Source organism: Cibotium barometz, chromosome 56, assembly GCF_041138505.1.
Source record: "Cibotium barometz isolate CiBa-2024 chromosome 56, ASM4113850v1, whole genome shotgun sequence".
Lineage (NCBI taxonomy): Eukaryota > Viridiplantae > Streptophyta > Polypodiopsida > Cyatheales > Cibotiaceae > Cibotium > Cibotium barometz.
This window is the reverse complement of record NC_141101.1, coordinates 39,609,582-39,681,670: the sequence shown is the minus strand read 5'-3', so window position 1 is coordinate 39,681,670 and position 72,089 is coordinate 39,609,582. Positions and strand designations below refer to the sequence as shown.

The 72,089-nt window shown below is 40.9% G+C and overlaps 1 protein-coding gene across 1 annotated transcript; it reads right to left on the bottom strand.

The window, feature by feature from the left end:
- Positions 1-50,638: 50,638 nt before the first annotated feature.
- LOC147607211 (scarecrow-like protein 14) lies at positions 50,639-53,679 on the bottom strand. The gene has a single exon (XM_086791624.1). It carries the CDS (start codon positions 53,506-53,508, stop codon positions 50,971-50,973), a length of 2,538 nt encoding a protein of 845 aa, XP_086647750.1. The 5' UTR covers positions 53,509-53,679; the 3' UTR covers positions 50,639-50,970.
- Positions 53,680-72,089: the final 18,410 nt, after the last annotated feature.

Genomic DNA, 72,089 nt, shown 5'->3' with positions numbered 1-72,089 from the left:
TATAACGAACTCTCGTCTTTCCATATTGTTCCACATCAATTCTCATTTATTTCATATGTATTAGAATGGATGTGAATGTATGTGATGAAAATGGATGTGAATGTGTATGTGAAGAATGGATGTGAATGAGTATGTGAACGAATGGATGTGAATGTGTATGTGAAGAATGGATATGGATGTGTATGTGAAGAATGGATGTGAATGCGTATGTGAAGAATGGATGTGAATGAGTATGTGAAAGAATGGATGTGGATTATGTGAAAGAATCGATATAGATATGTATGTGAAAGAATGTGATGTGATGTAAAGAGATGTGATGTGACATGAATATATGTGGATGTGAAGTGATAGATATGAATGTATGGATAGATCTGAGAAGTCGTACATGTGAACAATTGGATGGATGTGAATGAATGAGATGAGATGTGTATGAATGAGATATGATGTGGATAGAAGTGACGTGATATAATGTGGATAGAATGTATGTGATGGGATGGTTATGAGAATGTATGTAGTGGATATGAATGAATGAATGTGATGGATATGAATGAATGTGATGTGATGTAAATGAAGATAGATGTGATGTGTGATGTGAACGAATATGATGTGATGAGATGTGGATATGGGTAGATGCAATTGGATGAGATTTGATGCAGATAAATGAGAAAAGATGCGATGAGATGGAAAATTATTCACATACTCATTCACATCCATTCTTCACATACACATTCACATACATTCTTTCACATATATCCACTCACATCCCATATCATTCATTTACATCCTGATTCACATGACATCACATCTCATCCATTCATTCACATCTATCTGATTCACATCACATCTCATCCATTCATTCGCATCTATTTGATTCACATCACATCTCATCCATTCATTCACATCTATCTGATTCACATCACATCTCATCACATCTATTCACCTCACATCTCATCACCTCTATTCACATCACATCCATCCATCCATTCATTCACATCCATCTAATTCACATCACATATCATCACATCTATTCACCTCACACCTCTATTCACATCACATCCATCCATCCATTCATTCACATCTGTTTGATTCACATCACATCTCAGCACATCCATTCACCTCACGTCTCATCACATCTATTCACCTCACGTCTTATCACCTCTATTCACATCACATCCATCCATCCATTCATTCACATCTATTTGTTGATTCACATCACATCTCATCACATCGATTCACCTCACGACTCATCACCTCTATTCACATCACATCCATCCATCCATTCATTCACATCTATCTGATTCACATCATATCTCATCACATCTATTCACTGTTGAAAGAACGGTAGAGGGGGAGGAGACACACACACAGGAGCAAACCCTAATGTATATTGCAAACCCTAACCATAGAGGGAAGCCATCTCCTCTCTCATACAAAGCATAATGCACTAATCCATAATCCACACAACACACTATGAGTTGTGTCCACACTCCTCTAACCCTAGCTAATGTCCACACACTATGACCAGCTGGACACACGGTCATTTATGTCTCACACATGTTCCTACTTAATTTGCCAGCACATAGCATAGCTGGCTCATACTGACATCGAGCTTGAATCTCAACAGCCCCTCTCAAGCTCATGATGTACTGCCGATGAAGATGTATCAAGACTCTCAACACTCCCCCTCAAGCTCATCCCATGTACTCCCAGCATAGTACGGAAGTACTCAAACTTTTCCCTGCTAAGTGGCTTTGTGAAGATATCAGCCACCTGCTCATCAATCTTCACATACTAAAGATCAACTGTACCATCCAGCACCTTTTCTCTGACAAAGTGATAATGGACCTCTATGTGTTTGGTCCTCGCATGAAACACTGGATTCTTTGCCAACTGTATACTGCTCATGTTGTCACAATGAATGACAACTTTGCCATCAATAGGCTCACATAAATTTGCCAAGAGACTCTTTAACCATATAGCCTCACAAGTAGCAATGGCTGCACCCCTGTATTCAGCCTTTGTACTGGATAAAGCAACTGTAGGTTGCTTCTTGCTACTCCAACTCACCACGGCACTTCCAAGTGTAAAAGCATAACCACTAGTAGATCTCCTGTCATATGCGCTACCTGCCCAATCAGCATCTGTGTAGCCATGTATGTCCAAGTTTTTACCACTCTCATAAAGTAGACCATAATGTGCAGTGGTCTTCACATATCTCATGATGCATCTCACTGCATCCAAATGTGGTTTTCTGGGGCTCTGCATAAACTGGCTTACTAGCTCCACAGCATAACTCAAATATGGGCGTGTGATATGAGACTACCACAACCATCTTCTTGTACATAGATGGATCATCCAATTCCTCGCCATAATCAGCCCGCAACTTCACATTTTGCTCCAAAGGTGTACTCATAGGCTTACACCCTATCATGCCATATTTTGCCAACATATCCAATGCATATTGGCGCTGTACTAACCAAGTATCTGCATGATCTTTGACCACTTCTATTCCAAGAAAGTATCTCAACTCACCAAGATCTTTCATGTTAAATTTCCCACTCAAAGCTTTCTTGACATGCATCACATCTGCACCATGATCACCTGTGATAATCAAATCATCCACATAGATGACGAGTAAAACAATCCCATGCTCTGTCTTCTTCACATAGAGTGAAGAATCTGCTGTAGAAATCTGAAAACCAAGTGAGATAAGATATCTGCTCATCTCACTCCAAGCACGAGGTGCTTGCTTCAGACCATACAATGCCTTTTTCAATCTGCATACGTGAGTGGGATATCTTGGAGTGTACATACCCTTTTGGCTGTGCCATGTACACTTCCTCTTGTAGATCTCCATTTAGAAATGCATTTTTGACATCCATCTGATGCATTTCCCAGCCATTAGCTACAGCCATAGCAATGACTGCTCTCACTGTGCCCATCTTAGCCACTGGACTAAAGGTTTCATCATAGTCCAAACCTTGGGTCTGTGCATAACCCTTTGCTACCAATCTTGCTTTATGTCTCTCAATAGAACCATCAGATTTGCACTTCACTTTGTAAACCCATTTACATCTAATAACATTTTTGCCCTTTGGTAGTGCAACCAAATCCCATGTGTCATTATGGACCAATGCGTCCATCTCAACATCCATTGCTTTCTCCCATACATGCTCTCCAATAGCCTCTGTATAGCATGTAGGTTCCACATGCTTCACCATAGATGTCATATATGCATAGTGCATAGCAAAATCTCTATATGTCAGCCTGTCAATGGGATATCTGACTCTCTGGGATCTCCGCAATGCATGCGGGTCACTCTATACACCTGTAACTCTAGCATGTGGTGGCACATATCTATCATGCCTAGCACCAGGTGTGCGTAAAACAGGTATGCCAAGCTCCTCATCCAAACTCTCTGAACTAGATGACTCATAACCTGTAATTCCAATTCCTTCGACCTTCTTCTTTCCTTTGTCCATAGCACTACTCCCAGTGCTCACACTCTCATGCCTCAAACGTCCTGACCATGGATGTACACTGCTACTCTCAGCTTCTGCTCTGCTGGCCCAGACATAGTAGTAGAACTAGAATTTGCTTGTGGCAAGTTCACAGGCACATCAGCTTCAAGTGACTCAATGACTCCCTCATCTTTTGCTTTGTACCAACTAGCAAGCTCATCAAACACCACATCTCGTGAGATGACCACTTGTCAAGTTTGTGGGTTATAACATTTGTATGCCTTTCGATCCTATGCATATCCAACAAATACACATTTCTCTGCCTTAGGGTCCAACTTTCTTCTTCTTTCATCAGGCACATGTACATAAGCTATGCATCCAAAAACTTTGAGGTGTCCAATGTCTGGCTTGTAACCTGTAAGCCGCATCTCTGGCATGCTTCCATGAATGGCTGTTGTAGGTGTTTTGTTCAGTATATACATTGTAGTATATACACTGCAGTAGCGCATGCTTCTGCCCAATAGTAATCTGGCATGCTCTTTTCATTGAGCATCGCCCTAGCCACTTCACATATAACTCTATTCTTTCTCTCAGCCACACCATTCTGCTGAGGTGTATACCTGCAAGTCAATTGTCTTCTTATTCCATGCTTCCTCAAGAAATGCTCAAAAGCTTTTGAGGTGTATTCACCACCTCCATCTGTCCTCAAACATTTAATCCAACAGCCATATTGCTTTTCTGCAAAAGCTTTGAAATCCATGAACTTTTCCAACACTTCACTCTTCTCTCTGAGAAAGTATATCCATGTCATCCTTCTGAAATCATCTATGAATGTCACATAGTATAAACTACGTTTGATAGATGGGTTTTGTGCAGGACCCCATACATCACCATGTACGATCTCAAGTGGCCTGTTACTCATATTTCCTTCTCTAGGAAACCTCAACCTTGCCTGCTTTCCAAACTGACAGGCTTCACAAACATGCATATGTCCATCATATTTGAATCTAGGCAATCCACTGACAATGCCTCTTGTTTGCATGTTCTTTAATCTCTGTATATTGACAAGTCCAATCCTCTTATGCCACATATCAATGTCCTGTACCACATTTTTACTTTTGGAGAACATGGCTGATTTTAGCTCAGGAATTCCAGCATCCAGCTTAAACAATCTGCCTTCTTTCTTTCCTTTAGCAATGACTCTACATCCATGTTTGAAATCTTCAACGAAGCATCCATGCTCGTTGAAACGAACCTGTAATCCCTATTCCACCATTTGACCAACTAAGGCCAAGCTCTTTGTGAGATAGAAGGCACGTATAACACATCTGACATAGACTTTGTTTGACCATTGTGCATGACCAATGGTACACGTCCAACATGTGTAATGACATGCTGGGTATCATCACCTGTTTCCACATAGCCTTTTACTTCCATAGGCTTCATATGCTCAAACCATTCACCATGACATGTCATATGGTTTGATGCTCCTGAGTCCATATACCATGTATCATCATTCTCAGCATTTGTCATCATCGATCCCACAACATGCTTCATGGCAAACAAATGATTTGTAGTGCCATCATTACTGCTTGATGCATAGTTTCCACCATGCTGTGCATAATTTCCACCATAATGACCACCATGTTGTGCTCTACCCCCTCTCAAATCATTCTGTTTGCGGAAACAATCTCTCGCCATATGTCCAAATTTGCCACAATAATGGCATTCCACATCTTGCATAGAATTTTGTTGGCCTTGCCAACGTCCTCTACCACGGGGGTTACCTCTGCCTCTTTGAGGTGCATATCCACGACCACCTCGAGCACCATATGAAGGCTGAAAATTCTGTTGTGGAGGCCTATCCTACCATTCACGACCATTACCACCACGTCCACGTGATGCGAATCTCCCCCTGCCTCTAAAGCCTCTCTGAGAATAGAAAGCCTGATTTCTGCCATCATCATGGCTAGTAGATGCATCCAGAAATGAATCATTGAGTTTGATTTCCTCAACAAGTAAGAGGGAAACCAACTCATCAGAGTTCGGTAAACTTGTACTGCGAACCGAAATGGATGTATCAAAAGATTTGTATTCCTTGCCAAGACCACGCAAGGTAATATCCACCAAATCATCATCAGGCATGGGGGCATTTATTGTGGCCAATGCATTTGCAAACTTCTTGATTTCTTGCACATAATCATGTATGCTCCTTTTATTCCTTTTCACATTATGTATCTGCTGTCGCAACTGAGACTTGCGAGCACTCGTATCTGTATCAAACATCTTGACCAAAGTATCCCATGCATCTTTGGGATTCTCAGCATCCTGTATGTGTATGAGCATAGCATCAGAAATACATATAGACAGATAATGCAGCACTTTGAATGCTCTCTCTGACCATTGCTTATGAGCAATAACCTGCTCTGCTATGTAGGTTGTTGAGGTAGCTCAGGCTCTGGCTCAGCACCTGTAATGAGATTCCAAAATCCTTTTCCTTTTAAGAAAATTTTTATCATGTACTTCCATGCCTGGAAGTTCTTCCTATCCAGCTTTTCACCAACAATCTGTACTGGATTATCCGACATGTTGCTCAATGCAAAACACCTTGCGTACACTTCCAAATCTGTAAATGAGCCTTCCTCAGCTCAAACACACTCCAATGAATGTTCCAGATACTCCAATGTAGCCAACAAACTCCAAATTTGATGTAGAAAATCAACCTATATGCATCCAAGATGAACTGTCTCACGCAGTCCGAGATACCCTGACTTGACACGCCTTCTATGAAAAGATGCAGGGGGGAAGAGAGCTTGAGCTCTTGCAAGCACACACACACACACACTCACAAAACCCTAATAGAGAACACACAAGGTGAGAGGCTGAAAATCTTCTTCTTCTCTACTCAACACTCAACACACCATATACAAGAATAAGAGTACACACAATATGAAAGGTACTCAACCAATACATACACGGGTTCTCTATAGTGTGAACCCGACTAAATGAGCTGGCGCTATAACTATGCCAGTCTCTAGAGTGGCTGTCACAGCCTATCATCCCACTGGCCGCATATCACTCAAGATCTCACCAACCATGCCAGTGGTGTAATGCGGGGCCTATCCCCCAGGCGGGTCATCAGTGTCCACCGCCTCACTAGAGCTCGATATCTCAACACTCCCCCTCGAGCTCAACTCCATCTCATGTACACCAAGCGAAGCCCTGAATCTGCGGAGCTTCTCTTTACCCAATGCTTTGGTGAAGATGTCAGCTACCTGATCCTGTGTGCTGACATAAACAAGGTCAAGGTCTCCTGCCAAGACCTTCTCTCTGACGAAGTGGTAGTGGACCTCTATGTGCTTCGTACGAGCATGAAAGACTGGGTTCCTGGCCAACTGTATACTGCTAATGTTGTCACAGAAAATGACAACTTGTCTATTCACTGATAGACCCAAATCTGCAAGTAGCTTTCTCAACCAAGCTACCTCACATGCTGCCATAGTAGCTCCTCTGTACTCGGCCTCCGTACTTGATAGAGCAACCGTAGGCTGCTTCTTGCTGCTCCAAGTCAGAGCAGCACTCCCCAAAGAAAACATGAATCCACTGGTGAGATACTACCAGCCCAATCAGCATCTGTGTACCCATGTACACATATCTCTGTCCCAGTCTCATAGAATAGTCCACAATGTAAAGTAGACTTCACATACCTCAGTATGCGTCTCACTGCATCGAAATGCGATTTCCGTGGAACCTGCATAAACTGACTCACCAACCCAACAGCATAGCTCAAATCTGGTCTGGTGATTGTCATATAGATCAAACTTCCTACTATGCTCCTGTACATAGTAGGATCCTCCAAGATCTCTCCTGAATCTGCACTCAACTTGCCATTCTGATCCAATGGCACAGAAATAGGCTTACAGCCTATCATACCATACTTGGACAACATGTCCAAGCCATACTGTCTCTGCAGTAATCCAATACCATGTGGTGACCTAATCACCTCAATGCCCAAGAAATATCTGAGCTCCCCCAGATCCTTCATCTCGAACTTCTGTCTAAGCAAGATCTTTACATCAAAGATCTCTGCATCATGGTCCCCCGTAATGATCAAGTCATCTACATAGATGACAACAAGCACAACCCCTCTATCACCATGTCTCACATACAATGAGAAATCTGCATTGGCTACATGAAAGCCAATAGTGACAAGATATTCAGAAATCTTGTCAGACCATGCTCTTGGTGCTTGCTTTAAGCCATACAAGGCTTTCTTCAACATGCAAACATGCTTGGGGTGACCCACATCCTCATAACCAGGTGGCTGCAACATATACACCCCTTCTTGCAAATCCCCATGCAAGAATGCATTCTTTACATCCATCTGATGTAAAGACCATTGCTTTGACGCAGCCACTGCTATCACAACTCTCACTGTTGCCATCTTGGCAACTGGGCTGAAAGTTTTCTCATAATCAATCCCATATGTCTGCGCATATCCTTTGGCTACCAATCTAGCCTTGTACCTGTTTATGCTTCCATCACTGTTATGTTTAACTTTGTACACCCACTTACATCCAATGGCTTTCTTGCCTTCAGGCAATTGCACTAAATCCCAAGTTTCATTTCCATATAGTGCATCCATCTCCTCATCCATAGCTTTCTCCCAACACACATTTCCAACAGCCTCATCAATGCATGTGGGCTCAACAACCTGCACAACCTTTGCCATATATGCATAGTGATGTGCCACATAACCATCATAGGTAAATCTCTGCACAGGATTTCTCACTCTCCCAGATCTTCGCAGCTTCTCATTCATGGCTTCCACAGCCTTCTTTACACCAGGTGTTCTCATAGCTGGGATCCCAAGCTCCTCATCAAGGCTCATATCTGAGCCACTAGACTCTCCATCAACATGAGAATGCCCTGCAAAAATGTCAGGCATACCAAGGGGCTCAACCACTTTCTCTTTTCCTTTACGTGATGTACTAATCACATTTGCAGGGCTGGTATTATGACGCAGCCTGCCACTCCATGGTCTATCAATAGACCCACTAGATGAGGACTCTCCTGGTCCACTCAAAGACTGTGATTGCTGACCTGCATTCTGTGCAACCACACTTCCACTCACATCAGCCCCGACAGCTTCTTTTTCAGCAGCATACCAGCTGCTCATCTCATCAAAGACAACATCCCTGCTTACCCTCAACTCACGTGTAGCAGGGTTATAACACCTGTATCCCTTTTGCTTAAGGGAATATCCAATAAACACACATTTTTCAGCTTTCGGATCCAGCTTAGTTCTCAGCTCATCTGGCACATGCACATATGCAATGCATCCAAAGACTTTCAGATGAGACAAATCTGGTTTTCTGCCAGTAAACCTCTCCTCTGGAGTTACATCATGTATGGCTGCAGTTGGAGTCCTGTTCATGATATATAATGCTGTAGAAACAGCCTCAGCCCAATAGCAATGCGGCATATTCTTCTCTTCCATCAATGCTCGTGCAATCTCAGTAATGTGCCTGTTTTTCTGCTCAGCAACTCCATTTTGCTGCGGAGTGTATCTGCATGTATACTGTCTCCGAATACCATTCTTCTTCAAATATTCAGAGAACTCATTGGAGAAGTACTCTCCCCCTCCATCTGACCTTAGGCACTTTACATATTTCCCTGTTTGCTTTTCAACCAAAACTTTGAAATTCTGAAAGTGAGTGAACACCTCACTCTTCTCCTTCATGAAATATACCCACACTTTCCTTGTGTGGTCATCAATGAAAGTCACATAATACCTGCAGCCTCCCATAGATATGGTCTTCGTAGGACCCCATACATCTGAATGCACAACATCTAGTGCATTTCTGCTCACATATCTGTTACGTGGAAACACATGCTTTGTTTGCTTCCCAAATTGGCATGCTTCACAGATTTTATGCATACCTTCCACTTTAAATTTTGGCAGTCCTGTCATAATTCCTTTTGTTTGCATAGTCTTCAATCTCTGCACATTCACATGTCCAATTCTTTTATGCCATATGTCTGTGTCTGCAACAATTCCTGAACCATTTGCAAACATCGCAGCACTCATCTCAGGCATGTCTACATCCAACGTAAACATTCTGCCCACTCTGTTGCCTTTTGCAACCAACCTGCACTTGTCTTTAAAATCTTCAACATAACATCCATCAGGGTTAAACCGAACCTGCAAACCCTGCTCAATCATCTGGCCAACTGAAACCAGATTCTTTGTTATGTTCGGTACATGAAGTACATCTGCAAGGTACTTCACTTTGCCATCTTGCATAGACAATGGCACATCTCCAATGTGGGCAATTGTGGATGAGCAGTGTCATCCCCTGTTTCCACAAAACCTGGTCTTTCCGGGTTTTTCATCTCCTTGAACCACTCCCCATGACTCGTCATGTGTTCGAAGCGCCTGAATCCACATACCATACATTATCTTTTTGTGCTGCATCAACATTTTCAGACATGGCATTCACAACATGCTGCATAACAAACAACCTTTCATTATCCTCATTATTTCTGCTTGAGGATGCATAGTTGTTTTGCTGCACTTTCCCATTTTGCATGTCAGCCTGCTTCTTATAACATTCTGCCTGCACATGTCCAGTCTTACCACAATAATAGCATTCACGTGCATCATTATATTGCCTTTGCCAATTTCCACGGCCTCTTTGACTCCCCCTGCCTCTGAATTTGCCTCTTCCACCTGCGTGTTGTTGTTATTGTTGTTGACTTTGGGACTGTTGTTGTTGTTGTTGCTGCTGGCCATAATTCTGATTACCTGTTCGGCCACCTCCTTGACCGCGTCCACGGCCTCCTCTACCTCGTCCTCTTCCTGAACTCGTGTAGAAGGCCTGTTGCTCTGAACTGTTTTTACTTTGTGAAGACTGTTGGTCTTCACCCAAGCTCTTCTCTTCGATAATCAGCATAGACACCAAATCTGTAAAGTTGGGAATGTTTTCCCGAGTCTGAATGGACGTCTTGAACGCCTTGTATTGTGGCCCGAGACCACGTAGACAGACTTCCACCTTGTCATCATCATCTACTGAAACACCAATAGATGCAAGGGATTCCACAATACCCTTTATCTTCAGCGCATAGTCATTCACAGACATGCTCTTTTTCTCCACAGTATGAAGTTCATTCTTCAACTGTATCTTACGTGCCTTGGTGTTTGTTTCATAAAGCTTTACCAAGGTGTCCCACGCCTCCTTGGGGGACTTGGCATCCTGAATGTGCCCAATCATGGTGTCCTGTATACTAATGGAAAGACAATACATAACCTTCCTGGCTCCTTGGTTCCAGTCTTTAAACTCTTTCACATCTGCAGCAGCAGCAGTCGGATTTATATCCGGTATCTCCGGTGCCTCTTTATGCTCACCTTCTATGTAGTCCCAATAGCCTTTTCCCATCAGGAAATTAGTCAACCTGAACCTCCTAGCATGGAAGTTATTCTTATCCAGCTTCTCAGTCACAATCTGTGTTATGCCATCATTAGACATCTTGCCAAACACACAATTTTACCAGAAACTGCACTTTGGTTTTTCCTGCACAAATGCTGTATTTTCTGCACAGTGGTACTGCAGTCCACTCAAATGTCACAACCAGTGACCTCAATGTGCATACATACACCCAATGGCAACTGTAGACCTCTTTGTAGCACCCACAGTGTCTGCACAGTCAATCTGTCTTCCTGCAGTTCTTAAAACAGAGTTCTGCAGAGAATCGATGACTTACCCGCAGTGCTCGAAATCGCCTGCTTTCTGAAAAACGGAGGTCCAGACGCGCCCGAAACGCGTTTTCGGCCCGAAAATTACAGTCCAAATGACTATATAGTTGCCCTATAGCTTTACTCCCGCGAAGAAAGCTCCTCAATCAGAGACCGTTTGCCGGTGCCTCTCGTAGAGCTCCCGACAAGGGTGTAGTCACCAACACAATAGGGAAGAGTAGTTGAAGCTCTTACCCTCGTACCGCTTCTTGTGGTTCTCTTGCTTGCAGCTCAGCCCTTAGTACGAACCAGGCTCTGATACCATGAAAAGATGCAGGGGGGAAGAGAGCTTGAGCTCTTGCAAGCACACACACACACACACACACTCACAAAACCCTAATAGAGAACACACAAGGTGAGAGGCTGAAAATCTTCTTCTTCTCTACTCAACACTCAACACACCATATACAAGAATAAGAGTACACACAATATGAAAGGTACTCAACCAATACATACACGGGTTCTCTATAGTGTGAACCCGACTAAATGAGCTGGCGCTAATGCAGAGGATTAAAGAGCTCTCAGAGGAGCTTGAGGTGCAGAAGAATAATCTAGCGGATCGTGTGCGTACAATAAATCAATTTATCGATAATTATGTTCGTCTTCAACACTCCACTCGTAATCTTCGGCGTCGTGTTCACCATTTCACTCACCTTCCCATTGGATATCACGCAAGGCAAAGAAAACGTAAAGCTATTGGGTTACTTTCTAAGATAGCAGGTGCATGCAAGAGGCGTAAACAAACAACCAGGTAAAATTTTTTGTAGGAATTATAGCAACTTTGAGAAGCAATTAATGAATATAGCATCTCTCATGGGTGACTCTTGCGATTGTAGGGCATGTGCAACAGCTATACTAGGATGTAACAACGCTGAGGACAATGTTAATGTCTCCCTTCTTCAGCATGTCCTTCAGGAGAAGGATATCATGGAAATGATAACAGGTTCTGGTAATGATAAACTGCGGGAGACCCTTCGTCAACATTTCTTGAAGAAAATCAAAGAAATTGTCACACCCAAAGTGATGCTTGATATATGTGACTCAGCAGGTATTAGCTAGAAAGGTTACAGAGCAATGTACAGGTCAATCACTTTAGGGTTGCGAGCAAAGGGAGTTACGCAATCCTTGCTTCCAACACTTTATAGCTTACAGATGGCAAAGAAGTGTGCTAATGGTGATATTGCATCCATGTTTAATGGTGGGTACAAGTGGGTTGAGGATATTATGCCAATGCCAACAATCAAACCCTTTGAATACAATGTATATAACAATGTCTACATTGACATGGAAGTGCTACAAAAAGTAATGATTCAGTACTATGGCCTCACACTTGAAGAGACAGGTGGAAATGCTGTGTTTATCTTGAAGCTGGATGAATGTCAAGTGGTTAAAGGTCAAAGTCTGGAGCGTGTTAGTTTAACCTTGAAGAGCCGAGCACTTAGAGGAAAGCCTTTAGAGACCCAAGAGTTGGATGCAACTGAAGACAGCAACAATAGGGGTCAAGGGCATAAGCAAGACTACTATGGCATTCAATCAGAGAAGAACATTTGGTGGCAAGCAGCTTGGGTCCTCCCAAAAGAGAACCATGATACCTTGAGGTGGTATTTTGAACGGTATGGCATTCAACATGTCATCTCTTGTCAGGTCAATGGTCAAAAGCTTGATGTTCCCGGAATAGGCTGCTTTAATATTGAATGGCACTTGGGTGGCGATCTAAAAACCTTAAAGTGTATGTTGGGTTGTAAAACAGGTGCGAATACTATATTCTCATGTGTTTACTGTTGTCATTCCAAGACAGCAGTAGACTCAAGAGTAAAAGGGAAACAACCTAGCAAATGCAAAAGTCAAAAACAGGTGGGTGCAAAAAAAAGCAATCGTTTTTGGTGCTGAACTGAGGAAAGGATCAAAGGTATGGCATAATGGCATATTAAGTTGTGACTAGAGCAAGCCACCTAGTCATGACCAGGAGGACAATGCTTGGAACCCAATCTTGGACATTCCACTATGTCAAGTGCATGTGTGCACATTACATGCAAGACTCAGGATTTTGGATAAGCTATTGATGCTCCACATAAACTATGTCTGGAACATGGAGCCCGAAGATCGACGAGAAGAGTCAATACGTGCACTAGAGGGTGTACTTTCCTCTATGGGATTACATGCTGGAGCAGTGGTCTTGACAAAGGACAGAAAATCAAACCCTACACAAGACAACCCTAATAAAATTTGCATGGGTGGATCAAAGGCAAGACACTTGCTATCAAACCACTTGGGTTCTCATAGCCACACTGACTTTGAAATTTGGAAGAAGATATGTGATGTTACAACATATCGAGGAAATGATGCCATGCTTGGCCTAAAACGTGCACATGTATGGGAGGTGTGTAATAAAATGGTCGATCTTCTAGAGCGACCTCACTTGGATGACCATGGTATTGAGGCACTTAAACAAGCCACTTGTAGATTTACAGAAGAAATGGTCGAGGCATGGGGAGAAACACACATTACTCACTACATGGTAATGTTATATTTCTTGTGTCCTTGTAGTATGTTCTTCATACTGTTTGTTGACTTTTTGTAATTTTCTATGCAGCATATATTGTATGCACATGGGCCATACTTTCTCGATAGATATGGCTCTTTAGCACTTTGGAGCAATCAAGGCATGGAGAAATCACATTACCAAGCAAAGGCCGTGTATTTTAAGGGCACTCGCCATGGTGGTGGTAAAGTCAAGAGTAATGCGCTCCATGAAATGTTCAACTGGTTCTATCGCATTCTGGTTGGCAAAAAAAGGCAGAAAAGTCGCGGTAATTTGTCTCTTAGGCGTCAAATAATGAAAATTGTTAATGCAAGAAGAACTGAAGGATACAACAGATCAAATGCTAGGGAGAGACTACGGCAGTGGGTAGCAAGCAAGCGTCGGTGTGGTTCCTCATGGGCTTAAACTCTCTGATTATAATCTTTTTGTGTTTTTAAATTTTCTAAAAGTTTAAAAAAATTATATTTATAGACATATTTAAGTCATTTTTCATTTATAGCCACCACATTTCAATTTCTTCTTTGTGCTCTACTCTCTCTTGCCATCCCACTATCTCTTGCACTCGTACATACCTAGGCCATGCCAGAAGAACAGGAGCAAGACTTGCGGTTTTTCGATCAACTCGCCCCACTACCTGCTATACAGCAAAAAGGACAAATCTACCTATAGTAACAGAGCAAGAGGCAAAGGAGATGAGAGAAGAAGAGCACAAGAAGGAGGCCGAAGAAGCGCAACGCAGGAAGGAAGCTGAAGAAGCAGAGCCTAGTAGAGAAGCAGAAGAAGAGCAGCGTCGAAAAGAAGCCGAGGAAGGTCAAGGGCAACCACCGGAGATTGTTATTAAGGCCGACACCCTAGAAATGCTAGAGGTTATCTTACAGAACAGGGAGGTCGAGCTCTTGTCCTATGGCATCACAAAAGATACCATTGACAAAGAGTTTGCTCTTGTGAGGACGGCTTGGGAGACAGAAATGCAAAAGAGACAGCAGCCCAAAGAGGACGCAAGGAGGGCAAGCCAAGCACAGCCACAAGCAGCCACAACATCCAGACGTCCAGTCAAGAAGTGTGGCAAAAGAATGGAGGGCAAGTTTCGGGACCAGCAAGAAGAGGAAGAGCGTGCACAAAAGAAAAAGAAGTTCAGGTCTGAACGGCCACCGTGGGAGAATCAAAGACCACCACCGCCTCCACCAGTTACAAAGAAGAAGAGAAAATGGAGGCTAGGGACAGTCGCGCTACGAGAGATTAGGAAATATCAGAAAAGCACAGATCTTCTCATCCCCAAGGCACCTTTCTCTTGACTGGTGAGTGAAACAATGGAAAAATTTACTGATAGGGTTGACCGCATACAGAGCACAGCTCTTGAAGCTCTTCAAGAAGCTGCTGAAGATATTGTAGTTTCTGTTTTTGAAGACTCAGTGCTGGCTATGGTACATGCCAAGAGAGTTACTTTGAAGCCTGTAGATATGTCCCTAGCCCTACGTCTACGTTTAGAGCGTAGCCTTCTACCTCAATAGGCTAACCCACTTTGTAATTCTCCCTACAAAATTTTGTAATGTTCCCAAATTCCTTTGTAGCATTTTCACACATTAATGAAAGCTTTTTGAGTTTTGTTACATTCTTTGTTGAGTCCAATTTTTTTTGTATGCTCAGTGCCAATGAACATTTCATTAAAAAAATATAAAAGCACTATACACACAGGAAAAAACACACACAAACACACACACACACACACACATATATATATACACACACATACATATATACACACATACATATATACACACATATATATATACATATACAAATATATATACATATACACACATATATATATATATATATGTACACACACACACACACATATATATATATATATTTATATATACAAAAAAGGTAGAGCCTATAAAGTCACCTAGAGACCCTTATAGAGGGCCTTATGAGCCTCAAGACCAAAAAATCAAAAAAAAAATCAAAAAAATGCCATGTGCGCTACGGCACGTTAATCGCTAGTTTGACTAGGTCAAAATGTCGATTTTCGCGCCGTAGCGCACATGGTTTTTTTTTTATTTTTATTTTTTTGATATGTTTTGTTTGGTGAGGCTCATAAGGCCCTTTAGGTGCCCTAACAGCCCCAAAATCTTATATATTTATATAAGATATTATATATATTTATATATATCTTATAATAGCTCCAAAATCTTATAATATCTTATGTCTTATATATATATATATCCTATATATCTTATATATATATATATATATATATATATATATATATATAGGTACACACACACACACATATATATATGTATATATATACATATATGTACATATATATACATATATGTGAGTGTGTATACATCTATAAATACAACATTTTTTCGTACCGCTCTAACCCAATCTCGATTACTTTTTTTAATCACAATCACATTTAAAATGAATCCTAAACAATATTTTCTATGAACACATGGACAAAATCTTAAAATTGTGAGGCTTGAAATGGTATATCACAAGTATGCCAGGAAAAATCACAACTTACAATGCACAACAAAAAATTTTTATTAAACTTGGAAGAGAAGTTTTCATTACATCTTTTTAATAAGCTCTTGGAAGAGCCAGGAGAGAGAGTTCTAGAGGCTGGTTTCTGGCCTAAGCTTTGGAATATATCACCTGGCTCATTGATTCCTTGAGCCTGAGAAAGGGCACAATGGCCTAAAACTGAGCCGGGATGCTTGCCCGTAAAGCAATACAAGGCAGCTTCCCTAGCTACCAAAATACATTTATCTATGTTCGAGGCTAAGGGGTTCTCCGACAAGACTGCACTAAGTGCTTTACATTTTAGGAGCTCGGCATAGGCGATCTCTGAATAATCTAAATGAAAAACCCGCACTATGTCGGCTCTGAGGGCAGGTATGTAGTGCCAAAGAGATGCATCTCGACCCTCTGACTTTGGCCGCATTCCTCCTACGCGCATAGCAAACTTGTCCACTTCAAAAGAAGTCTGTCAACATGTCAATATAGAAGTTAGGAAGCGTGAAATGATACAACTAAAAATAATTTGCTTTACAACTAAGAAGTTAGGACATACCTCAGTTGCATCGTCACTTGCAACTAGTTGCTCATTTGTCAAGTTTATGCTTCCTTGGTCTTGAGCATCGCCAGCAACCAAGGGCATGTGTGGTTCAAAGGCAGCTACGCTCTCATAGAATTGCACATCTTGCTTTATTTCAACGAGCGCTTTGGCCACTACATCTTCCAAGGAACTGCTACCAATATCGTATGCAAGCGCTTTTGTGAGGTTGTCATCTTCAAAAGAGATTTTCACTTTCCCTTTGTCTTGACCCCCAGCATTCGCGGCAATAATAGACAGTGCCTCATCCTCGCGAAACCCGAGTGTCTTGGCAATGTCATCCAAAAACAAAAATTCTTTCCCATCAATAATGATTGGATGCAAAGCCATGATAACAAGGTCTGGGACCTCCTCAGGTACTTCATCCCCCTCTAGAACTAGGTTCGGAACCTCCTCGGGGACATTCTCTTGTAGAGCCACCAATGCCATTGAGGCCTCCCATTGTTCTGTAACATTCTCTTCCTCAGCATGGGCCTCTTGGACCTGCTCCATTAGCTTTACTTTGCCCTTTTCTTTTTCCTTGCCACTTTCTTTCGCCACACCCTCTTGTAACAGAAGGACCAAAACCATGTCCCAGCTCAGGAAAGAAGTGCCGATGTTGCCCATTTGTAGATCCAAGAGTAAGTCTTCCTCCTCATTCCTATAGTCCTTTTCTGTGAGGGATTTTAAAAACCTTGTTAGGCGAAATCTAAAATTCTTGTCTTCCCTAAATATGTACTTGATGAGGTCAACTGGAACCCATAGGCCCTCATCACCCTCAAACATGATGGAGTACGTGCTGATGTGTTCATCCATATACTGAATGACATCTGTAAAAGCATCCGCGTGTAGATGCATTGTTGCACGCACATCAATTGCTCCCTCAAACATAGGGACAATCTCATCAACCCTATGAAGTAACTCAAGCTTTCCTAGCTGTGCAATAAGTGCGTCAAGTAGAGGTGCCATGACTATGAGTGATTGCAAGAAATAGAGAGTGTGTGATACAGAAAGGTGTACGAAATTGAGAGCAAGTGTTAGGAGAGAACGCAATTGATGAAAATGAGTAAAGTATCGTTTATAAATAGGCGACCTTGTTATAAAAATTTTAAAAACTTTTAAAATTTTTAAGTACCAAAAATTTTTTAAAAAATGGTATCCGAAAGCAAGAACGTATCCTTCCATCGCAAGGTCATTTCTAATTTACTAGTGGCTCAAGCCACAGATGCTTGTGTGACCAACCTTACACTATCACAAAAAAATAAAACTTGCACAAGACAATTGAAAAACCTTAATAAGACAGTGAGGCAAAAAAATTGAAATTGTATTTACTTCAATTCAAGATTACATATCCAGTGGTTATTTGATAGCAACACAGCCAGGGAAAGTAATTTCTCTATAAAGAAAAGATCGCTCCTGCCTTTTGTGCACTACTCTACCATTGATTATCAAAGCAAAATCACCACTCAGTGAGAATCGAAGAACTAAGTAGTCACGTAAGTTGATTATCAAAGCAAAATCACCACTCAGTGAGAATCGAAGAACTAAGTAGTCACGTAAGTTGGTGGCAAGGGACCAGTCATCATTCACAGCAACATCTTCTACATCCCCACCTTGCATGGATATATGTAGCACACCCTGTTCTGCAGAGGTTGTGTCGGAGTCTAACGCCTCCCATTCTCCATTTGTAAGCTTCCATCGCCTGTAAGGAAATGCAATGGAGAACTGTTGCTTGGCAATATGGTAGCACATCACAACCTTCTCAACTATTACTCCGCATCTGATGGTGTCTCCATTGTGTTGAACAACTTTTTTATCCCATGCAGGTGATAAGAAACAAGTCAGAGCTCTCTCCCCGTTTGCAATCCATAAAGTTGGGGTACGATGTGTGTCACTTGTACGGAACAGGTACACAAAGAGGTGTAGAGGTATGAAGCAGGTTATGGTTGCTTTGTGAGATCCATATGTGCACTTCATAGCATTTTGCACCTTGCTTTCGATCTGCAAACAAGCCATGGCCACTGAAGCATTGTCTGGAATTGGCCATTCAATAGATGTGAGAGTTGGCGTAGGTTTTGGAACTAATTTTCCAGTACCATTTGCTGTCGTGGGAACCACATATGTATCCTCATAGAAGAAGATGTTTCGTGCAAGAAGTTGTGCAGCTGGACACCCTCCAAAGATTAAACTACCAAGCTCCACATGGTATGCTTCAAAGGTTCCTGAAATTGCCTCCATAGGCTCCCACTCACTATAGTTTGAGGGAAAAATATCTACGCAGAGGAACCCAAGAACAATCAAAGCAGTGCTCTCAGTATACCATTATTAGCACACAATTGATTTAAAAATAAGAATATAAAGTGGTGAAATAACTTACAATTTGTAGGAAATCGTTGACGTTGGTCATGGTCTGCTAGTTTCAGCTCTGTTGCCTTGTAAACATGTTGGACCTTGGCTAGCTTTTTTCCATCACGATCTTGTTTGAGCTCCAATATCCGCCCTTTCCAATGGTGACTTTATATATCAACGTATCGCTTTGACACCTTGTGGGTTCCTCTTGTACTAGGCTGCATCGTAATCCAATTCCACTTCTCGTACTGTTTGATGTTTCAGTGTCCATCCTCATCTTGACCACTGCTACAAGAGAGAGATTGAATACTGATCGGAGGCCTTCGAGCTCTAGAAGAAGACATCAGCAGATGTATATATTAGGGAGATTATAAACCTTGATGGCAAAGGAAAATAGAATGGTGAGAAAAAAACTTAGACTAGGGAGATGTACAAAAGAGAAGGAGTTGTAGAGCAAGTTCCAAGGGCTTGGCTGTGCTATTACTGCACTTTGAAAGAGGATATTAGAGGGGGTGAGAGGAGACAATGAGTAAGATTATGAGAGCCAAAGCATTTGCAACTCAAGCTTCCATAGCTTGGCTCCACTGTTACACTCTGTAAAAGGAGGTTGGACAAGGTAGAAGGATGAAGTAAGGAAATGTAAGTGAGGATCAAACTTCCATAGCTTCTGAGAGGAGGTTGCAGATCAAGCTTCCATAGCTAAGCTCTACTGTTACACTCTGTAAAAGGAGGTTGGACAAGGAAGAAGGATGAAGTAAGGAAATGTAAGTGAGGATCAAACTTCCATAGCTTCTGAGAGGAGGTTGCAGATCAAGCTTCCATAGCTAAGCTCTGCTGTTACACTCTGTAAAAGGAGGTTGGACAAGGAAGAAGGATGAAGTAAGGAAATGTAAGTGAGGATCAAACTTCCATAGCTTCTGAGAGGAGGTTGCAGATCAAGCTTCCATAGCTAAGCTCTGCTGTTACACTCTGTAAAAGGAGGTTGGACAAGGAAGAAGGATGAAGTAAGGAAATGTAAGTGAGGATCAAACTTCCATAGCTTCTGAGAGGAGGTTGCAGATCAAGCTTCCATAGCTAAGCTCTGCTGTTACACTCTGTAAAAGGAGGTTGGACAAGGAAGAAGGATGAAGTAAGGAAATGTAAGTGAGGATCAAACTTCCATAGCTTCTGAGAGGAGGTTGCAGATCAAGCTTCCATAGCTAAGCTCTGCTGTTACACTCTGTAAAAGGAGGTTGGACAAGGAAGAAGGATGAAGTAAGGAAATGTAAGTGAGGATCAAACTTCCATAGCTTCTGAGAGGAGGTTGCAGATCAAGCTTCCATAGCTAAGCTCTGCTGTTACACTCTGTAAAAGGAGGTTGGACAAGGAAGAAGGATGAAGTAAGGAAATGTAAGTGAGGATCAAACTTCCATAGCTTCTGAGAGGAGGTTGCAGATCAAGCTTCCATAGCTAAGCTCTGCTGTTACACTCTGTAAAAGGAGGTTGGACAAGGAAGAAGGATCAGGGAAGGAAATGTAAGTAAGGATCAAACTTCCATAGCTTCTGAAAGGAGGTTGTAGATCAAGCTTCCATAGCTATAGATCTAGGTTTCTGAGTGAAGAGAGAGGCAGATCAAGAGGTAGATAGCTAAAAGAAGTAGTCTAGAGAGTGAAAAATGCCCTACTATGAGAAAGGGGGAAGAGAGAGCGTTTTGGAGGGAACGTGGGAGAGAGGGATAGTGGAAAGTGAAGGGGAATGTGCATTGAATGCATGGGAACTCGTTTTTGGGCCTCTATCACTTTAGAGACCTTACTTAATGATGGCTGCAGGCTGCAGCTATCCTTTTCTATAAAAAATAGGAAAAAAATTCATATACGTATAAAATTTTTGAGTTTTAGTTGATTTTAAAAATTAAAAAAGAGCCTATTTAGCCTATTATTCTAAGTTTGACCACTACCTTCTAGGCTCTTACAAACCATTGGTTTCAGTCCACATGTAATCTCCCTATTTGTCTATTTTTTCATCACCTCCATTAGGCAATGGCAAATTAAAGGGCCCAAAAAGACTCCATTGAGTTCCTAATGCACAGAATTCCAAGACTACTTTGCTTGGAAATACACAAATATGCAGGGAGTATCTCCGAAGGTGGTTAAACACACTATACCCACCATTATTAAAGTAGAAAAGCCATCAAGGCACATGGCCTATAGGGATTAAATCCAAAGTACTCTAGAATGGTTAAGGATGAAATTGACAAACTCATCGAAGCTAGACTCATTTATGAGATAGAGCACACGGAATGGATATCCCTAATAGTCATAATGCCTAAGAAAATTGGAAAGATCCAAGTTTGTGTTAACCTCAAATTTTTTTATGTCGCCACGCTGAAGGACCATTACCCATTACCATTGACTAAGCATGTGTTGGAATAAGTAGCAACACAGGCAAGGAGGCCTACAGCTTCCTTGATGGGTTTTTGGGCTATAACCTAGTGGAGATAGACTCGAGTGATCAACATAAAATTGTATTTGCCACCATAGAATGGGGTATTTATGTGTACATAGTTATGCCATTTGGGCTATCTAATGCCCCAAGCACTTTCCAAAGGCATACAAGGAGTACCTTAGAGAGTTCCTTGAGGTTTTCATGGCTAACCTTTGCGCATCAATTTACATCTCTAGTCACATAGTTATAAAACATGATAGGCTGATTCTTAAGCTCCCACCACCCATAAACTTCAAGGGGGGATCAATGATTCATGGGACATGCTAGATATTAAAGAATATTCATAATCCTATACATTGACTAGAAAGAATGAGTGTCAAAAAGCCTATGACACTCTCAAGAAAGCCTTAATAAGTGCCCTAATCCTAAGATCTCCCAACTTGGATATTATCTTCCATGTGAACATGCATGCCTTGGCTTTTGCAATTGGTTATGTATTAGCATAACCAAGAGAGCATAACATGGATTTCTCTGTTAGCTTTGCTAGCCCACCACATTGCTACTGCTAATTGAATGATGCCGAACAAAACTACACCACCATAGAAAGGGAAGGACTCTCAATGGTTTATGCTATAAAGAATTACCACCATTATCTTTTGGCAAACAAATTCATGATTTTCATAGACCATCAAGCACTTCTTTACTTAGTCATCAATAAGCCTTACAATAAGGGAAGAATAAGCCAGTGGCTTTTGATCTTGATAGAGTTTGATTTCATCGTGTGAAAGGACTCACACAGCATGTGCATGCTGACCACTTATTGCACATCTCTATTGGAGAATGGAGAACCACCGGTGAACTACCAGATGTCCCACTATTCAAACTCTACATTGTTCCAAAATGGGGTGAAGAGATCGTCCAATATTTAGCTAACTGTCTTCCCCAAGAGAATAGAGAGACAAAGAACAATGGCTTATTAAAAAGGCAACTCCCTACCATTTGGTTGCATGGCAATTGTACAAGTTAGGTGAGGTGTAAACCGGTAAGACCCTTGCATTCTTCCTCTCTTTTTCTCTATCTTGCAAGGCTCAAGTGTTCTCAAATCAGTGAACAACTACGTAGAGAAGCTAGAAAGCGGCCTCTGGATCTTCATGACCCATTTATCAAAATGGAGGTCACCATTAGGGATACCACAAGAAAAATTGATGGGGTTAAGACTTCTTCATGAGTGAGGATCAACACCTCTTCTTTCTCTTACCAAAACAACTAGGGCATGTGGTTCCAAGACTTCTTCATCAACAAGAAGGATCAACACCTCTTCTTTCTCTTACCAACTAGGGTGTGTGGTTCCAAGACTTTCTTTTGATTACTTTAGGGAAACCTTATTACTATCTTCACCCATGGGTGATTGGAATTTAAGCGGAGTTCTTTGTTGTGTGGAACCCTGAATTCAATGCCCAACATTAAAACATCCTTTTGTCATCCTTTTGGCGTCCTTCAAACTTTGAGCCTTTAGCACTACTTTTGGCACCCATCTTTTCAATCTTTAGCTTTCAAAGACATCTCCTTCATGATGAATGGCGTTGCCAACTTGGATTTCTTCGAGCCCATGCTCAATCATTGAGACTTGCTTCCTCCCAAGGCTCTTGTATTGTGGACTTAATCTCTAGCTTAATTTGTAAGGCAATGGGAACTCTCATATGATTTAATCTAGATTGAAACACAGACACTATGCCTGGATCTGAATGGACCGGATTAGCTCCTTGATCCTATGTGGGACTATGTTATAATGATCCACCAAAATCAAACACAAACCTAGTCCATTTATCATCACCAGAGTCTCTCCTTGAAATGAAATCTATTATACTTTTACTATAGATGCCTAAGGTATCAATCACTACAAGCTCATGCATCCAATTGAAGTACTCATCACTTCTATAGTGCCTAGCATAGCATGAAAGTCTCTAAGTACCATCATCTTTGACAATGCTCTTTCCTAGTCTCGTTCTTACCTCGATCGCTGTCTAAGCCATGGTCTTCCAAATTTGCACCAAAAGATGAATGAATTATTTATTTTGGCAACACTATCAACAACGGCATTGTGTACCTTAAGTGTACAATCTAGATTGAAACATCTCTAACCTTACTTAATCGACCAACTTGATGCAAATTCTAACTTGCAATCATGCAATCTGTCATTTGGCTAATAAGCTCTTTGGCCAAGTGTAAGAAGCCCTAGGCAAAGTCTGGCACTTCCGCATGCAATGAACGGATGCCTCTCACATGGCCGAATGCTTTGCAGATTTGATTGAACATCTCTAAGTGCGGTATGGGGTCTCTAGTTCCATAAAACTTGGTGATCAGCTTAGAGATGTTTGCAGGTTTGTTTCTCTCCTTTATGGGCCCTTGTGCAGGAGGAGCTCGTGATGGGGGTATGATATTAGCAACTACCCCCTCCCTACTTCCATGGCTATCTTTAAGATTTCAGGGGTTACCCTTGCCATGGCTGAAGCGAGTGTTAGTATAATAGGTGGGGGAGCTGGGCCGAGTGGATAATAGACCATTGGGGGTCCTTGTCTTATGGGAGGACCAACTTGTGCTTCATATGGCCCCATCTGTTATCTTGGGTATGCCCCACGAGGCGGGTACTACTGGTACATTGGTGCCCCAGGCTGATATGATGAGGTCGGGTAGGCCTTCTCTCTTTCATAGGATGTCTCGAGCCCCTAGAGAGTTTGTTCTTGAAGGATCCTTGTCCCCTCCACGCAACAAATTCAGGGGTGCTAGCAGCGGAAGTAGCACTTCTTGCGCGAGGCAGGGTCTCTCACTCGGGGCCTTGCCCACGGATATCTGGACAAGAGACTAATCCCTCGGTTCTTCCAAAACCGAACCCAGAAAAACTTCCCTCGCCCGAAAAGCACGGGCAATTCCTCCTGGATACTTTTACTCTAACGTAGTCAAGAGCCTTAACTAACCGAACTGATTTGACCAAACCTGTAAGTATTATAGTCAGATCAAGGAAAAGACTTGCACTTGGATCATAGAGACCAACACTTTTTTCCTCATTGAGAGGCATGGCCGTTGATTCTTTTCCATAGAACAATTTTTATCCAGGATTTACTTCATCTATCATACCATAACAGAATTGAGTCTCATTTTAGGGGTCCATCAGTCTAGCCTAACCCCATCCAGTCCCGTGGGTTAGCCAACCACTGTAGTGATGGGATCCATTTAAGAATTTGGTTAGGTTTTGTCCCGAGTACTAGGGAAAAGAGTTCCCAGGCCCCCTAGTCGGATATTCATGCAAACTTAAAACTAGACACACCACTTACACACCCAATATGAAATTTCCTTTTTCATAGATTCAGTTATCTTTAAAACAATCATTTAATGAAACTATAGTATCACTGATCATAATCCTCCAAAACTAATCTGGTTGAATCCTAATTTCTAATTTTTCCTTCATCAGTGTACTTATGGAATCATTAGCAACCCGAACGCTCACCACCTGTCCACTTAGGGGCCTTTTCAATAGTTCCTATCTCATAGTACCCGACAATATATTCACTTATAAAAATCAAAATGGAATCTCTGTCAAAGATCAGCAAGATCAACCAATAGATCCATATAAAAGAGCCATGGACTCATCCGTTGAGAACCAGCAAGGTCAATCAACCAGATCCATGCCCGAATTCAGAAAACAACTCTTACTCCTTGTTCCCATATCTTCCACGACGTACGTGTGGGTATCTTCGATGACCCAGAGCCCGAGCACCGTATGGTCAGCACCCTCTAGAATCCTTCGCAGGTCACCTAGCGCTTCACTCATAGGCCACTTCCTTGGTCCCTCATCCACCGTACCAAAAGCTCACCATTTAAATTGAACTGAGGCTGGTCAAGACCTCGGCTGACCTTGCTACGTGAGACGTCCTCCATTGAGTCTCTGTGAGCTGTTACAACTTTATCAGATTAGGTCTCCACGACCTCATTCACAAGACGGTCAAAATGCTTCCCCAGCATTCTTGACATAAAACGGTCATTTAAAAACATGTCATAAATACAATTTCTATAACGAACTCTCGTCTTTCCATATTGTTCCACATCAATTCTCATTTATTTCATATGTATTAGAATGGATGTGAATGTATGTGATGAAAATGGATGTGAATGTGTATGTGAAGAATGGATGTGAATGAGTATGTGAAAGAATGGATGTGAATGTGTATGTGAAGAATGGATATGGATGTGTATGTGAAGAATGGATGTGAATGCGTATGTGAAGAATGGATGTGAATGAGTATGTGAAAGAATGGATGTGGATTATGTGAAAGAATCGATATAGATATGTATGTGAAAGAATGTGATGTGATGTAAAGAGATGTGATGTGACATGAATATATGTGGATGTGAAGTGATAGATATGAATGTATGGATAGATCTGAGAAGTCGTACATGTGAACAATTGGATGGATGTGAATGAATGAGATGAGATGTGTATGAATGAGATATGATGTGGATAGAAGTGATGTGATATAATGTGGATAGAATGTATGTGATGGGATGGTTATGAGAATGTATGTAGTGGATATGAATGAATGAATGTGATGGATATGAATGAATGTGATGTGATGTAAATGAAGATAGATGTGATGTGTGATGTGAACGAATATGATGTGATGAGATGTGGATATGGGTAGATGCAATTGGATGAGATTTGATGCAGATAAATGAGAAAAGATGTGATGAGATGGAAAATTATTCACATACTCATTCACATCCATTCTTCACATACACATTCACATACATTCTTTCACATATATCCACTCACATCCCATATCATTCATTTACATCCTGATTCACATGACATCACATCTCATCCATTCATTCACATCTATCTGATTCACATCACATCTCATCCATTCATTCGCATCTATTTGATTCACATCACATCTCATCCATTCATTCACATCTATCTGATTCACATCACATCTCATCACATCTATTCACCTCACATCTCATCACCTCTATTCACATCACATCCATCCATCCATTCATTCACATCCATCTAATTCACATCACATATCATCACATCTATTCACCTCACACCTCTATTCACATCACATCCATCCATCCATTCATTCACATCTGTTTGATTCACATCACATCTCAGCACATCCATTCACCTCACGTCTCATCACATCTATTCACCTCACGTCTTATCACCTCTATTCACATCACATCCATCCATCCATTCATTCACATCTATTTGTTGATTCACATCACATCTCATCACATCGATTCACCTCACGACTCATCACCTCTATTCACATCACATCCATCCATCCATTCATTCACATCTATCTGATTCACATCATATCTCATCACATCTATTCACTGTTGAAAGAACGGTAGAGGGGGAGGAGACACACACACAGGAGCAAACCCTAATGTATATTGCAAACCCTAACCATAGAGGGAAGCCATCTCCTCTCTCATACAAAGCATAATGCACTAATCCATAATCCACACAACACACTATGAGTTGTGTCCACACTCCTCTAACCCTAGCTAATGTCCACACACTATGACCAGCTGGACACACGGTCATTTATGTCTCACACATGTTCCTACTTAATTTGCCAGCACATAGCATAGCTGGCTCATACTGACATCGAGCTTGAATCTCAACAGCCCCTCTCAAGCTCATGATGTACTGCCGATGAAGATGTATCAAGACTCTCAACACTCCCCCTCAAGCTCATCCCATGTACTCCCAGCATAGTACGGAAGTACTCAAACTTTTCCCTGCTAAGTGGCTTTGTGAAGATATCAGCCACCTGCTCATCAATCTTCACATACTAAAGATCAACTGTACCATCCAGCACCTTTTCTCTGACAAAGTGATAATGGACCTCTATGTGTTTGGTCCTCGCATGAAACACTGGATTCTTTGCCAACTGTATACTGCTCATGTTGTCACAATGAATGACAACTTTGCCATCAATAGGCTCACATAAATTTGCCAAGAGACTCTTTAACCATATAGCCTCACAAGTAGCAATGGCTGCACCCCTGTATTCAGCCTTTGTACTGGATAAAGCAACTGTAGGTTGCTTCTTGCTACTCCAACTCACCACGGCACTTCCAAGTGTAAAAGCATAACCACTAGTAGATCTCCTGTCATATGCGCTACCTGCCCAATCAGCATCTGTGTAGCCATGTATGTCCAAGTTTTTACCACTCTCATAAAGTAGACCATAATGTGCAGTGGTCTTCACATATCTCATGATGCATCTCACTGCATCCAAATGTGGTTTTCTGGGGCTCTGCATAAACTGGCTTACTAGCTCCACAGCATAACTCAAATATGGGCGTGTGATATGAGACTACCACAACCATCTTCTTGTACATAGATGGATCATCCAATTCCTCGCCATAATCAGCCCGCAACTTCACATTTTGCTCCAAAGGTGTACTCATAGGCTTACACCCTATCATGCCATATTTTGCCAACATATCCAATGCATATTGGCGCTGTACTAACCAAGTATCTGCATGATCTTTGACCACTTCTATTCCAAGAAAGTATCTCAACTCACCAAGATCTTTCATGTTAAATTTCCCACTCAAAGCTTTCTTGACATGCATCACATCTGCACCATGATCACCTGTGATAATCAAATCATCCACATAGATGACGAGTAAAACAATCCCATGCTCTGTCTTCTTCACATAGAGTGAAGAATCTGCTGTAGAAATCTGAAAACCAAGTGAGATAAGATATCTGCTCATCTCACTCCAAGCACGAGGTGCTTGCTTCAGACCATACAATGCCTTTTTCAATCTGCATACGTGAGTGGGATATCTTGGAGTGTACATACCCTTTTGGCTGTGCCATGTACACTTCCTCTTGTAGATCTCCATTTAGAAATGCATTTTTGACATCCATCTGATGCATTTCCCAGCCATTAGCTACAGCCATAGCAATGACTGCTCTCACTGTGCCCATCTTAGCCACTGGACTAAAGGTTTCATCATAGTCCAAACCTTGGGTCTGTGCATAACCCTTTGCTACCAATCTTGCTTTATGTCTCTCAATAGAACCATCAGATTTGCACTTCACTTTGTAAACCCATTTACATCTAATAACATTTTTGCCCTTTGGTAGTGCAACCAAATCCCATGTGTCATTATGGACCAATGCGTCCATCTCAACATCCATTGCTTTCTCCCATACATGCTCTCCAATAGCCTCTGTATAGCATGTAGGTTCCACATGCTTCACCATAGATGTCATATATGCATAGTGCATAGCAAAATCTCTATATGTCAGCCTGTCAATGGGATATCTGACTCTCTGGGATCTCCGCAATGCATGCGGGTCACTCTATACACCTGTAACTCTAGCATGTGGTGGCACATATCTATCATGCCTAGCACCAGGTGTGCGTAAAACAGGTATGCCAAGCTCCTCATCCAAACTCTCTGAACTAGATGACTCATAACCTGTAATTCCAATTCCTTCGACCTTCTTCTTTCCTTTGTCCATAGCACTACTCCCAGTGCTCACACTCTCATGCCTCAAACGTCCTGACCATGGATGTACACTGCTACTCTCAGCTTCTGCTCTGCTGGCCCAGACATAGTAGTAGAACTAGAATTTGCTTGTGGCAAGTTCACAGGCACATCAGCTTCAAGTGACTCAATGACTCCCTCATCTTTTGCTTTGTACCAACTAGCAAGCTCATCAAACACCACATCTCGTGAGATGACCACTTGTCAAGTTTGTGGGTTATAACATTTGTATGCCTTTCGATCCTATGCATATCCAACAAATACACATTTCTCTGCCTTAGGGTCCAACTTTCTTCTTCTTTCATCAGGCACATGTACATAAGCTATGCATCCAAAAACTTTGAGGTGTCCAATGTCTGGCTTGTAACCTGTAAGCCGCATCTCTGGCATGCTTCCATGAATGGCTGTTGTAGGTGTTTTGTTCAGTATATACATTGTAGTATATACACTGCAGTAGCGCATGCTTCTGCCCAATAGTAATCTGGCATGCTCTTTTCATTGAGCATCGCCCTAGCCACTTCACATATAACTCTATTCTTTCTCTCAGCCACACCATTCTGCTGAGGTGTATACCTGCAAGTCAATTGTCTTCTTATTCCATGCTTCCTCAAGAAATGCTCAAAAGCTTTTGAGGTGTATTCACCACCTCCATCTGTCCTCAAACATTTAATCCAACAGCCATATTGCTTTTCTGCAAAAGCTTTGAAATCCATGAACTTTTCCAACACTTCACTCTTCTCTCTGAGAAAGTATATCCATGTCATCCTTCTGAAATCATCTATGAATGTCACATAGTATAAACTGCGTTTGATAGATGGGTTTTGTGCAGGACCCCATACATCACCATGTACGATCTCAAGTGGCCTGTTACTCATATTTCCTTCTCTAGGAAACCTCAACCTTGCCTGCTTTCCAAACTGACAGGCTTCACAAACATGCATATGTCCATCATATTTGAATCTAGGCAATCCACTGAAAATGCCTCTTGTTTGCATGTTCTTTAATCTCTGTATATTGACAAGTCCAATCCTCTTATGCCACATATCAATGTCCTGTACCACATTTTTACTTTTGGAGAACATGGCTGATTTTAGCTCAGGAATTCCAGCATCCAGCTTAAACAATCTGCCTTCTTTCTTTCCTTTAGCAATGACTCTACATCCATGTTTGAAATCTTCAACGAAGCATCCATGCTCGTTGAAACGAACCTGTAATCCCTATTCCACCATTTGACCAACTAAGGCCAAGCTCTTTGTGAGATAGAAGGCACGTATAACACATCTGACATAGACTTTGTTTGACCATTGTGCATGACCAATGGTACACGTCCAACATGTGTAATGACATGCTGGGTATCATCACCTGTTTCCACATAGCCTTTTACTTCCATAGGCTTCATATGCTCAAACCATTCACCATGACATGTCATATGGTTTGATGCTCCTGAGTCCATATACCATGTATCATCATTCTCAGCATTTGTCATCATCGATCCCACAACATGCTTCATGGCAAACAAATGATTTGTAGTGCCATCATTACTGCTTGATGCATAGTTTCCACCATGCTGTGCATAATTTCCACCATAATGACCACCATGTTGTGCTCTACCCCCTCTCAAATCATTCTGTTTGCGGAAACAATCTCTCGCCATATGTCCAAATTTGCCACAATAATGGCATTCCACATCTTGCATAGAATTTTGTTGGCCTTGCCAACGTCCTCTACCACGGGGGTTACCTCTGCCTCTTTGAGGTGCATATCCACGACCACCTCGAGCACCATATGAAGGCTGAAAATTCTGTTGTGGAGGCCTATCCTACCATTCACGACCATTACCACCACGTCCACGTGATGCGAATCTCCCCCTGCCTCTAAAGCCTCTCTGAGAATAGAAAGCCTGATTTCTGCCATCATCATGGCTAGTAGATGCATCCAGAAATGAATCATTGAGTTTGATTTCCTCAACAAGTAAGAGGGAAACCAACTCATCAGAGTTCGGTAAACTTGTACTGCGAACCGAAATGGATGTATCAAAAGATTTGTATTCCTTGCCAAGACCACGCAAGGTAATATCCACCAAATCATCATCAGGCATGGGGGCATTTATTGTGGCCAATGCATTTGCAAACTTCTTGATTTCTTGCACATAATCATGTATGCTCCTTTTATTCCTTTTCACATTATGTATCTGCTGTCGCAACTGAGACTTGCGAGCACTCGTATCTGTATCAAACATCTTGACCAAAGTATCCCATGCATCTTTGGGATTCTCAGCATCCTGTATGTGTATGAGCATAGCATCAGAAATACATATAGACAGATAATGCAACACTTTGAATGCTCTCTCTGACCATTGCTTATGAGCAATAACCTGCTCTGCTATGTAGGTTGTTGAGGTAGCTCAGGCTCTGGCTCAGCACCTGTAATGAGATTCCAAAATCCTTTTCCTTTTAAGAAAATTTTTATCATGTACTTCCATGCCTGGAAGTTCTTCCTATCCAGCTTTTCACCAACAATCTGTACTGGATTATCCGACATGTTGCTCAATGCAAAACACCTTGCGTACACTTCCAAATCTGTAAATGAGCCTTCCTCAGCTCAAACACACTCCAATGAATGTTCCAGATACTCCAATGTAGCCAACAAACTCCAAATTTGATGTAGAAAATCAACCTATATGCATCCAAGATGAACTGTCTCACGTAGTCCGAGATACCCTGACTTGACACGCCTTCTATGAAAAGATGCAGGGGGGAAGAGAGCTTGAGCTCTTGCAAGCACACACACACACACACTCACAAAACCCTAATAGAGAACACACAAGGTGAGAGGCTGAAAATCTTCTTCTTCTCTACTCAACACTCAACACACCATATACAAGAATAAGAGTACACACAATATGAAAGGTACTCAACCAATACATACACGGGTTCTCTATAGTGTGAACCCGACTAAATGAGCTGGCGCTATAACTATGCCAGTCTCTAGAGTGGCTGTCACAGCCTATCATCCCACTGGCCGCATATCACTCAAGATCTCACCAACCATGCCAGTGGTGTAATGCGGGGCCTATCCCCCAGGCGGGTCATCAGTGTCCACCGCCTCACTAGAGCTCGATATCTCAACACTCCCCCTCGAGCTCAACTCCATCTCATGTACACCAAGCGAAGCCCTGAATCTGCGGAGCTTCTCTTTACCCAATGCTTTGGTGAAGATGTCAGCTACCTGATCCTGTGTGCTGACATAAACAAGGTCAAGGTCTCCTGCCAAGACCTTCTCTCTGACGAAGTGGTAGTGGACCTCTATGTGCTTCGTACGAGCATGAAAGACTGGGTTCCTGGCCAACTGTATACTGCTAATGTTGTCACAGAAAATGACAACTTGTCTATTCACTGATAGACCCAAATCTGCAAGTAGCTTTCTCAACCAAGCTACCTCACATGCTGCCATAGCAGCTCCTCTGTACTCGGCCTCCGTACTCGATAGAGCAACCGTAGGCTGCTTCTTGCTGCTCCAAGTCAGAGCAGCACTCCCCAAAGAAAACATGAATCCACTGGTGAGATACTACCAGCCCAATCAGCATCTGTGTACCCATGTACACATATCTCTGTCCCAGTCTCATAGAATAGTCCACAATGTAAAGTAGACTTCACATACCTCAGTATGCGTCTCACTGCATCGAAATGCGATTTCCGTGGAACCTGCATAAACTGACTCACCAACCCAACAGCATAGCTCAAATCTGGTCTGGTGATTGTCATATAGATCAAACTTCCTACTATGCTCCTGTACATAGTAGGATCCTCCAAGATCTCTCCTGAATCTGCACTCAACTTGCCATTCTGATCCAATGGCACAGAAATAGGCTTACAGCCTATCATACCATACTTGGACAACATGTCCAAGCCATACTGTCTCTGCAGTAATCCAATACCATGTGGTGACCTAATCACCTCAATGCCCAAGAAATATCTGAGCTCCCCCAGATCCTTCATCTCGAACTTCTGTCTAAGCAAGATCTTTACATCAAAGATCTCTGCATCATGGTCCCCCGTAATGATCAAGTCATCTACATAGATGACAACAAGCACAACCCCTCTATCACCATGTCTCACATACAATGAGAAATCTGCATTGGCTACATGAAAGCCAATAGTGACAAGATATTCAGAAATCTTGTCAGACCATGCTCTTGGTGCTTGCTTTAAGCCATACAAGGCTTTCTTCAACATGCAAACATGCTTGGGGTGACCCACATCCTCATAACCAGGTGGCTGCAACATATACACCCCTTCTTGCAAATCCCCATGCAAGAATGCATTCTTTACATCCATCTGATGTAAAGACCATTGCTTTGACGCAGCCACTGCTATCACAACTCTCACTGTTGCCATCTTGGCAACTGGGCTAAAAGTTTTCTCATAATCAATCCCATATGTCTGCGCATATCCTTTGGCTACCAATCTAGCCTTGTACCTGTTTATGCTTCCATCACTGTTATGTTTAACTTTGTACACCCACTTACATCCAATGGCTTTCTTGCCTTCAGGCAATTGCACTAAATCCCAAGTTTCATTTCCATATAGTGCATCCATCTCCTCATCCATAGCTTTCTCCCAACACACATTTCCAACAGCCTCATCAATGCATGTGGGCTCAACAACCTGCACAACCTTTGCCATATATGCATAGTGATGTGCCACATAACCATCATAGGTAAATCTCTGCACAGGATTTCTCACTCTCCCAGATCTTCGCAGCTTCTCATTCATGGCTTCCACAGCCTTCTTTACACCAGGTGTTCTCATAGCTGGGATCCCAAGCTCCTCATCAAGGCTCATATCTGAGCCACTAGACTCTCCATCAACATGAGAATGCCCTGCAAAAATGTCAGGCATACCAAGGGGCTCAACCACTTTCTCTTTTCCTTTACGTGATGTACTAATCACATTTGCAGGGCTGGTATTATGACGCAGCCTGCCACTCCATGGTCTATCAATAGACCCACTAGATGAGGACTCTCCTGGTCCACTCAAAGACTGTGATTGCTGACCTGCATTCTGTGCAACCACACTTCCACTCACATCAGCCCCGACAGCTTCTTTTTCAGCAGCATACCAGCTGCTTATCTCATCAAAGACAACATCCCTGCTTACCCTCAACTCACGTGTAGCAGGGTTATAACACCTGTATCCCTTTTGCTTAAGGGAATATCCAATAAACACACATTTTTCAGCTTTCGGATCCAGCTTAGTTCTCAGCTCATCTGGCACATGCACATATGCAATGCATCCAAAGACTTTCAGATGAGACAAATCTGGTTTTCTGCCAGTAAACCTCTCCTCTGGAGTTACATCATGTATGGCTGCAGTTGGAGTCCTGTTCATGATATATAATGCTGTAGAAACAGCCTCAGCCCAATAGCAATGCGGCATATTCTTCTCTTCCATCAATGCTCGTGCAATCTCAGTAATGTGCCTGTTTTTCTGCTCAGCAACTCCATTTTGCTGCGGAGTGTATCTGCATGTATACTGTCTCCGAATACCATTCTTCTTCAAATATTCAGAGAACTCATTGGAGAAGTACTCTCCCCCTCCATCTGACCTTAGGCACTTTACATATTTCCCTGTTTGCTTTTCAACCAAAACTTTGAAATTCTGAAAGTGAGTGAACACCTCACTCTTCTCCTTCATGAAATATACCCACACTTTCCTTGTGTGGTCATCAATGAAAGTCACATAATACCTGCAGCCTCCCATAGATATGGTCTTCGTAGGACCCCATACATCTGAATGCACAACATCTAGTGCATTTCTGCTCACATATCTGTTACGTGGAAACACATGCTTTGTTTGCTTCCCAAATTGGCATGCTTCACAGATTTTATGCATACCTTCCACTTTAAATTTTGGCAGTCCTGTCATAATTCCTTTTGTTTGCATAGTCTTCAATCTCTGCACATTCACATGTCCAATTCTTTTATGCCATATGTCTGTGTCTGCAACAATTCCTGAACCATTTGCAAACATCGCAGCACTCATCTCAGGCATGTCTACATCCAACGTAAACATTCTGCCCACTCTGTTGCCTTTTGCAACCAACCTGCACTTGTCTTTAAAATCTTCAACATAACATCCATCAGGGTTAAACCGAACCTGCAAACCCTGCTCAATCATCTGGCCAACTGAAACCAGATTCTTTGTTATGTTCGGTACATGAAGTACATCTGCAAGGTACTTCACTTTGCCATCTTGCATAGACAATGGCACATCTCCAATGTGGGCAATTGTGGATGAGCAGTGTCATCCCCTGTTTCCACAAAACCTGGTCTTTCCGGGTTTTTCATCTCCTTGAACCACTCCCCATGACTCGTCATGTGTTCGAAGCGCCTGAATCCACATACCATACATTATCTTTTTGTGCTGCATCAACATTTTCAGACATGGCATTCACAACATGCTGCATAACAAACAACCTTTCATTATCCTCATTATTTCTGCTTGAGGATGCATAGTTGTTTTGCTGCACTTTCCCATTTTGCATGTCAGCCTGCTTCTTATAACATTCTGCCTGCACATGTCCAGTCTTACCACAATAATAGCATTCACGTGCATCATTATATTACCTTTGCCAATTTCCACGGCCTCTTTGACTCCCCCTGCCTCTGAATTTGCCTCTTCCACCTGCGTGTTGTTGTTATTGTTGTTGACTTTGGGACTGTTGTTGTTGTTGTTGCTGCTGGCCATAATTCTGATTACCTGTTCGGCCACCTCCTTGACCGCGTCCACGGCCTCCTCTACCTCGTCCTCTTCCTGAACTCGTGTAGAAGGCCTGTTGCTCTGAACTGTTTTTACTTTGTGAAGACTGTTGGTCTTCACCCAAGCTCTTCTCTTCGATAATCAGCATAGACACCAAATCTGTAAAGTTGGGAATGTTTTCCCGAGTCTGAATGGACGTCTTGAACGCCTTGTATTGTGGCCCGAGACCACGTAGACAGACTTCCACCTTGTCATCATCATCTACTGAAACACCAATAGATGCAAGGGATTCCACAATACCCTTTATCTTCAGCGCATAGTCATTCACAGACATGCTCTTTTTCTCCACAGTATGAAGTTCATTCTTCAACTGTATCTTACGTGCCTTGGTGTTTGTTTCATAAAGCTTTACCAAGGTGTCCCACGCCTCCTTGGGGGACTTGGCATCCTGAATGTGCCCAATCATGGTGTCCTGTATACTAATGGAAAGACAATACATAACCTTCCTGGCTCCTTGGTTCCAGTCTTTAAACTCTTTCACATCTGCAGCAGCAGCAGTCGGATTTATATCCGGTATCTCCGGTGCCTCTTTATGCTCACCTTCTATGTAGTCCCAATAGCCTTTTCCCATCAGGAAATTAGTCAACCTGAACCTCCTAGCATGGAAGTTATTCTTATCCAGCTTCTCAGTCACAATCTGTGTTATGCCATCATTAGACATCTTGCCAAACACACAATTTTACCAGAAACTGCACTTTGGTTTTTCCTGCACAAATGCTGTATTTTCTGCACAGCGGTACTGCAGTCCACTCAAATGTCACAACCAGTGACCTCAATGTGCATACATACACCCAATGGCAACTGTAGACCTCTTTGTAGCACCCACAGTGTCTGCACAGTCAATCTGTCTTCCTGCAGTTCTTAAAACAGAGTTCTGCAGAGAATCGATGACTTACCCGCAGTGCTCGAAATCGCCTGCTTTCTGAAAAACGGAGGTCCAGACGCGCCCGAAACGCGTTTTCGGCCCGAAAATTACAGTCCAAATGACTATATAGTTGCCCTATAGCTTTACTCCCGCGAAGAAAGCTCCTCAATCAGAGACCGTTTGCCGGTGCCTCTCGTAGAGCTCCCGACAAGGGTGTAGTCACCAACACAATAGGGAAGAGTAGTTGAAGCTCTTACCCTCGTACCGCTTCTTGTGGTTCTCTTGCTTGCAGCTCAGCCCTTAGTACGAACCAGGCTCTGATACCATGAAAAGATGCAGGGGGGAAGAGAGCTTGAGCTCTTGCAAGCACACACACACACACACACACTCACAAAACCCTAATAGAGAACACACAAGGTGAGAGGCTGAAAATCTTCTTCTTCTCTACTCAACACTCAACACACCATATACAAGAATAAGAGTACACACAATATGAAAGGTACTCAACCAATACATACACGGGTTCTCTATAGTGTGAACCCAACTAAATGAGCTGGCGCTAATGCAGAGGATTAAAGAGCTCTCAGAGGAGCTTGAGGTGCAGAAGAATAATCTAGCGGATCGTGTGCGTACAATAAATCAATTTACCGATAATTATGTTCGTCTTCAACACTCCACTCGTAATCTTCGGCGTCGTGTTCACCATTTCACTCACCTTCCCATTGGATATCACGCAAGGCAAAGAAAACGTAAAGCTGTTGGGTTACTTTCTAAGATAGCAGGTGCATGCAAGAGGCGTAAACAAACAACCAGGTAAAATTTTTTGTAGGAATTATAGCAACTTTGAGAAGCAATTAATGAATATAGCATCTCTCATGGGTGACTCTTGCGATTGTAGGGCATGTGCAACAGCTATACTAGGATGTAACAACGCTGAGGACAATGTTAATGTCTCCCTTCTTCAGCATGTCCTTCAGGAGAAGGATATCATGGAAATGATAACAGGTTCTGGTAATGATAAACTGCGGGAGACCCTTCGTCAACATTTCTTGAAGAAAATCAAAGAAATTGTCACACCCAAAGTGATGCTTGATATATGTGACTCAGCAGGTATTAGCTAGAAAGGTTACAGAGCAATGTACAGGTCAATCACTTTAGGGTTGCGAGCAAAGGGAGTTACGCAATCCTTGCTTCCAACACTTTATAGCTTACAGATGGCAAAGAAGTGTGCTAATGGTGATATTGCATCCATGTTTAATGGTGGGTACAAGTGGGTTGAGGATATTATGCCAATGCCAACAATCAAACCCTTTGAATACAATGCATATAACAATGTCTACATTGACATGGAAGTGCTACAAAAAGTAATGATTCAGTACTATGGCCTCACACTTGAAGAGACAGGTGGAAATGCCGTGTTTATCTTGAAGCTGGATGAATGTCAAGTGGTTAAAGGTCAAAGTCTGGAGCGTGTTAGTTTAACCTTGAAGAGCCGAGCACTTAGAGGAAAGCCTTTAGAGACCCAAGAGTTGGATGCAACTGAAGACAGCAACAATAGGGGTCAAGGGCATAAGCAAGACTACTATGGCATTCAATCAGAGAAGAACATCTGGTGGCAAGCAGCTTGGGTCCTCCCAAAAGAGAACCATGATACCTTGAGGTGGTATTTTGAACGGTCTGGCATTCAACATGTCATCTCTTGTCAGGTCAATGGTCAAAAGCTTGATGTTCCCGGAATAGGCTGCTTTAATATTGAATGGCACTTGGGTGGCGATCTAAAAACCTTAAAGTGTATGTTGGGTTGTAAAACAGGTGCGAATACTATATTCTCATGTGTTTACTGTTGTCATTCCAAGACAGCAGTAGACTCAAGAGTAAAAGGGAAACAACCTAGCAAATGCAAAAGTCAAAAACAGGTGGGTGCAAAAAAAAGCAATCGTTTTTGGTGCTGAACTGAGGAAAGGATCAAAGGTATGGCATAATGGCATATTAAGTTGTGACTAGAGCAAGCCACCTAGTCATGACCAGGAGGACAATGCTTGGAACCCAATCTTGGACATTCCACTATGTCAAGTGCATGTGTGCACATTACATGCAAGACTCAGGATTTTGGATAAGCTATTGATGCTCCACATAAACTATGTCTGGAACATGGAGCCCGAAGATCGACGAGAAGAGTCAATACGTGCACTAGAGGGTGTACTTTCCTCTATGGGATTACATGCTGGAGCAGTGGTCTTGACAAAGGACAGAAAATCAAACCCTACACAAGACAACCCTAATAAAATTTGCATGGGTGGATCAAAGGCAAGACACTTGCTATCAAACCACTTGGGTTCTCATAGCCACACTGACTTTGAAATTTGGAAGAAGATATGTGATGTTACAACATATCGAGGAAATGATGCCATGCTTGGCCTAAAACGTGCACATGTATGGGAGGTGTGTAATAAAATGGTCGATCTTCTAGAGCGACCTCACTTGGATGACCATGGTATTGAGGCACTTAAACAAGCCACTTGTAGATTTACAGAAGAAATGGTCGAGGCATGGGGAGAAACACACATTACTCACTACATGGTAATGTTATATTTCTTGTGTCCTTGTAGTATGTTCTTCATACTGTTTGTTGACTTTTTGTAATTTTCTATGCAGCATATATTGTATGCACATGGGCCATACTTTCTCGATAGATATGGCTCTTTAGCACTTTGGAGCAATCAAGGCATGGAGAAATCACATTACCAAGCAAAGGCCGTGTATTTTAAGGGCACTCGCCATGGTGGTGGCAAAGTCAAGAGTAATGCGCTCCATGAAATGTTCAACTGGTTCTATCGCATTCTGGTTGGCAAAAAAAGGCAGAAAAGTCGCGGTAATTTGTCTCTTAGGCGTCAAATAATGAAAATTGTTAATGCAAGAAGAACTGAAGGATACAACAGATCAAATGCTAGGGAGAGACTACGGCAGTGGGTAGCAAGCAAGCGTCGGTGTGGTTCCTCATGGGCTTAAACTCTCTGATTATAATCTTTTTGTGTTTTTAAATTTTCTAAAAGTTTAAAAAAATTATATTTATAGACATATTTAAGTCATTTTTCATTTATAGCCACCACATTTCAATTTCTTCTTTGTGCTCTACTCTCTCTTGCCATCCCACTATCTCTTGCACTCGTACATACCTAGGCCATGCCAGAAGAACAGGAGCAAGACTTGCAGTTTTTCGATCAACTCGCCCCACTACCTGCTATACAACAAAAAGGACAAATCTACCTATAGTAACAGAGCAAGAGGCAAAGGAGATGAGAGAAGAAGAGCACAAGAAGGAGGCCGAAGAAGCGCAACGCAGGAAGGAAGCTGAAGAAGCAGAGCCTAGTAAAGAAGCAGAAGAAGAGCAGCGTCGAAAAGAAGCCGAGGAAGGTCAAGGGCAACCACCGGAGATTGTTATTAAGGCCGACACCCTAGAACAACTAGAGGTTATCTTACAGAACAGGGAGGTCGAGCTCTTGTCCTATGGCATCACAAAAGATACCATTGACAAAGAGTTTGCTCTTGTGAGGACGGCTTGGGAGACAGAAATGCAAAAGAGACAGCAGCCCAAAGAGGACGCAAGGAGGGCAAGCCAAGCACAGCCACAAGCAGCCACAACATCCAGACGTCCAGTCAAGAAGTGTGGCAAAAGAATGGAGGGCAAGTTTCGGGACCAGCAAGAAGAGGAAGAGCGTGCACAAAAGAAAAAGAAGTTCAGGTCTGAACGGCCACCGTGGGAGAATCAAAGACCACCACCGCCTCCACCAGTTACAAAGAAGAAGAGAAAATGGAGGCTAGGGACAGTCGCGCTACGAGAGATTAGGAAATATCAGAAAAGCACAGATCTTCTCATCCCCAAGGCACCTTTCTCTTGACTGGTGAGAGAAATAATGGAAAAATTTACTGATAGGGTTGACCGCATACAGAGCACAGCTCTTGAAGCTCTTCAAGAAGCTGCTGAAGATATTGTAGTTTCTGTTTTTGAAGACTCAGTGCTGGCTATGGTACATGCCAAGAGAGTTACTTTGAAGCCTGTAGATATGTCCCTAGCCCTACGTCTATGTTTAGAGCGTAGCCTTCTACCTCAATAGGCTAACCCACTTTGTAATTCTCCCTACAAAATTTTGTAATGTTCCCAAATTCCTTTGTAGCATTTTCACACATTAATGAAAGCTTTTTGAGTTTTGTTACATTCTTTGTTGAGTCCAATTTTTTTTGTATGCTCAGTGCCAATGAACATTTCATTAAAAAAATATAAAAGCACTATACACACAGGAAAAAACACACACAAACACACACACACACACACACACATATATATACACACACATACATATATACACACATACATATATACACACATATATATATACATATACAAATATATATACATATACACACATATATATATATATATATGTACACACACACACACACACACATATATATATATATTTATATATACAAAAAAGGTAGAGCCTATAAAGTCACCTAGAGACCCTTATAGAGGGCCTTATGAGCCTCAAGACCAAAAAATCAAAAAAAAAATCAAAAAAATGCCATGTGCGCTACGGCACGTTAATCGCTAGTTTGACTAGGTCAAAATGTCGATTTTCGCGCCGTAGCGCACATGGTTTTTTTTTTATTTTTATTTTTTTGATATTTTTTGTTTGGTGAGGCTCATAAGGCCCTTTAGGTGCCCTAACAGCCCCAAAATCTTATATATTTATATAAGATATTATATATATTTATATATATCTTATAATAGCTCCAAAATCTTATAATATCTTATGTCTTATATATATATATATCCTATATATCTTATATATATATATATATATATATATATATAGGTACACACACACACACATATATATATGTATATATATACATATATGTACATATATATACATATATGTGAGTGTGTATACATCTATAAATACAACATTTTTTCGTACCGCTCTAACCCAATCTCGATTACTTTTTTTAATCACAATCACATTTAAAATGAATCCTAAACAATATTTTCTATGAACACATGGACAAAATCTTAAAATTGTGAGGCTTGAAATGGTATATCACAAGTATGCCAGGAAAAATCACAACTTACAATGCACAACAAAAAAATTTTATTAAACTTGGAAGAGAAGTTTTCATTACATCTTTTTAATAAGCTCTTGGAAGAGCCAGGAGAGAGAGTTCTAGAGGCTGGTTTCTGGCCTAAGCTTTGGAATATATCACCTGGCTCATTGATTCCTTGAGCCTGAGAAAGGGCACAATGGCCTAAAACTGAGCCGGGATGCTTGCCCGTAAAGCAATACAAGGCAGCTTCCCTAGCTACCAAAATACATTTATCTATGTTCGAGACTAAGGGGTTCTCCGACAAGACTGCACTAAGTGCTTTACATTTTAGGAGCTCGGCATAGGCGATCTCTGAATAATCTAAATGAAAAACCCGCACTATGTCGGCTCTGAGGGCAGGTATGTAGTGCCAAAGAGATGCATCTCGACCCTCTGACTTTGGCCGCATTCCTCCTACGCGCATAGCAAACTTGTCCACTTCAAAAGAAGTCTGTCAACATGTCAATATAGAAGTTAGGAAGCGTGAAATGATACAACTAAAAATAATTTGCTTTACAACTAAGAAGTTAGGACATACCTCAGTTGCATCGTCACTTGCAACTAGTTGCTCATTTGTCAAGTTTATGCTTCCTTGGTCTTGAGCATCGCCAGCAACCAAGGGCATGTGTGGTTCAAAGGCAGCTACGCTCTCATAGAATTGCACATCTTGCTTTATTTCAACGAGCGCTTTGGCCACTACATCTTCCAAGGAACTGCTACCAATATCGTATGCAAGCGCTTTTGTGAGGTTGTCATCTTCAAAAGAGATTTTCACTTTCCCTTTGTCTTGACCCCCAGCATTCGCGGCAATAATAGACAGTGCCTCATCCTCGCGAAACCCGAGTGTCTTGGCAATGTCATCCAAAAACAAAAATTCTTTCCCATCAATAATGATTGGATGCAAAGCCATGATAACAAGGTCTGGGACCTCCTCAGGTACTTCATCCCCCTCTAGAACTAGGTTCGGAACCTCCTCGGGGACATTCTCTTGTAGAGCCACCAATGCCATTGAGGCCTCCCATTGTTCTGTAACATTCTCTTCCTCAGCATGGGCCTCTTGGACCTGCTCCATTAGCTTTACTTTGCCCTTTTCTTTTTCCTTGCCACTTTCTTTCGCCACACCCTCTTGTAACAGAAGGACCAAAACCATGTCCCAGCTCAGGAAAGAAGTGCCGATGTTGCCCATTTGTAGATCCAAGAGTAAGTCTTCCTCCTCATTCCTATAGTCCTTTTCTGTGAGGGATTTTAAAAACCTTGTTAGGCGAAATCTAAAATTCTTGTCTTCCCTAAATATGTACTTGATGAGGTCAACTGGAACCCATAGGCCCTCATCACCCTCAAACATGATGGAGTACGTGCTGATGTGTTCATCCATATACTGAATGACATCTGTAAAAGCATCCGCGTGTAGATGCATTGTTGCACGCACATCAATTGCTCCCTCAAACATAGGGACAATCTCATCAACCCTATGAAGTAACTCAAGCTTTCCTAGCTGTGCAATAAGTGCGTCAAGTAGAGGTGCCATGACTATGAGTGATTGCAAGAAATAGAGAGTGTGTGATACAGAAAGGTGTACGAAATTGAGAGCAAGTGTTAGGAGAGAACGCAATTGATGAAAATGAGTAAAGTATCGTTTATAAATAGGCGACCTTGTTATAAAAATTTTAAAAACTTTTAAAATTTTTAAGTACCAAAATTTTTTTAAAAAATGGTATCCGAAAGCAAGAACGTATCCTTCCATCGCAAGGTCATTTCTAATTTACTAGTGGCTCAAGCCACAGATGCTTGTGTGACCAACCTTACACTATCACAAAAAAATAAAACTTGCACAAGACAATTGAAAAACCTTAATAAGACAGTGAGGCAAAAAAATTGAAATTGTATTTACTTCAATTCAAGATTACATATCCAGTGGTTATTTGATAGCAACACAGCCAGGGAAAGTAATTTCTCTATAAAGAAAAGATCGCTCCTGCCTTTTGTGCACTACTCTACCATTGATTATCAAAGCAAAATCACCACTCAGTGAGAATCGAAGAACTAAGTAGTCACGTAAGTTGATTATCAAAGCAAAATCACCACTCAGTGAGAATCGAAGAACTAAGTAGTCACGTAAGTTGGTGGCAAGGGACCAGTCATCATTCACAGCAACATCTTCTACATCCCCACCTTGCATGGATATATGTAGCACACCCTGTTCTGCAGAGGTTGTGTCGGAGTCTAACGCCTCCCATTCTCCATTTGTAAGCTTCCATCGCCTGTAAGGAAATGCAATGGAGAACTGTTGCTTGGCAATATGGTAGCACATCACAACCTTCTCAACTATTACTCCGCATCTGATGGTGTCTCCATTGTGTTGAACAACTTTTTTATCCCATGCAGGTGATAAGAAACAAGTCAGAGCTCTCTCCCCGTTTGCAATCCATAAAGTTGGGGTACGATGTGTGTCTTTTGTACGGAACAGGTACACAAAGAGGTGTAGAGGTATGAAGCAGGTTATGGTTGCTTTGTGAGATCCATATGTGCACTTCATAGCATTTTGCACCTTGCTTTCGATCTGCAAACAAGCCATGGCCACTGAAGCATTGTCTGGAATTGGCCATTCAATAGATGTGAGAGTTGGCGTAGGTTTTGGAACTAATTTTCCAGTACCATTTGCTGTCGTGGGAACCACATATGTATCCTCATAGAAGAAGATGTTTCGTGCAAGAAGTTGTGCAGCTGGACACCCTCCAAAGATTAAACTACCAAGCTCCACATGGTATGCTTCAAAGGTTCCTGAAATTGCCTCCATAGGCTCCCACTCACTATAGTTTGAGGGAAAAATATCTACGCAGAGGAACCCAAGAACAATCAAAGCAGTGCTCTCAGTATACCATTATTAGCACACAATTGATTTAAAAATAAGAATATAAAGTGGTGAAATAACTTACAATTTGTAGGAAATCGTTGACGTTGGTCATGGTCTGCTAGTTTCAGCTCTGTTGCCTTGTAAACATGTTGGACCTTGGCTAGCTTTTTTCCATCACGATCTTGTTTGAGCTCCAATATCCGCCCTTTCCAATGGTGACTTTATATATCAACGTATCGCTTTGACACCTTGTGGGTTCCTCTTGTACTAGGCTGCATCGTAATCCAATTCCACTTCTCGTACTGTTTGATGTTCCAGTGTCCATCCTCATCTTGACCACTGCTACAAGAGAGAGATTGAATACTGATCGGAGGCCTTCGAGCTCTAGAAGAAGACATCAGCAGATGTATATATTAGGGAGATTATAAACCTTGATGGCAAAGGAAAATAGAATGGTGAGAAAAAAACTTAGACTAGGGAGATGTACAAAAGAGAAGGAGTTGTAGAGCAAGTTCCAAGGGCTTGGCTGTGCTATTACTGCACTTTGAAAGAGGATATTAGAGGGGGTGAGAGGAGACAATGAGTAAGATTATGAGAGCCAAAGCATTTGCAACTCAAGCTTCCATAGCTTGGCTCCACTGTTACACTCTGTAAAAGGAGGTTGGACAAGGTAGAAGGATGAAGTAAGGAAATGTAAGTGAGGATCAAACTTCCATAGCTTCTGAGAGGAGGTTGCAGATCAAGCTTCCATAGCTAAGCTCTGCTGTTACACTCTGTAAAAGGAGGTTGGACAAGGAAGAAGGATGAAGTAAGGAAATGTAAGTGAGGATCAAACTTCCATAGCTTCTGAGAGGAGGTTGCAGATCAAGCTTCCATAGCTAAGCTCTGCTGTTACACTCTGTAAAAGGAGGTTGGACAAGGAAGAAGGATGAAGTAAGGAAATGTAAGTGAGGATCAAACTTCCATAGCTTCTGAGAGGAGGTTGCAGATCAAGCTTCCATAGCTAAGCTCTGCTGTTACACTCTGTAAAAGGAGGTTGGACAAGGAAGAAGGATGAAGTAAGGAAATGTAAGTGAGGATCAAACTTCCATAGCTTCTGAGAGGAGGTTGCAGATCAAGCTTCCATAGCTAAGCTCTGCTGTTACACTCTGTAAAAGGAGGTTGGACAAGGAAGAAGGATGAAGTAAGGAAATGTAAGTGAGGATCAAACTTCCATAGCTTCTGAGAGGAGGTTGCAGATCAAGCTTCCATAGCTAAGCTCTGCTGTTACACTCTGTAAAAGGAGGTTGGACAAGGAAGAAGGATGAAGTAAGGAAATGTAAGTGAGGATCAAACTTCCATAGCTTCTGAGAGGAGGTTGCAGATCAAGCTTCCATAGCTAAGCTCTGCTGTTACACTCTGTAAAAGGAGGTTGGACAAGGAAGAAGGATGAAGTAAGGAAATGTAAGTGAGGATCAAACTTCCATAGCTTCTGAGAGGAGGTTGCAGATCAAGCTTCCATAGCTAAGCTCTGCTGTTACACTCTGTAAAAGGAGGTTGGACAAGGAAGAAGGATGAAGTAAGGAAATGTAAGTGAGGATCAAACTTCCATAGCTTCTGAGAGGAGGTTGCAGATCAAGCTTCCATAGCTAAGCTCTGCTGTTACACTCTGTAAAAGGAGGTTGGACAAGGAAGAAGGATCAGGGAAGGAAATGTAAGTAAGGATCAAACTTCCATAGCTTCTGAAAGGAGGTTGTAGATCAAGCTTCCATAGCTATAGATCTAGGTTTCTGAGTGAAGAGAGAGGCAGATCAAGAGGTAGATAGCTAAAAGAAGTAGTCTAGAGAGTGAAAAATGCCCTACTATGAGAAAGGGGGAAGAGAGAGCGTTTTGGAGGGAACGTGGGAGAGAGGGATAGTGGAAAGTGAAGGGGAATGTGCATTGAATGCATGGGAACTCGTTTTTGGGCCTCTATCACTTTAGAGACCTTACTTAATGATGGCTGCAGGCTGCAGCTATCCTTTTCTATAAAAAATAGGAAAAAAATTCATATACGTATAAAATTTTTGAGTTTTAGTTGATTTTAAAAATTAAAAAAGAGCCTATTTAGCCTATTATTCTAAGTTTGACCACTACCTTCTAGGCTCTTACAAACCATTGGTTTCAGTCCACATGTAATCTCCCTATTTGTCTATTTTTTCATCACCTCCATTAGGCAATGGCAAATTAAAGGGCCCAAAAAGACTCCATTGAGTTCCTAATGCACAGAATTCCAAGACTACTTTGCTTGGAAATACACAAATATGCAGGGAGTATCTCCGAAGGTGGTTAAACACACTATACCCACCATTATTAAAGTAGAAAAGCCATCAAGGCACATGGCCTATAGGGATTAAATCCAAAGTACTCTAGAATGGTTAAGGATGAAATTGACAAACTCATCGAAGCTAGACTCATTTATGAGATAGAGCACACGGAATGGATATCCCTAATAGTCATAATGCCTAAGAAAATTGGAAAGATCCAAGTTTGTGTTAACCTCAAATTTTTTTATGTCGCCACGCTGAAGGACCATTACCCATTACCATTGACTAAGCATGTGTTGGAATAAGTAGCAACACAGGCAAGGAGGCCTACAGCTTCCTTGATGGGTTTTTGGGCTATAACCTAGTGGAGATAGACTCGAGTGATCAACATAAAATTGTATTTGCCACCATAGAATGGGGTATTTATGTGTACATAGTTATGCCATTTGGGCTATCTAATGCCCCAAGCACTTTCCAAAGGCATACAAGGAGTACCTTAGAGAGTTCCTTGAGGTTTTCATGGCTAACCTTTGCGCATCAATTTACATCTCTAGTCACATAGTTATAAAACATGATAGGCTGATTCTTAAGCTCCCACCACCCATAAACTTCAAGGGGGGATCAATGATTCATGGGACATGCTAGATATTAAAGAATATTCATAATCCTATACATTGACTAGAAAGAATGAGTGTCAAAAAGCCTATGACACTCTCAAGAAAGCCTTAATAAGTGCCCTAATCCTAAGATCTCCCAACTTGGATATTATCTTCCATGTGAACATGCATGCCTTGGCTTTTGCAATTGGTTATGTATTAGCATAACCAAGAGAGCATAACATGGATTTCTCTGTTAGCTTTGCTAGCCCACCACATTGCTACTGCTAATTGAATGATGCCGAACAAAACTACACCACCATAGAAAGGGAAGGACTCTCAATGGTTTATGCTATAAAGAATTACCACCATTATCTTTTGGCAAACAAATTCATGATTTTCATAGACCATCAAGCACTTCTTTACTTAGTCATCAATAAGCCTTACAATAAGGGAAGAATAAGCCAGTGGCTTTTGATCTTGATAGAGTTTGATTTCATCGTGTGAAAGGACTCACACAGCATGTGCATGCTGACCACTTATTGCACATCTCTATTGGAGAATGGAGAACCACCGGTGAACTACCAGATGTCCCACTATTCAAACTCTACATTGTTCCAAAATGGGGTGAAGAGATCGTCCAATATTTAGCTAACTGTCTTCCCCAAGAGAATAGAGAGACAAAGAACAATGGCTTATTAAAAAGGCAACTCCCTACCATTTGGTTGCATGGCAATTGTACAAGTTAGGTGAGGTGTAAACCGGTAAGACCCTTGCATTCTTCCTCTCTTTTTCTCTATCTTGCAAGGCTCAAGTGTTCTCAAATCAGTGAACAACTACGTAGAGAAGCTAGAAAGCGGCCTCTGGATCTTCATGACCCATTTATCAAAATGGAGGTCACCATTAGGGATACCACAAGAAAAATTGATGGGGTTAAGACTTCTTCATGAGTGAGGATCAACACCTCTTCTTTCTCTTACCAAAACAACTAGGGCATGTGGTTCCAAGACTTCTTCATCAACAAGAAGGATCAACACCTCTTCTTTCTCTTACCAACTAGGGTGTGTGGTTCCAAGACTTTCTTTTGATTACTTTAGGGAAACCTTATTACTATCTTCACCCATGGGTGATTGGAATTTAAGCGGAGTTCTTTGTTGTGTGGAACCCTGAATTCAATGCCCAACATTAAAACATCCTTTTGTCATCCTTTTGGCGTCCTTCAAACTTTGAGCCTTTAGCACTACTTTTGGCACCCATCTTTTCAATCTTTAGCTTTCAAAGACATCTCCTTCATGATGAATGGCGTTGCCAACTTGGATTTCTTCGAGCCCATGCTCAATCATTGAGACTTGCTTCCTCCCAAGGCTCTTGTATTGTGGACTTAATCTCTAGCTTAATCTGTAAGGCAATGGGAACTCTCATATGATTTAATCTAGATTGAAACACAGACACTATGCCTGGATCTGAATGGACCGGATTAGCTCCTTGATCCTATGTGGGACTATGTTATAATGATCCACCAAAATCAAACACAAACCTAGTCCATTTATCATCACCAGAGTCTCTCCTTGAAATGAAATCTATTATACTTTTACTATAGATGCCTAAGGTATCAATCACTACAAGCTCATGCATCCAATTGAAGTACTCATCACTTCTATAGTGCCTAGCATAGCATGAAAGTCTCTAAGTACCATCATCTTTGACAATGCTCTTTCCTAGTCTCGTTCTTACCTCGATCGCTGTCTAAGCCATGGTCTTCCAAATTTGCACCAAAAGATGAATGAATTATTTATTTTGGCAACACTATCAACAATGGCATTGTGTACCTTAAGTGTACAATCTAGATTGAAACATCTCTAACCTTACTTAATCGACCATCTTGATGCAAATTCTAACTTTTTTGATGGTGGTTAGACCCACATGTGGTATAGATCATTTGTGATAATGTTGAGTCTCAAACCTTCATCCAAGATAATGTTGAGTCCCAAACCTTCATCCAAGATAATTGCAATCCTTAAAAAAATATTGTATTCTACATTCAAGTTTGCATTGGAAGATTCACTCTCCCACACCTTTGATTTGCATTGCATTGGAAGATTAACTCTCCCACACCTTCGCAATACATTCACTTTTAACTCCCCAATGTAAGTCATCACAACAACTTCTTCATCCAATTGGATTTCATCACTTTTCATCCATTGGGACTATTTTTGAGTAATACCCCCAAGGAAATGTTCATTAGCAATCTAATCAAGGATAAGAGAGCCCCACCTTCCCATAGCATGTGGGTTTTTGTAGAAAAACTATCCTATTGCAACATTGGAAACAAAATGCGAGAATAGTGTAAAACCTTGAGAATCTCCTTCCTGGCCTTGAGGTACTTCTTTGTCTTAACGGTGTCCCATTTGACTTCTTTTTGTGAACGTTAGCTTACTTCTTAAGCTATAGTTTCCAATTCCTTTCTGTCACGTCTTTTCTTCCTCTCATGTTACCCTTGCAACTTTTTACCTTTGTCTCATGGTCTAGATTGGTCAAGATCCTTCACTTCCTTGATACTTTATCTCTTCCACTTGTGGTGCTTGTGATCTCATCACCACTAAGCACTACTCCACTTCTTTGTGCTTTGATTCTTCCATCTTGTTTGTAAATTGACTTGTGGTGGTTGTGAAGTAGATGAAGCAGATGCCTAGATGATCTTGATAGATATGGCTCACTCCAAGTTTTGCTCTTATTATCTATATGTGTTAATATGGCTCTTGTTTTTTATATGTGTTAGTATTGCTCTTATTATGTTAGTATTGCTCTTGTTGCACCTTGTTTAGAAATCCAGTTTAAGCATTCCGTTCATTTTCACAGTGCATAGTGTATTACTGCTGCATACAAAAAAATTATCCTCTCGGCTTCCCTGTAGGTATTAGAATGTATAATTGCAAAGCAAATTGCCACTTTCCATATGGAAGAGGCCGCTTGCAGAAATTACAATCCCAAAGAATGTCCTGGAGCAGGGAAAACTGTTTCATATCAAACCTTAAGCTGCACATGAACTTCAGACCAGGTGAAGGAATGGTTTGGACATTTTTTTTTCAAAAAAAATGCTGTCAATAGAGAAGAGTCATTAGACTAGGGAGACTGGTAGGCCATGCTTCAAGTTAGTTTGCAATGAAGGCAGCAGAGGGCTTCCATGCTGAAAGCCCTTCGACTATACGTCCCTTCCACCCCAGGAGCATCCACTTGGAATCGTCATCGACATTGAAGTCTTTATGATAGCAGGCCTTGACAACATCTCGAGCCTTAGAAAGCACAGAAGGGGTGAGAGAAATGGGCTCAAACCCCGCTCTGTGGAAGCGGGCCTGCCATTGCCGGTAAGTCTCGGGCCTCTCAACTCTCTCCGGGCCCTCGCAGGCCACCACATTGAGTATGTCTCGCCCAAAATACTCACTCTCAATCATGAGCCTCTGAGGGTTTTCACTGACTGCAACCGTGGTGTCAATCATGTCAAATTTGCTGGAAAAAAAGTAGAGGGCCTCTTTGAAGCGAGACGCAAAGAAAGGCACATTGAAGCCTGCATTCATAACTGCGATGAGGACCATGTTAGGGTTGAGACTGCGTATCCTGCTCAGCACCTTATGCCGAGGGCTGGGGCTCACAACCATCTCGTCCATGAGATGGCGAAGCCTGTGGATACAGTTCACCACAAGAATCTCGCGCTTCTTCAAGTTCAGGGAAGCAGGCTCTATGTCTTCCCACTTGCTGGCTATGGCATGGTACTTGAAAGGCACATTGTAAGCTCTAGCATACTCTGCCAATCTCCTGCCTGTTTCTTCTATTCTCTCTGCAGGATTAATCCCTGGCTGGGGGAAGTCTATCCCTGTGATGCGAAGAAAGGGAGGCCCCCCTTTGCGCTCTGCAAGCGCGCTAATAAGACAAGGCCATTGTATTCCATACAAGATCCCATAGTCCACAATGTGCACTCGTGAGGCTCCCTCTGTGGCCTTGAGAATGCTTTGGTTTGCAAAGAAATGTGCCAGCTTGGCATAAGGGCATACCTCCACCATTAGACCGAATGCCTTGAGCAGATTGGCTGCTGAGGGCCTGTTATCGGACATCGTTGTATACAGACGTGCTCCGGTGCCAGAGAGGCGAGCTACCAGCCCTTCTGTGAAATAATAGGCGACCCTCTGTGCTGCACTACCATGTTGAGAAGCATGCTGCTGGAGCTCCTGCACGATCTCCTTGGCTTTTCTCAGATTGTTAGACATCATTGCTTGCGCACAATTCACCAACAGAGCCCTCAGATCCACTGGCTCTGGCTTGCTATTCCTCTTTGAATTTACCCCCAGGGCTTGCCTCGTCTTAGCTATGCGATCATCATTTGCAGGAGACCAATCTCCATGGATCTTGGCATGCATTTCTGCATTCAGATCTTCATTCTTCACAAATGAGACCTGCTGCTCATTCATCACATTTGAAGGCAGCTTTCTCTCCTCGATAAACTTATCAGAGACAGCCTTTTTGAAACCATCGTCCTTCTGGAAAGACAGGAGGTTGCTTCTTCCTGTCGTACTGGATGGAAGCTCTTCAGATCGCACCCTCCTGAAATTACCAAATCTACGCTTTAAAGGTGAGGGAGGTTGAGAGGGCCCTTCAAAGAAGAGTCCATTTGCAGACACCAGATCAGCTCGGCATGGCATAACGTCATTGTGTAGGATGGCCTGCATAGCTGTAGAACCAGGGAAGCAAGGCGCGATGGAGATGTGGTTATGGCGTGGCAGCATAGCAGGGGTGCGAAAGTCACCAAAGCTATGCTCAAGAAGGCCATCGGGAAGTACTTGTGAATAAGGACTGCCAGAAGAGGAAGAGTCCAAGGACCATACCTTTAGATCTTGCTCTGAGCTACTGGAGCTGCTAGATTCCAGCGGCCATGGCCATAGCTTGGGATCTTGCTCGAGGCCATTGAAAACGGTGCTTGTCTGGTCCAAGCGCCATGCTTGCGCTCCTGCATCTTCTTCTTCTTGAAAGGAGTTTTCTGCCAGAACCTCGTCGATCCAGCTGTAGTCTTCCGTGCCGGGCTCTTCTTCGATTTCTCTCCGGAAGGGGCCAAGGCCATGGCCTGAACTCTCTTCGGTGCAATAAGAAGACTGAGGAGATGAGTCGTCCCCTAAGACTTGATAGAAGCCATTGACTATGGCTTGGTAGGCCGTGCACTCCTGCCGCATGCACTTGCGATCCTCCATCTGCTCGTCCATAAGCATGTCGCTGATGAAGTCCAGAACAGGGTCCATGAGCACATCGTCCATGGCCGGATAAGCGGTAGCAGCAGCAGGAGGTTCTGAAGCCGCCATGGTCTGAACATCCTGGTTTCCTGGCATCCATGTATCTGACGATGATGAAGAAGACCCTTGGCATGAAAAGCATGCAGCACCCGATGAATCAGAAGAGGAGGAGGAGGAGGAGGAGGAGGAGGAAGGGAGAGATTCAGCTTTACAGGTTTCAGAAAGAGTGGCTAGCTCCAACGGTAGAGACGGCCAAGACATGGAGTCAGGAGAGGGCGAGGTGGAGCAGGCGTCCCCAGGTGCCGGCCAAGGAGGAGGCAATGGCAGTTGGGCTGCAAGAGACGGAGAGGGGGAGCTTTGCGTGTTGGGCTGCGTGATTTGCCATGCCTGCAGCAACAACCGAGAGGTATCCATGGTGGAAGGAAGGGACGGAAGCTAGCTCAGTGCAGGTGGACATCTTTTGGCAGTAAAGACTCATAGCGGCATCTTAGAGTACTATTTTATGGAAGCTTCTGAAAGTTTTAAAAATAAAAATAAAAAATATTTTAAACAACTCTGGTTTTACTTTCCAAAATGTATACTACATTCCGGTCTTTTTTTGGACCAATAGTGAAAATATATATATTACTTCAAAAATCAGTCTTTCTATCCATACCCAGTCAGCTGAAATGGAGTACACCACCACCTAGTCATAAACCTTACTCGTCTACATTCAAAAGTTTACATAGCAAGTTCCATCTCTCTTCCTCCATAACAAAACTACATGGTATCCCAGCTGAATACAGGCTTCACTAGTGCATCCTCTAGGAGTTTGCTTCTCCAACACACCCCCCTTTTTGTACCAGATTTTGACTGTAGGCCTTGTCCCAACAGGGTTCTCTATAAATGCCACAAAACCAGGATGTTCTTCTTCTTTACCCTCTCATCGCCTTCATCTTCACGCAGACGCTTCATCTCTTCCGATTGCTCAAGCTCCCAATCCCCCGAGTCGCTTCCATGTTCCACCACCTCTTGCAGCCAAGGATTTTCCATCCCAAGCATGCATGCATGCATAAGCTCCCCTCGACGTATGGGGGCATGCTCCCTGACGTGTTTGGTGGGAATACTTCTAGAGACCTCCTCCATCTCCGTCTTCTTCCTCCATGCATATATCTATAGGTGAGATAAGATCAAGCCACCAACAAAGTCATATACAAAAACCCAATCCAAAATTCATGTTATTAGTTGCTATTCTTAGCAGTTCAACTAGATAGCCTTAAGAGAATTACATGAACTTTGAAATGTGGTATAATAACAAAGAGTAGTAGGTAGTACCTACTAGGTATGTGGTCAATAATTCCATTGGTGGCTATAACTAAAGGCTTATGTCGCTCTTACGACCGACCATATTCCCTATAATATGGTCCTTTCTATAATTCCTAGTGGTGCACTATGTTTATGTGGGTGACTAAGACACTTAAGACTATGTGTCGACATTAGTGTGTGTCATTGAGCATAAGGTAGAGTGTTCTCAAGATAATCAAAAGATTATTTTCTAAGACACTTGGAGTCTTACACATTAAAATAAAAAAACAATTCAAAAGATTAATTAATTATATTTTAACAACTACTAGGGTTGCATACAAAAAAAAGTCGTTGATTATATGGTTACAACTATTAGGATGGCATACAAAAAAGTTTCTATGATGGCATACAAAAAAGTTGCTATGATGCTACGCCACATTATACAAAGTACTAGCTAGAGCCTATGACATGGAATTTCTCTTTGAATCAAAATTTGGGACCATAATATAATGTATCCTTTTCAAGTAAATTTTTTTTAAAACAAATTTTAATGCTGAAATATTTTTTTCCATGCCTTAACAAGGCCTTAGTTCATAATCATTAAAGTGTATGAATTTAATAATATTGTTTAGAGCATACAACTTTTGAAATGATATTGTTAAAGTGTAGAACAAGTCGGGTATGGCACCTATTATATTTTTAAATATGTATCAAACAAATTTCTCCCTCTCTCCTCTCTCTCTCTCTCTCTCTCTCTCTCTCTCTCTCTCTCTCTCTCCCCATACACACATATATACACACACACACACATGCATACATGCATGCACACACACGCACACATGTTGCACATGAAACATATAAGTTCTTTCTTGTCATTTTAATGAACTTAGAAAATACAACAGTTATAAGAAAATAAGAAAGTTGAAAATGAATAATTCTCACATTCAAATTGTTTCCTTTTACAGTACCATAATTTGTCCAAAAGTGGGATGGTTATAACTTCAATGGTTTTAATTTTTTAAGAATTATCATTTCTAAACATTGACAAATAAATCTGAGAGAGAGAGAGAGAGAGAGAGAGAGAGAGAGAGAGAGAGATTGAGAATTTTTGTAGTCTTTGTGGTGCATATTAAGGGATGTTTAAATATTCTCTCATTTTTAAAAATAGATACACTTTGAAAAGAATGGATATGTAGCCAAGCTCATATGTGAGGTAAGCATCTACTACTCTCCGAAGCTAAGCTCATATGTGAGGTACTACTCTCCAAAGTCAAGGTGATTTAATTTAAAAGAATCATTTGTTATCATTGAATCAACTCATATTCTCAATAAAACTTTGGTGCAAGGATCCTTCAAAAATTTAGGGGCTCTTTATTGGACTCTCTTTCCTTTCTATGATATTGAGTGATATTACATGTGGCATAATCTAAATTCACACGTTTAGAATATGGGATTGTTATACTCTAGATTTCTCATGCATTATAGAATCTTTGAGTCATTTATGTATGTTTGTTTTAATAAAATACAGGGATGAGTGTAGGAAGATGTAACCTCTCCATCTTCATCTTGTGAAAAGGATTCCAAAAAGATAAAATGTAGTGTCACTTAGCACCTTGTCATGCACAACATATGATGGAGAGAGGGGGTGAAAAGATTAAGAGGTGAAAATAAGTATGCTTTTGCTACACATTTATCTATCTTTTGCCTTTGTGACATTTGTGTTTCTTTAGTTTCTTTCAAGATTTCAACATTTTAGGGTTGAGATTAAAATTGTAAAGGGTATATAAATCAAAACACGCTTTGATTTAGCTTATTTTAATATAGAATGGAGACATAAGTTTTATTTGAATCATTTGGAGGTTCTTGGCATGTGTACACGTCACAAAATATACCATCCAAAACATAATTTGATTTAGCTTATTTTAATATAGAATGGTGACATAAGTTTTATTCAAATCATTTGGCGGTGCTTGGCATGTGTACAACTCAGAAAATATGCTTTCCAAAAAAATTTAGTAAGTTAGTTGTACTTAATGAAATGAATGATTGATCAATGTGGTACCTAATCATAAAATCTCAAATATTTTGAAGAAGATATATAAATCATTTGTATAGTTGTTTTTTGACCTTGAACTTCATACCATAGACACAACCAATATTAATCAAGTTTCTTGTTGATAGATATTGATATGAGAAATTTTATAAAGTTGTGAACCCAAGCCTTATACTTGTATTTCAATCTTTCCCATGTTTCGATAAATTTCAAGATGAATGTCACGTTGAATGTTTGCGAATATTGGGCATCTAGTGTTTTTTTGGTAAAAGTGGGTAGTTGCACCATAAAAAAACTTGATAGACAAGGTGTAAAAGTACTACACTAGTAAACAACTTGAAAAGTACCACTATGTTGTGACAAATTTGAATTGATATTTTAAGAAGGAATCAATTTGGATAATTAAGAGATTGTGAAGTGCAAGGTTTTACTATTTTGCAAAGAGAAATAGCTATAGCAATTTTATATAATCACAAAGACTTAAGGCAAAACAATGGGCTTTAGCTAGGAGACAAAGTTGCTTCTACACATTATTTATTATAGTTTCTAATGTACCAAAAAAGTAACCATAAAGAGTCTTTTTTTTGCACATTTTCAGTTGAGCACATTTTGGTGAGTGGTTTATAAAATGGGGAGCACCATATTTTATTCTCTCACTTTCTTTATTGTGTTAAGCCTCTCACACTTATACACACACACACACACGGTCTATTCATACATTATTTGTGCTAATTTATAATTTTCATATATATATATATACATATATATACATATATATATATATATTTCAAATAATATAACAATAATAAAGTTTATTGATAGAGCATTTACTACGTAGAGAAGATTACAAATTGTTTTAAGGTTTCTCTAAATCTTACATATCTTCCACAGCTACGCAATAATAATAGTTTATTGATACTACTTTATTGATACTACGTAGAGAAGATTACTAATTGTTTTATTAAGGTTTCTCTAAATCTCACATATCTTCCATAGTTAAACATTGGCCTAATTCTACTTGATGTGGTTCAATAAATATATGTATACAAACTATGTGTAAGTGAAGCATATACATAACAACCAACATACTTTCAAGAGTTTCTCCTTCCAATAACTATTTCCTTACTTCTTTGTACAATCCCTCTTATAGGTATTCAAAAATAACTATAAATACTTTCTTGCTCAGTAATATTTCAGAGAGAGAAAAATTTTGATGTGTTTTAATCCTTCCAAACAAATCACAAAGTTGAGTTAAGGTATGGCTATGAGGACTAAGGGTTAAAACTTTTAGGCATCCAAATAAAATTAATGTGCAAAGGTATGGTTGTGAGGACTAAGGTAAATTGGGGAGGCTGAGAAAGGTTTGAGGGGGACGTACCAAATAGATTTGTAAGCACATGGGATTTAATGTGATTGTATGAGGGTAGGTGGTTCATGAGCAGTACGTGCAGGAAAGGGTGCAAGGTGGGGAGAGCCGGGACGTGGGAGTAGAGCCAGAGAAGTTGGTTGGGGGGACTGGGACCCGGATGAAGAAATGAAGAGGGCCCGAGAGAAGACAAAGAAGGCAATAGGGAGGCAAAGAAAGATTAGTTTGATTGAGTCTCCTCAAGATTGAATAGTCAAGCTTAGCAAGAAAGGACAACTAGAGGGAAGGTATGTGCAAACATCCCATCCAACCTTTTGAAGAGGTCGGATAAGATTGAATAGTCAAGCTCTGACAACTAGAGGGAAGGTATGTGCAAACATCCCATCCAACCTTGTGAAGAGGTCGGATAAGATTGAATAGTCAAGCTTAGCGAGAAGAAAGGAAAACTAGAGGGAAGGTATGTGCAAACATCTCATCTGACCTTGTGAAGAGGTAAATAGGATTATTCTCTATGTGTAGCACAATACTGATGGGTCCGGGGAGTCCGCCAAGTAAGGTGGAGCTGGGGAGGTAGCTACAAGATCATGTGTTTCATGATGAGAGGGTGGTGTCGCAGGTGTATTACCTGGGTAAATGGTTCTTTAATGTGTTGTTTATGAAAAGGCATGTGATGGTCAATCTGTTTGCCAGAGCTAGGTTGTTTATGGGATAGAAGTTGGTGCATTCAATGCCATTTGATCCTGATTTTGATGTAAATAAGAGCCTTTAAGAGGCATGTCCAGTGTGGATGGAGGTGCAAGGGCTTCCACCCTGGTTGAGGCCAGCAATGGGGGATTTGTCGAAGGCAATCAGGCCGGTTCTATTTGTTCCAAGAGATGAGAATAATGGGAGACACTCGAACACAAGATTTGTATAACATGGAATACTTTGCTCTAGAGATGCCTAAAGTTTTAGAGTTGGACTTGGGGGAGATGGGGAAGATGGAATTGAAGTTGATATTTGGGGCATTTCCTGGGGCTTGTTTTAGATGCGGAGGTTTTGGTCATATCGCTAGAAATTGTGGTATAGCAAAGGATGAGGAAATACGCGGGGAGGAGAGGAAGAAGGATGAATCTATGGGGGGAAATAAAACTAGGAGCTCTAAAAAACTATGAAAAGGACGGAAAAGGAAAGGAAAAGTTGGTAAGTGAGGAGGGGGGATCTAGAAAGAAGGGATGGGCAAAAGTGAGGGATGAAGGAAAAGGGGGTTGTAGCCTTAGACAAATAAAAGGGGAGGCAAGAAAAAATCATAATAATTCTGATGGGAAGGGTTTATTGACTAGTGGCAAATCCAAGGAGGGGTCCGGAGCTTCTCTCTATTCTAATCCTTTTAGTCCTTTAGGTGTAGAGGTAGTGAAACGTCCTCTATGGGCAAATTCAATTGGCAAGTGGAAACTGCTTGGAGAGCTATTCAATTGGAGATTGTGTTACTGGGGGGAGGTCTAACAATGGAGGAAGAGACATAGGTGGATATGGTACCTGCTCTACTGCCCTTGAATGATAGAACCAGTGATGTGAGGGTGTGTACCTGGAATGTGAAAGGACTAAGAGACAGAAGGAAGAATGCAACTTTCTGGGGATTAGTGAAAGGATGGGGGATCTTAGTGATGGTTGTGCAGGAGCATAATCTCTTTGGATTCAAGTGCATAAGAAAGGATAGGTTCAAAGATTGGATAGCTATGTATGGAGGAACATAATCTCTTTTGATTCAAGTGCATAAGAAAGGATAGGTTCAAAGATTGGATAGCTATGTATGGAGGAACTAAATTAGGTTTTAGTGGGGTTATGAGACTATAGTCAAGAAGGAAGTAAAGCCTACTATCATAACAATCGCCTTAATGTAAAAATTCTGGTGGTGGAAATTCAAGTGGAAGGGGAAAGGGTTGGGTAGCCAATGTGTATGGTGCTCATAATCATAAGGTAAGAGGGGAGATATGGGAGTGGATCGCAAAGTTGGATATTCAATGCCCGTGCGTCCTTATGGGAGACTTTAATATGGTAGAGAAATAAGTGGACAGGTGTGGTGGAAGCACTGTTTTGATGGGTCAAGAGAAGAGGAAGTGGGACATGCTTAGAGGTAAGATAGGACTTGTTCATAAAAGCGAGTTGGTGGTTTGGGGTTTTGAACCCGAGCACACTTACTTTAGCCTACATTATTCTGGGTCTTCATCAAGGATTAATAGAGTTTTTATCAGTCAGCAAAAGCCACATGGGTACCTCATACCTTTTACACTAAAGTGGACTCTTGCTCAGCTCTATCTGATCATATGCCCCTGAAATGGGGATGCCATGTGGCTGAATGGGGTGAAGATGTCTAGAGAAAATTTTCTACCAGGAAATTGAGAATGAACAACCTATTATTGAAGGATGAGTTGTTTGTGACCCTTATTGAAGAGGAAATTAGAAGACTGAGAGGTAAGGATGGATCCTAGAGAGGGTTTGCTAATGAAATGCAGGGAAATATCAAGAGATTAGGAAAATTGAGGGCATAAGAGAAGAGACAAGAAAGGAGGGAATTGAGTGAGCTAATGGATTAATTGCAAGGGAAGAGACAGAGGGGAGGTCTATCTGAAGCTGAGGCTAACCAATATGTTTAGTGTCAGGCTCGAGTGAGGAAAGAAGATGACAGGTTGGCCAGGGAAGGGGAAAGGGGGGATAAGTGGAGAGCATTCACTAACAGGAGAAAGCCTACCATGTATTTATTTATATTGGCGAAGGAGAAAGGGGACAAGGAAGTGATAGGGCAGATTAGGGAGGATGAGAGGGATTAAGAGATTAGAGATATTAAATAGATTGCTCAAAAATGGGTTGAGTTTGTAGGTGTGACCTTGAGCCTAAAGGAAGACTCTCAAAGGAAGACTCTCAAAGATGGTATCAGGCACAAAGGGGATTTTGCTTGACATGATCAGTAAGAGGGTGGAGACTGATAGAGATAAGTGGTTGGAGAGAGAGGTGGAGGTGGAAGAATGTTGGATTGCTTTTAGAAATTGGGGAAGGAGAAATCTCGTGGGTGGGATGGTTTGACTGTGGAGTTCTTCATTGATTTTTGGCCATCCCTAAAAGACTTGGTATGGATCACATGTAAGGAGGCAAGGAGGATGGTGGACAAATACCTAAAAGGAAGGGATGGTTTGACTATGGAGTTCTTCATTGCTTTTTGGCCATCCCTAAAAGACCTGGTATGGATCACATGTAAGGAGGCAGGGAGGATGGACAAAGACCTAAAGGAAGGGATTGTGAAATTGATTCCTCAAAAAGCAGCTTGTCATAGGTTTAATCATTGGAGACCTATCACTTTACTCACTGTGGTATATAAGCTCCTGGCCAAGGTCATTGCCCTGAGGATTAGCCCTGTTTTGCAAGAGGTGATCTCTAGGATGCAATATGGGTTTATTAAAGGGAGGTCCATCTATGAGTGACAACATATTTTCTACCTTGATGGGTAAGGAAGTGCTCAAAGAACAAGACATAATTGTGTAATCCTCCAACTGGATCTAGAGAAAGTTATGACAATGTACACTGGTCCTTTGTGGCTAGAACTATGCAGAAGTTGGGATTTGGAAGTAGAATGGCCACAAGCATTTACACTCTTGCTCTGTAGGGGGGTCACTCTAAATTACTATTGAATGAAAGACTAGTGAGGGGGTTTGAGATCAATAGATCTATAAGACAAGGGTGTCCTCTCGCTCCCTTGTTAGTTGCCATTGAATGAAAGACTAGTGAGGGGGTTTGAGATCAATAGATCTATAAGACAAGGGTGTCCTCTCGCTCCCTTGTTAGTTGCCATTGAATGAAAGACTAGTGAGGGGGTTTGAGATCAATAGATCTATAAGACAAGGGTGTCCTCTCGCTCCCTTGTTAGTTGCCATTGAATCACGTCCTTTGATAGTGGCTCTAGAAGATGCATGTGAGAAAGGGTTGATGATGACAGGTTTGAGAAGGAGAAATGAAGAGAAGTTAATTGGTGGTATAGTGTTTTGCAGATGACTCATTACTTTTCTTGAAGGTTGATAATGATGCTGTAAGACATGCTTTGCAGATAGTTGAATTATTTGCTGATGCTTCTGGATCTAGATGCAACATTCATAAATCCATAATTATTAACCTGACTAAAGATGATGATTTTGACATGGAAAGATGGGGGTGTGAGGTGATAAGGAAGGGACATATTGTTAGGCATTTGGGGATTCCTTTTGGAGTTGGGGTGACTAGCAAAGATGTAGCTAATTGGGCAATTAACACGGCTGCCATTGTCAATTCAGTTTTGAATGCATATATCATGTTTCTATGTCCAATGGTTGCCTTCATAAAATGTCACTGGAAGAGGATCGTGGCTCCAATTAGGATGTTTCCATGTCCAGTGGTGGTTGGCTTCATAAAATGTCACTGGAAGAGGATCGTGGCTCCAATTAGGATGTTTATTTGGAGGGATGACATGAAGTATCTAGCCTGGTTAGAGCGGGAGAAAGTTAGCTTGCCTAAAAGCTTGGGAGGACTTGGAATTTTGCACTTGCCCACTCATGCCAAAGCCAGGGTGGCAATCAGCTTACCTAAATGTTTATTATAGGAGGAAATTTGGTCCAAAATGGTAAGAGAGGTGATTGAGGAATCCAATGTGCAATGCAAGGGGATGTGGATTGGATAGGCTCTACTATCTGGGATAGGATGAGCCACTTTCATGCTGATGAGATGATTGCACATACTAGGGTAACCTAACCAATTATTGGAATGACAATTCATTTGTAGAGGTAGTGCAGGTTCTACTATCTGGGATAGGATGAGCCACTTTCATGCTGATGAGATGATTGCACATACTAGGGTAACCTAACCAATTATTGGCATGTGGAAAGGTTATGCAGAGAAAGCTTTAAAGGAAAGCTTGCCAAAGTTTGGACCTAAGACTCAAGGATGGTATCTAAAGGAGAAGAGACCGGTTCATACCTTTATGACGTTGATAGAGAATCCTATTGGTATGAGACACCTGATGTGAAGATTTGGACCAAGAAAGAGTGCATGGAAGAACAGACTCCTAAAGGATGCACTATTGAGTCTCTGCTTGCGGGCTGTCTTAAAACTAGGGTATCACATTTCTTTGGAGAATTCATCTTTTGTTTGGGAGGAGGAGAGGCAGGATGAAATTGGTTACTTAATAGTTAATTGTGATAGGATTTGACTGGCTGCTATAAAAAGTACACAGACACTTATAAATATCATGTATATACTTACACTTACTATTCACAAATAATTAAACATCATTTTATAAATCATGGACTTGTACTCATTACGTTTCTCTCCTTTTTTGACATGTAACCACACACAAAAATTGGAGTTCCATTCTCTCACTTGAGGGGGAGAATCAAGGAAGGATCAAGTTCGAGAAGAAGAACTTCCAAGCAAAGTTAAAGCAAATGTCAAAACGAGTCAGACCCGAATCTAAATAGTCAAGTCAATTCCAATTATCTATGAAGACATCTCAAAGCTCAAGTCTCGACAACCAAAGCACATGTCATTTATGACATCTACTACATCACTTCTCTCATCATTAGATTTATCATTGATGTAAATATATTATAAAATATCACATCCATGATGCACAAAGCGTTTCCTTACTTACACCTTATGCGAACACAAGCATTAAGGGGGATTATTGGAGTTAGTGCTAGACTACTGTATATGTTTTTGCGTAGTTCATAAATATAAATATAATTATGTTTTTGGGAACATAATTATAATTATGTTCCCAAAAAAGGAGTAAGGTAAATTGTTTAATTATTTAAATTGTACATGAAAAGATAATGTGGAAAGTCTAGTTAGCTAAACCATGCATTGCATGGGTGAGAATTGTTCATTAACTTATGGAAAACATTAGTTTAATTAAAGCATGCAAATGACATGCATGTAAGGGGCTAGTTGGAGTAAAAAAATCTATTTAAATGGCCCCTCCCCTTCATTTTACAATATGCCTATTTCTAAGAAGCTTCGAGAGTAATTATGATGCTATTTTTTCCTAGTAAAAATGCCTAATTATAGTACATGCAAAGTACTAGCGCTATTACCATAGCCTTTTGTCCATATCTACATCTTATTCTAGCTAGTCTAGGGTTCTGCAATCTAGGAGAACAACTTGTGGACTTTTTTGGTGATTGGGAGCTTTTCTCATGCTTCTATTCAAGTAGGTGTTGGGTTATTTTATGTATTTTGTCAATTTATAGTACAAAAACCATACTTTTTCTCTAGTTATTTTCAAGTAATTGGGAATTTATGTTTTCTTCTAATTTTTATTCTCTACATAATTACTAGAGAATAGAAAATTACAATTTTCAAGGATGCATATATCTCTTACCCTATACCATGCATATGCATATTTAATTGATTATAAATAAATTAAATCCACCATTTTAGATGATGTTGACCCTCTGGATTATCTTTAGAGATTTAAAAAAAAGGACCTTATCGCTTGTAAATGATTGACCATAGGCTCTGGAATTTAATACATAATTAACCTAAGCTCTAGATTTTTGGTAAATTCTAGGACTAGTATAAGTTGTAGGCTTAGGTTAATTTTTCTAGCTTAGGAAAAGGTTTGAATTCATAGCCTAGGACTTATTTAATTTTTTCGCATATCCTAAGAGTGGCTGAGAATAATTTATACAATTTATCCTAAGGTGCATTATAAATTCAATTGACCCTAGGCATAGTCTTAGTCATAGTCTAACCCATGGTTCAATAAATTAATAATTTATGTAGTTCAGCCTAGTGTGCATTATAAATTAAATTGACCCTAGGCATAGTCTTAGTCGTAGTCTAATCCATGGTTCAATAAATTAATAATGTATGTAGTTAAATTTTAATTAGGCTTATAAGGGATAAAAATTAAAGTTATAGAAATAGAAAGAAAAAGAAATGCATGTGTTTCGATGTGCACGTTGCATACACTTGCTTGGAAAATTTTAGAGAGAGAGAAAATGAGAAAATGCATGTGCATGGAGGTGCACATTTCAATTTAATTTGGGTAAATTAAATTAGGATTTCACATGAGTATAATTAAACAATAAATGTTATGAGAATTACTCTTATGTTATTGGCAATTATATTTCTTATTTTATATCAGGCCGCCCGTGCCAGTGAGTACGTTTGATTGGATATTATGGTTGCTTATTTCTCATGATAGTATTGTGATTGATTGATGTGATCAATTGACTGCTGTTAACTAACATGGATTATGGCTATGAGCATAGGTAGTGAGATGTATGAGAGTACCGATTGAGGTGTCACATGGATGGTGAACTGAGTGGTAGTGTGAAGACGAAGATTATGTGTTATTCATGATATTTTGTATTAGAATTTGTTTGATCATTTGTAGCTTGTCATGTGGCTAGAGTTTATGTGCATATGTGCACAAGTAGTTGTGTATGTATAGGTCCATTTGTCTTTATTATTGGATAAAGGTGTTAAAACCCTAAGATCTCTCTAGATAATTGTTATGCATAAACATGCATAAATCAGGCATAAACTCATCCACCCAACAACCCCCGAACCCAAGGGATGCACACATGAATTATAAATGAAATACATCATACCTCTACCTTGATGTCCATACCATCAAGAGATATAACTCAAATCCAATAGCATGTAGCTATAGTGTGAAATGGTAAGTGAGTAGATATGCTCCTCTACACAAGAGAGCATAACATAGCCTTGGCCTCACAAGCCCAAGCCTCCAAGCCCCCCTTGAGTGTGCCCCATGCCCCTATTATATACGAGGGCCCTCAAGTGACTCTTGACTCTCCATTTCCCATGTGTGACCCTTGGATGCCTGACCCTAACATTAACCCTTAAGGTTAGTCCTAACCCATGCTCCACTAGAGCTTGTTCCCATGCTCCCATTCTCACAAGCCTAATGTGGGTGCGGAAAAACCCGCAAAAATGTATAAAAAATACATTTTTAACCATAAAAATGCTCAAAAAAATTTTAAAAAATTAAGAAAAAATTCCTAAAATTTTTAGAAATTTAGGGAATCCATTCTACCAAAAATATTCACAATAAAATATGTGGTATTTTCGTAAATTTTTTTATTAATGCTTATTTTAAACCACAAAAATAGGAAAAAATAGCATTAAACTCACGAAATTTCCCCGCAATGTCGATTCGTCCATTGAATAGTAGTAACACGCATTCCAATCGCCATATCAACGATCCGCGTGCAAATCATCAACACAAATCAACAAAATAACATTTTTATTAGTAAATATTAAAATTTTCTTTTAAAAAAAGCCAAAAATTACAAAGAAAAATCAATAATAATTAATTAGAGATTGCTCTGATACCACTGTTAAAATCCTAAGATCTCTCTAGATAATTGTTATGTATAAACATGCATAAATCATGCATAAACTCATCCACCCAACCACCCCCGACGAGCCCAAGGGATGCACACATGAATTATAAATGAAATACATCATACCTCTACCTTGATGTCCCATACCATCAAAAGATATACCTCCAATCCAATAGCATGTAGCTATTGTGAAATGGTAAGTGAGTAGATATGATCCTCTACACAAGAGAGCATAACATAGCCTTGGCCTCACAAGCCCAAGCCTCCAAGCCCCCCCTAAGTGTGCCCCATGTCCCTATTATATAGGAGGGCCCTCAAGTGACTCTTGACTCTCCATTTCCCATGTGTGACCCTTGGATGCCTGACCCTAACCTTAACCCTTATTAAGGTTAGTCCAAACCCATGCTCCACTAGAGCTTGTTCCCATGCTCCCATGCTCACAAGCCTAATGTGGGTTAGCCTCCTAGTATATGCACACATAATGTGCATATAACAAAAGGTTGTCATGTATAAACCTTAGAAACTTGGGACAAGTTTATCTATATGTAAAGCAAAAATTGAGAAAGAAACACGCCATTTTCTTCAATAGGATGAAGTATCTTTGTTTACAAGGACTTTAATTTTTAACCCTTGGTTGAGTCTATACCCAAAGGTCTAAGACTTTGGACATTCTTTGACCAAAGGCATATAGATTTGTCTTTTTATTCCTTGGGAATCGGTAGTACCTCTCTCATGGTTGGGTTTTGCAAGCAGACAGACTTTGCAGGATTTTGTATATTTAAGATTTGAGAAATTGACTTAAAGTTTATAATGGTAAAGTTAAAGATTTACCTTGTCCTTGTAAAATCTTAATAAAACCTTTGATTTCATTTTTCTAAAACACGTCTCTTTTTTTGTACTTTGCCAAAGCTCTGATACTACTAAAACATGATCTTTTCTCCAAGTAATTACATGAGCTTGTAATTCAAATAAAAAAGGGTGCATACATTAAATTAACACACCATAACAGAACATAACATAAGAAGAAGAAAATAATCAATAACACAAGACTAATTCTCATAGCAATAAATAAGGATAGTGTACAAAATGAATCATTTTAACCCCTATAAATTATGTGCTAAGTGCACATCTCACACCAGAATGACCTTAGAATTAAATTTATGAATAATATATAGAGTGTTGTAAAAATTATATGAAAATTTTAGAGAAAGGAATAACTAGCACAAGTAGTGTCTCACATTTATGTGCTTGTTGAGATGGTATTTGGAGAGGCCCGAGTGAGGTAGTGTACGCCTTTGTTATTACCTTCCGCTATCAATTATTCTATATGTTAGAGGGTAGGAGTCTCAGAGCATGGTAATTATTTTAGGATTGAGTATCCAGCTGGGTTAGAAAAGAAATTACTAGGTTCTTTGTTTTCTAGATGGCTCAGCTAATCGTTGTTTCCCAGATTACTAGGACGAGGGATTATTGAGGAGCTAGACTTTATCGTCAACTCATTTGAGCACCTTCTCTCATGAGATCCAAAGTTACGATTCACGTTGATATGCCATTGCATAGAGTGATTATTTTCGACTCTAGAAGATAGATGCTTTCTATAGTATTATGGTGAGACATCAAGGTTTTGGGAAAACATTACTCTTACCATGGTGCTTATGTGGCTGGGAGCTATTTGGGAGATAGTGTTATGTACCACACTAACCTCCAACCTTCACCTTCACTGTAGATTGTATATATTGATTGGAGGCTATATACCCCTTGATAGGATTATGATTCCTAGGGAGGATTCTAAGTTTATACACCAAGTCTGAGTAGATGACTAGACTTTTGATTGTAAATAAGACTTGATATATATATATATATATATATATATATATATATATATATATATATAGATAGATAGAGAGAGAGAGAGAGAGAGAGAGAGAGAGAGAGAGAGAGAGAGAGAGAGAGAGAGAGAGAGAGAGAGAATATCTTACATTTACAAAAATGTTTTCTCTCCTTGTTTCTTTTATTTTGATTATTAAATAAAAATGATAATCGCAGAATGATTGAGTATCATGCATTCATCCATGGGAAAGAGGTTGTGAATGTTGCATCCTAGTATATGATAAACGATAAGGAGAGAATGATTGCTTACTACCTTGAATATAAGGAGAGAATGACCGCGTACTACCTCGAATAAGGACTATTATTTTGGCCAATTGTATCATGAAATTTTTATGTGGCCTTAATCCCCAAATAGAAATGCAGAAGACCCAAGTTTGTCATCTCAAACTTATCACGGTTCAGCATATCCATTGTCTACTCGATCATTTCTTCATTATCACTTGTGATGTTTAAGCCATCTACATACAAGACAACCAAAGCAATCTTGCCATGCCTTTTTAGAACATACAAGTTAGCATCAAAATCACTTCTAGTAAATCCAATCTTTTTGGAAAATTGGTATGTCTTGTGATACCATGCCCTTGGGGCCTATTTCAACCTAGACAATGCCTTCTTCAACCTGCAAACTCTGTTTTCTAGCTCGAGCATCCCAAAACCTAGTGGATGAGCTACATATACCTCCTCTTTGATATGTCTATTTAGAAATGCTGATTTGATATCCATGTAAAAAATTGGTCACTGTATATGAGCACCCACCAAGGTAAGTACTACCCTGTGATAGTTGTCATGCAAGCTGTGGGAGCAAAGGTTTGAGCAAAGTTGAAACCCTCCACCTATGAAATTCCATGTGTAACTAACCTAGCTTTATATTTTTCAAGTGAGCCATCAGCCTTATATTTAGCTTTCCAAACCCATTTGGTACCAATTACCTTTCTGTTTGGTGATTGGTCAACTAGCTCCAAGGTGTTGTTCTTTATGATGCTTTCATACTCAGATTACATCACAACTTTCCACTTTGGATGTGCTAAGGATTTGTCCAAGATGGCTGGCTCCGTAATTATTCCCATTATCTTAGCCCATGAAGGCCATGTTCACAATGAGATTAGATGCTCTTCTCTATAGCTATATTCTTCTTTATCTGTGTGGTTCGTCTGTTAAATATTCTGGCATCTCAGGTAATGGGTTACACTTATCAAAGCTATTGTGCCCACTTTGAAAGTGGCTTCCCGTGTGGTGTAATAGAAGGGTGGTGTGGTGTGTGAGAATCTTTGTCCTTTGAAAACTCCTCCTCCTTAAGAGGAAATCTAGCTGGTGGGTTGGGCTCATGGTGGATTATTTATTGAGTTGTGATGATTTAGCAAGATCTTCATATCACAACAAAAGTATATTGGGAGATTCTCATAGCATTTTGGATGACCGAGCGAACATGTGGCAACACCTATGGAGGTGAACGTGAAGCTTTATGCAAAACATTCTTCATATCACAACAAAAGTATATTGGGAGATTCTCATAGCATTTTGGATGACCGAGCGAACATGTGGCAACACCTATGGAGGTGAACGTGAAGCTTTATGCAAAACATTCTTCACCATTACAAGAAGTACAAAAGTTGGTGGGAAGTTATAATTTTTATCACAACAGAAGTATGATTGGGAGATTCTCATAGCATTTGGGATGACCGAGCGAACATGTGGCAACACCTATGGAGGTGAACGTGAAGCTTTATGCAAAACATTCTTCACCATTACAAGAAGTACAAAAGTTGGTGGGAAGTTATAATTTTTATCACTAATACAGGACTTGATATTAGCTTCACAGTTGGTGTTTTGAGCAGGTTTTTTTTACAAGCCATGGGAGACTCATTAGAAGCAGAGGATGCGAGTACTTAGGTACATCATAGGTACTCTTGAGAATACGACATCACTTATAGTGTAGGTGACACTCTTATGGGATCTATTATGATTTAGATTGGGAAAAAGATTATGATTCCATGAAATCACTTTTTGCATATTGTTTTTCTCTTGATTCTAGTGCTTTCTCTTGGACTAGCAATAAGAAGCAGCCTAAAGTGGCACTTTCTTCTACATAAGTTGAGTACAAGGTGGATTGTTGTACTACTTGTGAAGTAGTATGATTGAGGAGGATTTTAGTGGACATGGGAAATTAGATTAGTGGGGCTATAACCTTGTAATGCGATAACCAAAGTTACATAGCTATTGGCAAGAATCCTATGTTTTATGCTCTAACAAAGTACATTGAGATTCGATATCATTATGTGCGATAGCTGATTGAGAATGAGATAGTGGAACTTGAGTATTAATCTAAGGACTGCGAACATCTTCACCAAGGCTCTTGGGAAGGATCGGCTCACTTGGCATCTTCATATATGTTCGGTGGTGGGCAGACATTGAGAGGGGTGTTAGTATACATTTAATTCCTACCTCTCAGTATGTATCACACATCTATGTTTGATACACATTTGTAGAGGTCCCCATTATGAGGAGAAGCCATTGGTGCACGTGTCTTTGGTGGGAACCTCTTCTTAGATACCGATGGGGTCGTTAATGTGACCATTGATGGTTAGGAGATGGTCAAGGGTTCAAGCGTTAGTTAGGGCCTAGGATGGAGCCCAAGGGGTCCCAGGGGGGCTGGCAAGGGTTTGGGGGCAGGAGCCCCCGGCCCAATGACGATATAGATTCATTATTAGAGGTTAGTGGTGGCCACATTTTGAGGGTGGTGTGATCATGTCTATACTGCGTAACTTTTTACATATTGCATATGTGCCTACGACACCACCTGTAGCACTATAGACATAGTTATCACAAGCTAAGGCATCCAATGCTTTTGAGTATCCACACCCTCTACACTTAGCACATCCTCCATCCAGAGTCTATCTAGATTGCCATCTAAGTTCTACTTGAGAGTGCATAGGTGGACACAACACCACCACATTTTGTACCTATCCCAGAATTTTAAATTTTCTCCATTCGATTTCATTACCTGAAATGGCCCCCTTTTATATGAGGAGTTACACCCTTGGGCTTGTACATTAATATTCCACTTTGTTTTTCTATCTATCTTTATGATGTGCTATGTTTTTACAGGTTATTTCGGTATGCTGATGTAGGCTATCTTTCCCTCGAGCAGGACCTGACCTTTGAGCCTTTCGCAAAGACCATGCTTGTTAAGCCTCTGAGCTATGCTTGTTGAGTCTCTGAGCCTTTTGAGCCTCTCAGCCATGTTTAGTGGCCTTTTGAGCCTCTCAGCCATGTTTAGTGGCCTTTGAGTTTGAAGAAGGGAGGACCATGTCTTGTGTCTTTGCTTATGTTGGTATATAGGACTATTGAAGGTAATGCATGTAACTCCACCACTCCAAAGGGGGGTTTGTTAGATATTTCAAAGTTAGTTTAGAGTCTAGTCAAGTGTCCCTAGTGGTGTGAATACACTCTTATTTAGGGTCAAAAGATAAGGCCTTGGTGCTTATAAAAACATTGTACATGGTGGAAGTACTATCATAATTCATTCATCATTATGTTGTACAATCTTGCTCTCTCACACTTGAGCTCTACTGATTCTCTCTCTCTCTCTCTCTCTCTCTCTCTCTCTCTCTCTCTCTCTCTCTCTTCTCCATCTCTCTACCTGTCTCACTGAAGCACCACATGTAAGTACAATAAGATAATGATTAGAAGAGCTAAGAAGACGATTAGAAGAGCTAAGAGCTAAGAGTATTAAAGCAAGACAAGGTTAAAAAGATATTAGAAGAGCTAAAATGATTAGAAGAGATTATGAGGAGTAAGATAAAGTTAATGTTGAGAGCTTAGGGGAATAAAGAGAGCTTATCCCCAAAAGTTTACTCAAATGAGCTTAGAATTGTGCACCAATATATTGTAAGGATAGAAGATCCTAGATTACTTTTTTAAAATATTTATTGTTTGTATAAAAATATATTCTTTTATCTGTATACATATTTTTAAAAATTAATAAGTAATATAAAAATAATAATTCTCATATAGTTTTAATTAT

Bases quoted from the DNA above. Each gene is read 5' to 3' on its own strand.
- LOC147607211 (XM_086791624.1), bottom strand. From the start codon at position 53,508: ATGGATACCTCTCGGTTGTTGCTGCAGGCATGGCAAATCACGCAGCCC.